We start from the raw sequence: 71,478 nt of genomic DNA on the forward strand, positions 1-71,478 counted from the left end.
TCTACAAGGTTAAGTTAATTTAATTAACCTACTAACTAAACACCAAACAAACACAATCCTTTTATCACCCTCTTGACACCCTGGGAGAAAGCAATCCAAAGGAAACTCAGACGTTCGCACATTTTTATCAATATTCATGGAAATTCACTATCTTACTAATTAAATTAGTTCAATTAGGGTGAAAGCTGTTCTATGATCAAGAATGACCACCAAGTCGTCCATAACCGCGGACACGACTTTTCGAGATTTAACTCTGCAGAGGTGAACAAATTTACCCGACTCGTTCGACCAACCCTTGATGCCGTCCTTGTGGCACACCAAAATGAGTGCTGGTAGGATTTAATGACACGACGTTTCTTAGAACCACATCCTATCTAGGGAGCCACCCAACTGAGTCTAACCCGAAATGAGAGCCCGGCCGAAGCGTCGCGCGGACTCAGAAGTTGCGTGAACAGCTGGTAATGGTTCAGCGACCGCAGGATGACCAATCCAGACTAGTGCCGCAATCCTATATGAATGCAAAAGTCACCAACAAGTCTCCACCAAATTCTGTGTGTATGCAATGCAAATGCCAAATGGAACGCCCGAACTATGTGGCCCCTGAATAAGCTGCTAAACTAGTACTAAGCCGATGGGGGTCCCCATAAACCCCACGCGACGGTTAGTGTGAAGTGTCTTGGATTGGCGAAACCAGATCTCAGTCCTTATGTCGGCTATAATTGAACAAATCATCGATGCAAAGCACGGGCTCCCATAATTGCCTTGTGACAGTTTACTGTTAACAAGTCAGCAATGGAGTCCAACATGACAAGATTAATTGAATGAAGTATGTACAATTACCCAGCCTAATCTACTACACAAGACTTGCACACCTAAGCAAGTAATCTAACAAAGTAACTGCTCATACAAGTGGAACATAGGATTTAGGTACTTGGGAGACAACATGGCAATATGGTAGATCATACCAAGGGGCTGTTTGGACTGAGCCCCATCTAGCCTTGCCAATTTTTTAGCATGACCAAAACCATGGCATGACCAAAATATTGGCAATACTAGGATGTTTGGATTGCAGCCATTGGTGGCTGCCAAAAATTGGCAAAAACAGATGGGTTTCATTTGGTTTGAAGCCAAATGACTTGCCAAATATTTGGCAATTTACATTGGCCATGTTTGGTTTGATTCCAAAGTCCAGTTCCATGATGAGCCAATATTACATTAAGATATAACACAGGAAACAAATACAACAACATTGCAAGCAACACTGATATAAAGATTTAGATCAACAAGTGGAACATGGGATTTAGGTACTTGGGAGACAACATGGCAATATGGTAGATCATAGTAAAAGGCTATGCAATGGGCGATATCGACATGTTCAAGGAGGTTTTGCTTGCTTGGAATCCACGCTTAGTTCACCTTGAATAGTTACTCACATCAACTCCGAGTCCTATCCAGGAAGAAGCATAAACACCGGAAAAGAACACCGAATGCAAATTACCACTGCGACAAAGATCTAGCATGTTCAAGAAATATGCATGCATGACATGTTAAATATTCCGAAGGTAAATCCCAAGCACAAATACCAAGTTAAATGGAGTCCAAAACATCTATCTATAACATTCAAACAATTCCATATGCAAAGAGAGCATTTAATTAATTATCTACAAACAACAAGGTTGTAGTTATTTTAGTATGTAACAAGCAAATAACATGCCAACAAGAACACCACACAAATCAACGACTCGGTCGGGATTGCACAAGCCGCTGGCAACGACGTACCTGCAAATAGTATCAATACATTCACATGCATCTCATACATCACATGCATTTAAAACTACGAATCTACCCCACGGAACGGTCGCTCCGAGATTCTAACTTTGTTACGTGCCACGTCCGCAGTCGATGTCGTGGACGTCGTCCAACTAGTCGTAAAGTGTACACGTAGGCGAAGTAGTCGTTCACGGCTCCGTGTACGTAGTCGTGCTCAGCTACTCGTCCGGCTCTGGGTCTCCGGCACACGACAGCAACACACCGCAGCAGCAGCACAGCGGGACAGAGAGAGAGAGAGCGGCAGCAGCAGCTAGGGACAGAGCAGGAGGGTCTCGGGCTGCACAGGTGAGCCGAGTTGGGCTTGGCCACGGGCTGGAGGGAGATGGGTCAGAGGGAGCTCGGCTTGGGCCTAGGAGGAGGGAGGTGGGCCTGGCTCGGGCGACGGCAGGCGGCCAGGAGGCAGCAGGCGAGGCGGCGCTCGGGGAAGGGGAGGCGGAGCGGGAGGAGGCGCTGCCGGCGGTGAGGTCGACGGCGCGGGGGAGCAAGGGCAGGCGGCGCCGGCGGGGAACTAGAGGGTGGCAACCGGCTGCGAGGGAGCTCGGCGGCGCTCAGTGACGGAGACAAGGGGGGCGCTGGTGGGCTCCAATGTTGAACTTCTTCTATTTGCCCCCTCTATGCTCAAATCCTGGCTCCGTCCCTGGCTGCGCTGCTGGAGGCGAAGTGGAGGGGCAGGTCGGCGGAGCTTGGGCCAGAGGTCGACGTCGTGGGGAGCACAGGATCGGCGGATGCAGAGGAGCTCGCCGGCAAGCTACCCGCGGCGAGGTGGGGCGCAACAGAGAGGCGCAGGGGAGAGGGAGCTCGAGGGGAGAGAGAGCCAAAGGGGAGAGAGAGAGGGGGGCCGCCTGGAGAGGGGCGAGCTCAGGAGGGGAGAGGGAGACCGGGGAAGAGAGAGCTAGGGGGCGCCGGCCATGGGAGGAGAAGAGGAGAAGAAACGGAAGAAAAGAAGAAGAAACGGAAGAAGAAACGGAAGAAAAGAAGGGGAGAAGAAGAGCTGGCGGCGGCTTGGGAAAGAAGAGGGAGAGAGAGAAAAGAGATGAGGGGAGGGGATTAAACCCAAACTCGTTAAGTGACCGTGTGGATAACCTCTTGCTTATGTAGAATTCCAACTGAGTTGAATAATCTCTCGTCATGTGTTAGTATGGGTGAAACACAAATAATAACATGGACATCAATAACTCTAACAAACCCTCTTCTCGCGTGTGTAAATACCTGCACCAATTTCCAGGAGAGCCTGAAATTCATTAATCAATTGACTAGCCTTTACAGATCAGTTGTGATCTTTTCAAGAAATAATATATCATTTTCTTGACTTTGAATATCAAACACCATGTTCCTCATGAACAAGGTTACAAATTTTAACCGGGTGCATGTCACTTTCTCTAAGGAACCATCTTGTTGCAAAATTTCTTATCAAATCATTGCATTGCATGTAAGAAATTGTTGAGGTTTCATGTTGGTTATATCTCAAAGCATTGATGTATTCTAGAATTCAGGGAATGCAGGAACAACAGTGATGTATTCTGTGATCAGATATTGTGCTGGACTGCAGACAGGAACAATAATATTATTCCTCGTGTATATTCATAACAACATGTAATGTGAAGTGATTCAGTGAATATGCATCACATGATGTATGGATGTCAAGAGAAACATGAGATAGGAAAGCTAGGCAAGTGACCTATATAGTCATTGAAATATGAATCCCAATCATAACCTTGCAAATCTAAAGATCAAGATGCAGGAAAAAAAAATAGATACAAGAAAGATCAAGATACAGTAAAACCATGAAGCATCAACAACAATGAGAAGAAAGCACAGATTACAAATATACGCAAGGTAGAGCCAGAATTTGGGACATCTGCATTCACCAAGTAGAAATAATCAGATCCAAAGTACTAAAATGTACGCCAAAATCTAAAAAAACATATGTATAGGAAAAGTAATTTCAACCAAAAACATATGCATTCACCAAGTAGAAATAATCAAATCCAAAGTAGCAACATGATAACTTAGGAGAGTTGGTTTTAATCGAGAAATAACTTAGCAGAGTTGCTGTAAGAATCTAAGAATAAATGTTGGCATGCAAGTTTCCACATAATATGTGCGCATATAGATCCAAACAACTTACCAGTGTCATCATCATCGTAATCCAATGCAGTTTTCTCAAGTAAGTAGGTACCCTTTCTTCCATAGCTTCTGCAAACTCTGCGTATGCCGCACCAGTGGCCCACGGGGCCCCGCTGATACTGGACGCGTGGGTCGCAACTAACGAGACCCTGCTAGGCCGGCTCCCCGGGAGGGGCGAACCCGGGAAGCTTCCAGCTGGCTCCCCCGCAACTTGCCGGGCAACGGTACCGGGGTACCTCTCGGGTACTGGAGCTTTGGGGGTTGCAAGTGGGGCCAACGGAACAGTCGAGACAAGACGAGACAGCGGACGCAGTGCATTTAATGCACTGACAGGAGTCACATCGGGAGGGCTAGTCTGGCCCAACAAGTTTAGAGCGGCTACCCTAAGAACAGTTTTATTTACAATGCACAGTGGCCTAGGCGCTGCATGAAGTCCAACGTGGATCTATAGTAGGGTAAGTTTTGTGGCAATGACACGCGTGTAGTTAACGTGTCACGCTGCATGCAACGGCACCTGTGGTATCCCCTTGTCTATAAAAGAAGGACCAATGCCATGGGTCAAAGGGTTCGAACCCCAGACAGTAACACGTAGCGTAGCATCCATTCGTAGCAGAATCCCTTAGAAGAACAAGTAGTCCACCCGGGAACCCCCCGGGGCAATCTGTAAGAACACACATATTCGTGAATACAACAAAAAGCAGGACGTAGAGTGTTACACCTCCGGGTGGCCCGAACCTGGGTAAATCCGAGTGTCTACACTTCGTGTCCTTCGTCACGCCGGCGATAGCCGGAGCGCTTGCGTCGCCCCTCACCGAACAACAAGGGGGTGCCCAGCATCCCCGGTGCCGGAGACCCATGCTCCGACATCTGGCGCGCCAGGTAGGGGGGGCATGCAGAGAACTTCGGGTGACCGCCGGCGTCATCGGCTTCTTCACCAACGACATCGTCTACGTCAGCTCGACATGCCGCCCAAGAAGGTAGACGAGCCATGGGTCAACTTGCGCGACACGCTAGCCATGCGCACTCGATCCCATGACGCTGCGTGCGCATCCCAAGGTCAAGGGGACCAAGGGTCCCCACAACGTCAGCAACCACAGCTGCCACCGCCACCTCCTCGGGCGTCGATGGACAACCGTCTGAGGGGGCCTGCGGCACCTAGCGCCAGAGCCAGCCGCACGGGCGACGAGCGAGCTCCCTCGCTAGCTGAGGACGCACAACAACAGCTACGTCATGACAACAGCGCGTCGTGTTCGATGCCAGCAGGGTCTCGGCCCTCTTACCCGAGGGCACGAGTCGACCGGGTGGACGGCAGCAGGTCAGAGAACTGGCAGCCTCCCGCCCAGACCCCGGCGGAAGCCATCATTGCCGTGCGTGTCATGGTGCGCTACGAGTCGCCGCAAGACACGCCGACGCACGACGCGTGGAGTGTGGAGTTTGACGCGCTCCTCGCGCTCTCTGCCAAACAGCCGCAAGGTGAGGGCGGCCTGGCCGGTTCGGGCCGGGGACAGAACCCGAGGCGCGGAGACGCACACCCCGCCTCGGGACATGGAGAGCATCCTCCACCCTCGGGAGGACAAGATGACGAGGATCTTGAGGACTACTCGGACTCATCACCGACCGTGATGCCAGGTGACGCGCGAGGCGTCCTGAATGCCAGCCAGCTAGAAGATCTCCGCCAGCGCTTGCAGCACCGGCGCCGACGTGAGATAGAGCGCCCGCGTCTAGAGGAGCAGGAAGACGCTCCCATGGGCGCCGATGATGGCTGCGCCACGTTCTCCCACGAGGTGCGCCGGGTGACATGGCCCCGCAAGTTCCGAGCGCCAGCGCTTGGAACGTACGACGGAACCGTGAACCCCAAGGACTTCCTCCAAACCTACACGTTGGGCATGCATACTATCGGTGCCGACGACAAGGTCAGGCCAACTGGTCCCCGATGGTCCTGAAAGGATCAGCGAGGACCCGGTTGCTCAACCTGCCCGCCGGGTCTATTGCCTCTTGGGCTGACCTGTGCGAGCAGTTTGTGAACGCATTCCAGGATGGATACAAGCCCGGGAACCATGGCGGTGCTGCACTGTAACATCTCAGAATTTTCCCATTTTGGAATGTTAAATAAAATAATTATTGTAAATAAAAATATTGTCTTTGGAAATATTGTGAATTTCTGAAGGATTTGAAATTTTTAGGACTTATTTAAATTATTCCACACCATCTTTGAATATTCAACAAAAGTGTGGATTAATATGACTATCCAAATTATACAACATGGTTGGGACATTTATATAAGTTCAAAGTATTTTATTTGGAACCATTTGCATATTATGATTTTGTCCGGACTATTATTCGCATCTTAATAAATCCTATTTTCTTTTTGAAGGATTTATTAGCACACTAAGTTTCCAATTTGGATGCCATGACCATTTGGGAGCATCGTTGGAATATTTGAATCAATTAGAAATAATTTCCGACATTTATTTAAATGTTAAAGAAAGGGAGTAATATGACTTTCCCAAGTATATGGTTGGAAAACATATTTAATGGTTCACCTATGTTTCTCTCGATATTTGTTTTGTCGTGTTCATTTTGTTTCCGAGAGGAACTATCAAATATTCGAGAAGAGGATAACGCGACATCCTCATGTGCAAATGTTATTTCAACATTTATTCCGTCGTTGAGAGTGGGATAACGTGATTTCCCAAATATATATATAGTTGGAAACATCTGCCATGATTTACATGGTTTGTGATTTGGTTTTATAAAGCTATTTGGGAATTTAGTGAACCATGTAATTATTATGAGATTTTATTTGGAGTTCAACCCAATGGGTTATTTAGCTAAGGAAGGGTTTTAGTGCAAAGTATGCCAACCCAATATTTTATTAGAGTTTAAACTAATTTATGAAACAAAGGTTTCATAATAGATTTCAAAATCTATTTTATTTATTACTTATAAAGCCTAATGACATTTATATAAGCAAAAATATTTTTACTTATTTTATTTTGAAAGGATTCAAGTCCCAAAAACTCACACTTTGGAGGATTTGAATTTACAAATTTTCTGGAGTTTATTTGGACTTATTTGGAGTTAGAAATCAAAAGATATATATGAAAACAGAAAATAGAAAAGAATAAGAAAAAGAAAAAGAAAAAAGGATTGAACCGACCCAACTGGGCCGGCCCATCTCCCCCAGCGCCCAGCCCAGCCACCTCCCCTTTTATTTTATTTTTCCTTTTCTCCTTCTTGGGCCGACCTCCTCCTGGCCCAACAGCACGAGCGCCCAGCCCAGTGAAAGGAAAGCCCCTGCTGCCATGATTCACTCCTTCGATTTCTTTCCTTCCCACGTGTCTCTCTTCGAAAGGAAACCACCTCGTCAATCCTCACAATCCCGGAAATCGATTCAGGCAATCAATTTGAAGTTTCCTCTCATAATGGCCTTTTCCAAAAAAGGCGCCCCGAATGCGGCCCGTCGACATTCAATGCCCGATCTCCCTCCTCGGCCGGTATAAAAGAATTACACGCGCGTCACTTTGAGCCTTTGCCTCTCCGCTCCCATTCCCATGTAGAAAGTTTGGCCTCAAAACCTCTATACAGCCGGCTACGTCGACGTCTTCCTCCCTTCGGTCGCCGCCGCTATTGTTCACAGTGAGATCACCCCTAAGCTCTTTTTCCCGTTTCCTTTCGCCGGTGGACTTCTATGACCTTCCTCTAACACCGTGACAAGGTTCTGCGATCCATCTCCAACATTGGCCACGCCATCCCCGACGTAATGCCAAAGCCACGCCCGGAGCTCCGCCCGTCGCCGTCCGGAGACGCTCCCGACCCCGAAAAGCCGTGTCACGATGTCCGCCTCGACGTCTTCCACGGCCCCATCGAACCCTATGTCGACATCATCGCCATCCTCTTTCAACTCCGGCGAACTCCGTGTCTTTTCCGGTGAGCAACTTTTCAGCCGCAGCAGTTTAGATTAGCCATGTTCTGGAGCCCGTATCTTCCGAACCATAGAACATTTTGATCCAATTCTTTCTGTTGTAGTTATAACACATCACTATCCATAGGTAGATCACTTTTTATACCCCGTCTCAATGATATTCTGTAGTACATCTTCGTTTGAAATTGCTATTCACAGCATGTTGTTTCTGGATTAGCCACCTTTCGAAATTCATATAAATTGTTCCATTGATCCGTTTGGTTCCAAACATTCTGTAGTTAATCAATTAGGTCCTTTTCTACACATTAGTGTGCTTGTTGCACAAGTTAGTATTTATCTACATAAGTGCATCTTCAATCAAATGTCGTATCCGTTAACACCGTCACATCAGTTAGCTGTCTTCCGGAGCCTATATCTTTTGAGCCATTACTCCAAATTAGAGGATTCTTTCTGTCATGTCAAGATCAAATTCAAATCTACATCCTAGAACTCTTTTAGCACCTTTCCAAGTTCATCCACACTAGTGCATTGTTGTTGCAAAACTGAATCCTTAACAGCCTCCCATGGCTGTTTTTCTGTCGCGACAGAAACAGTACTGTTTTGAGTAGCTTCATTCCAGGCCTTGTATCTTGTGAACCATAGTTACTTTTCGGCCGATTATTTCTGTGTTGTGTAGAGCACACCATGATCTGCAGTTTAGACCACTTGGTGCACTTTTTCCCACACAGACACACTAGTCAATTTTCAACCAAACTCTGTATCTTTTAGCACCGTCTCATTGATTAGCAATGTTCCAAAGCCCATACATGTTGATCCGTAGTGCCAAACCGGTTCATTCTTTCTGTTGTGTCAAGAGTACACCAAACTCTAAATTCTGGACCACTTTTTAAACCTTCCAAAGTTCATCTACCGTAACCCATGACCCTAGAAAGTTGTATCTGTTAACAACCAATGACTTCACCGTTTCAACTCCGATAGAACCCAAACCTTGTTCCCACCTCTTAGATCTATGCCTAGGATAACCTAACAGTAGTTAGGTACTGTTTAATTTAAACTTTGTATATTGCTTTGGTTCTTTATTAGGAGTTATGATTTGGAGTTGTCGAATGGTTATTTATTATTGCTATTCGTTCTTCGCGATAGATTATACGGAGTGCGGTAATTGTGAGTATCGACAAAGAAGAAGAGTACAAAGATATAAACAGGCAAGTTCATTTTGATCATTATCCTATTATTGTTGTTTTCAAAATACTTATGCATTAGTGTTGCTTACTAGAATGCACTGATAGGATTATTACTCGTACTTATGCTAGCTATGATTTGACCTACTAGTGATAGGCTTACCTTTGCCATGAATCTTTCACCAATAGCCACCGTGATTAGTGTTGCTTAGCCATGCCATGTTAGTACACGTGGGAGAGAATCTCAATCACTGTGAAACTGATAATGTGGAGTAATTTTAGAAACCTGGCAAAACAACTTTAACGAATCATCCTGGTGGACGGATTTGAGGATTTGAGATGTTATGCGACGCCAGGTCCATTTCTATGGATCTCTCTGAGTCGAGCCCCGTGGATTCGGGGATGGATCGTCCATGGACGTCTCCCCATGGATTCGGGGAGCGCTTGCGTCGCAAATGTGGAATGCCACCTGGGGTAACCAGAGACTGGACTAGTTTCCTGTTTAGTAGATTCCAGTACAACCACATGCTAAATGGGCTCTATCTTGATGGAGTAAGACATATGATCCTGGATCCGAGGGATTGTGCAGATGTAGCCGTGTAGGTGGGAACGTAGGTCCCTCAGGTGGTCTGGGTGACTATGGTCTGAAAATTCTTGTAATCGACGCCGTTGCTACTCTATCCTAAGGACAACAAGGGATTAACACGTCGATTTCTTATGGGGAATGTGTACAACCTCTCAAAAGTGTCAAACTAAGTACTTAGCCGTGTCCCCGGTTACGGACAATTATGAGCAACTAGATTTGGGGGCTGTAAGGAAGGTCTCACTCATTTCAATTTCTAAATAAAATGAATGGTTTGAACTTGGGATAGGAGCATTGATGTGTCTACTCAATGTCCATAGAATGATAGGAGCATCGGTGTTTCTACCCGGTGTCCATTAGTTAACATTATTGTAACATTCATTTGTAGTAGGGTAAATTATGTTCTGCTTCCTGAACCCCACCTTGCCAAATACTGCATATACTTGTTAGGTCTGTTATAACCATTTGGTGAACTTGCCAATACATTCAATGTATTGACCCCCTAGTGGCTGCAACGTTTAAATGTTGCAGGTGAACCAGGTGAAGAGTGAGGTACGAATTGTCAGGGTTGCGAGTTTACATTCCAACATGTTTCGACTATGGAGTTGTTATGGGACTCCAGTATCTTCTGCCTTCCGCTGCAAAATTTCATTTTCTTTTGAGCTAACCCATGAGGTTACGCAATATGTAAGGTACTATTAAATTCTGCATCAATGCGATGTAATATACTTTGACCTTTGTATCTTGATATTACATCTTGAAACTGTGTGTGCTAGCGAGTTGATCTAGGGGCTAGCACTGTAAGCACAGAGATCGAACCCAGTACGGGGCTGGTCGCTTCATGCACACGGTGGTGCAGAAGCCGGGGGAGATGTTGTGGGACTTCACCAATAGGTTCTCCAACATCTCCTACTCCATCCCATAAGCGGAAGCGGCCGCCATCATCAACACGTACGCCATAAACGTCCGTGACCCGAAGATGCGTGAGAAGCTAAACACGCACCGGATCCGGACTACCAGGGATCTCTGCGCTCTCGCACACAAGTGCGCGATGGCCAAGGAAGGGCGCATAGCGCCTGAGCTTGCCGCCTAACGGCTGCAAACCCACCCGAGGGCTCTGGGAAGAAGGGCTCCCAGAAACACGGCGGGAAGCAAGGCAGCATCGGCGGGAGCATCAGGTAGCAAGCCGGCGTCAGACGCGCGCTGCCCCGTCCACACCAACGCCACCAACGACGCACAGGACTGCCGGACTCTCCAGACCATCAAGGAGAAGCGCGAGTAGCGCCACGAGGAGCACCGTGATGCCGGCGCCTGCTTCAACTGCGGGGATATCGGGCCTGCTTCAACGCCGGTAACAAGGGAGAACCCATGGGGGGTCGCGGTCAAGCCCGCGGCGGCCGCGGCGGCAAGGACCGGCCTCCCCGGGGACGCGACAGGCCTCGTGCCGAACAGCGACACCACCGACGAACCCGGCTTCCAGGAGCCCCGCGACGTTGCCTGCATCCACATGGGAGCATACGCTCTCACGTCTCACACTGCCGTGAAGCGACTCACTCGTGAGGTGTGCGCCCTCCTCCCCAGCATGGAGGCGCAATAGCCGTTGAGGTGGTCGCACGTGCTGATCATCTTCAACTCGGACGATCATCCGATTCGTCCCTTGGGATCAGGCATACTGCCCCTCATGGTGTCACCGATCATAAACAACGTGACGGTGACCAAGGTTCAGGTGGACAACGGGGTGAGCCTTAACCTTCTGTCTGCCAAGTGGGTGGAGAAGCTTCAGCTGCCTCTAGAGCAGATGAAGCCCACTGACCCGTTCCGGGGGTTCAACCACGAAGTGGTGCAGCCCATGGGGCGAATCACGCTCCCGGTGACGTGAAGCGGTTCGGACTGAGCACGTTGTCTTCGACGTGGCTCACACCCCGTTGCCGTACAACGGGATTATTGGTCGGCCGACGATGATCAAGTTCTTGGCAGCAACTCATGGCGTGATGAAGATGCCTTCAACGTACGGTGCACTCTCCATCATGTGCGACCTGAAGGACGCTGCTTGGTGTGTGGGCGAGGTCATAAAGACCTCCGCAATGGCAGATTCCAGTGACTACGATGTTGCCGGGAACGAGAATCCACTTGCGAGTGAGCAGCCCGCACAGAAGAAGGCGCGAGCCACTCCTGGATAGGATGCCGGGGGCAGCACCAGCTCAGCCAGCACGTCAGCAAGGGCGTGAAGCTAAAGGAGGAGGGTGACAAGGTCAAGAAGGTGCCCCTGGATGCCGGCAACGAGGCGCGCACCGTTTCCATCGGTGCGAGCCTCGACAACAAATAGGAAAGCGCCCTCATCACCTTCCTCCTGGGGAATTCTGACGTGTTCGCTTGGGAGCCGTCAGACCTTCCCGGAGTCCCCAGGGAAGTGATCGAGCATCGGCTGGCGGTGCGGCCTGACGCGCGGCCCGTCAAGCAAAAGGTTTGCCGGCAAGCACAAGAACGCAAGGACTTCATCCAGCAAGAAGTGGAGAGGCTCAAGAATGCCGGGGAGATCAGGGAAGTGTTGTACCCTACTTCGTTAGCAAATCCTGTTGTATTCCCTAAGGCTGGGAATAAATTACGCATGTGTGTAGATTTTACTGATCTTAATCGTGGATGCCCTAAGGACCCCTTCCGTGTACCCCGAATCGATCAAATAGTAGATTCCACAGCAGGTTGTGAGTCTTTATGCTTTCTGGATGCCTTCTCCGGCTACCATCAGATTAAGATGGCAGTAGAAGATGAGGAAAAAACAGCGTTCATCACCCCGGTCGGCTGTTACTGTTATACGTGCATGCCTTTCGGGCACCCCCGCAAGCGGCTAGTACAGCACCACTTGTACTTCGTTAGCACGGTGTTGCGCGATGCCCGGGTACACAGGTTCAGAAGCTTTGACTTGGGATCCTGCTCGCTTCACGGAAGCTATGCCATTACTTTCAGGCGCACGGCATCACGGTGGTGTCGGGGTTTTGCCTGGAGCAAGCCCTCATCAACCGTGAAGCCACCTGGAGGGTGGCCGAATGGAGAATGGAGCTGGCGGAGTTTGGGCTACGTTTTGCGAATACCAAAAGCATCAAGAGCGCCGCTCTCGCCGACTTCGTCGCGGAGTGGATGTCCACGGGAATAGAGGAGGAAGAGCCGAAAGCAAGCCGTCCCGGCAAATTGGATGAAGGGTACTGGGTCATGTACTTCGACGGCGCCTTCAGTCTGCAGGGCGCCGGTGCCATAGTGGTGATCGAGTCGCCCACTGGAGATCAACTCAAATTCGTGATACAGCTCGACTTCGCCAACTCCACCAACAACACAACAGAGTACGAGGGGCTGCTAGCCGGGCTACGCGCGGCAATCGCCCTCGACATCAAGCGCCTGGTTGTTCGCGGGGATTCTCAACTCGTGATAAACCAGGTGAACAAGGACTACGACTGTCCACAGATGGCAGCGTATGTGGAGGAAGTGCGAAAGCGGGAGTCCAAGTTCAAGGGACTTCGGTTTGAGCACGTGAAGCGCAAGGAAAACTTTGTTGCGGATGAACTGTCCAAGTGGGCAGCGGAACGCAGCAAGGTGCCTCCTGGCGTATTCGTATAGAGGTAGTCAAAGCCCTCTGTCGATCCCAAGACGGTTGCCGGGGAACCCCCTCCGGCAACCCAAGGAGACATGCTTAAGCCGGGAACCGCCACCCTGGGGGGCGGATATTGTTCGTTATCTCAGGGACGGAACTCTCAGAGAGAAAGACGTTGCCGCGGAGCGAGTGGCCCGGCAAGCCAAGATGTACGCCCTGATAGTGTAACATCCAATTTTTCCCAAACTTTGCATCATGCATTTGCACTCATCAGCATCATACCATTTACGCACTTTGAGCACCTTTAAACCAAAGATTTAAATTTTAAAACCTTTTATCAAGACGGTTGCCCTTTTAAATTTTTACTTTGCATCTTTTTTGAATTTTTCAACCCACGAGGTTGAAAAAAATAGAAAGGGGGTTAATGCAATAAGATGAGCTACCCCATAATTTTTGGAATTTATTTTCACGTTGAAAAACTATTTTGTTTCTAAATATTATTGCACTAGAGGCAATTATATGAGCAAAATTATTTGTAATAATTTACTTCTGGAAAAAATCAAGTCCCAGATGCTATGGCACTAAAAGTTATGATTTTACAAATTTTCTGGAATTTATTTTAGTCCATTTGGAGTTCAAAATAAAAAGTTATAAAGGAAAAACATAAAAAGAAAAAGAGAAAAGAAAAGAACAAAATATAAAAGGAAAACGGACCGGCCCGGCCAACTTGGGCCGAACCGGCCCAGTCAATCCCGCGCCAGCGCCCGCGAGCCAGCCCAGCCGGCCGCCGCCCGCAGCCAACGGACACTGACAGGTGGGACCCACCTGTCAGCTCGTCTTCAAGCTCTGGCCGGGATTCCAGGGAGCGCCTCCATTAAGCCTCGTCATCAATTCGCAATTTAGGGCGCCTCCATAAAGAGCCACCCGCCCGAGCTCGCCGGAGCTCTCCCGTCGCCGCCGCCACTCGTCGTTGTCCTAGGCGTCGGCTCCGACTCCGTCTCGTTGCGCCGACCGTGTCACCGACTCCACAACGTCACACCGCCCCGCCGGAGTCATCCCCGACGCCCGAAGGCCGCCCACGACGCCCACACACCACCGCCCGTGATGCCGCCGCCGCCGCCGGACACCTCGAGGGAGACCTAGCCACGCCGTAGGTGAGCTCAGAGCTCCCCCAGCCGTTAGATCTCGGCCGATGGCCGAGATTAGAAAGATTAAATCGAAGGGGTATCCTTCGATCTCGTCCATTGATTTCCCTTTAAAGGAAATCCAACGGCTACGTTTTATTCTTAACCGAACCGGTATGGACAAACCACAAAGCTCCATGTGTCCTGTAAATAATAATGTAAAAATTTTCCTGGACGAAATAAATGGTAAAATTGCAGGAAAACCCCTGGAACTTCAAACACTCATAACTTTTGAACCGTTTGGCCAAATTTGATGAACTGCACCTTTTTGGAATCCTCATGGCATGTAGAATCTTTTGGCATAGTTACAGAATCCTCATGAACGTTATGACTTAAAAATTGACTTAAAACTATTTTGGACAAATTATCCCCTCTTAAAATTTCTTAGAGGCACCCTCTACCTAGTAGTTTTTGTATAAAAATGAATGTATCACCAAAGTTAGAATAATCTAGCTTAAAATGGATTAAACTGGCTTTGTTTACTGATTTCCTTTTTCCACACCATGAACATGATCCTAAAAATTTATCACATAGATTTAAATCACTAAACAAATTATTTGTGACAAAAACCAAATTTAGGATTGCATCATGTGCATGGCATCATGGCATATTTTATTTGATTGCTTGTATGTATTGTATGGTTGTTAATTTTTTCTATACGTTTGATTGTTAGATTTTTCGGAGTGCGAACCCTGTCTTTGCGAAGAGTGTGAGAACAGAAACAACTTTGGACAACGCAAGTTCATCTTGATCTTGAATCACCTACCATCGCACTTATTTTTAATCTTTTATGCATTAGCGTTGTTTGTAGAATTGCATTAGGATTAAATTATTATATTTACGCTAGCTATGTTGTCCTAGTAGAATAGATTTTCCTCGCCGTCATATCCCCACAAATAGCAATCGTATTAGTTAGGCTTAGCCGTGCTATGTAAATATGCGTGGGAGGGAACCACTCTCATTCTAGAAATTTTGTTGGTGTCAATGTTATTTTTGAAGTATGGCTAAAATCAACCCCTAATGAACCATCTTGGGTGGGCTTTGAGTACTATGGCTATACGCAACGTCAGGTCCATTTCTATGGGGCCCTCTGAGTCGTCTCTCCGTGAATTCGGGAGCGTCCATGGTCGTCTCTCCCGTGGATTCGGGGAGCGCCTACGTCGCAAATGTGGAATGCCACAGAGGGTAACCAGAGGCTGAATTGGGTTCCTATTTAAATTGCTTCTAGTACAACCACATGCTATATGGGCTCTAGCGAGAATAGAGTATATTGTATGAACCTAGACCCGAAGAATTGTAATGATGTAGCAGTGTAGGTGGAGCGTGATTCTCTCGTGGTCTACGGAATTACTTCTGAAAATCAGGTAATCGACGCCGTTGTTACTCTACCCTGAGGACAGCAAGGGATTAACCCGTCGGTTTCTTGTGGGGAATGTGTACAACCTCTCGAGAGTGTGAAAACTAAGTACTTAGCCGTGTTCTCGGTTATGGACGAATTATGAGCAGTTGGATATGGAAACTAAGTAAGGTCTCACTCATTCAAATTTCTAAATAAAATGAATGGTTTAAAACTTGGGCTAGGAGCATTGATGTGCCTACTCAATGTCCTTAGTTTTAATAGGAGCATCGGTGTGTCTACCCGATGTCCATTAGTTTTATCTTACTGCAAAATTCAATTGTAGTACGATAAATTTTATTTTAATCGCTTCTACGCCAAAAAGCCTAAACTCCACATAACCAATATTGCATATATTTGATAGGGTCTGTTATAAACTCTTGTGAAGTTGCCAATACATTCAATGTATTGACCCTAGTGGCTGCAACCTTTAAAATGTTGCAGGCAATTCCGACGATGAGTAAGGTTACGTTGTTGGGTCACGAACATGCATTCCAACATGCTCTCTGTGGTGCTGCAATGGCTCAATTTTTCCTTCATTTTCCGCCGTTGAACAATTTATGTTATTTTTAAATGCTAACCTGAGTGGTTATGCAAAGTTGTAAGTACTATAAAGTTCTGGATGATCACGATGTAATAAAATTACTCGACCTTTGTTTCTCGATATTACATCTTGAACTGTGTGTGCTAGTGAGTCGATCCAGGGACTAGCACTATAAGCACAGAGATCGAACCCTGTACGGGGGCGGTCACTTCAAATGGTATCAGAGCACTGTGTTGCCTGTAGGAACGTGACCCTAGCATGGAAAAAGACTAAGACCAGCCCTTAGGACATGTGCATTTCATATTCATTACTGCATGCATATCTTGTTATTATTTTCTTTGCAATCACATGTCATACCACCAGAATACCCATGCATTTTACAGATTCAACTATTTTTATTTTACTACGCTTGCTTGTCATTCCGCATAAAACACTCCATGTTATATTAAATTGCCACCATGCATTGCAAATTTACTTACAGTCAATGCCGTTAATTCCGTTCCACCATTATGTCATATTTAATTGCTATTTATGCATCCACGCATTAATCATGTCACTAACATTCTCTCTATATACTCTTTTTCGGTAGATGGACAACCCACCACAGTTTGGCAACGTTCCGCCCTTCACCCACATCCACTACCCAGCTGTTGGGGACGCACAGCTGTTTAGCTCAGCTTTGGCGTCGCTGTGCACCTACCTCGACCTTGCGCCACCGTGTTTTCGGGGACGCGCCGAGCCGGCACACCCCCACGGTTGGCAGCCCAGGTGGGAGGTTGAGACGGTCATCCGAGGCCGTGAGGTGGAGCCAGTGATGGCGGGCATCGCCTTCACTGGACGCTACCCCAATTTCGCATCGGGCCTCTAGTTCTCCATGCAGCGCGCCCTCGCGCACATGTGCGAGGCCTACCACGACGAGCTGCCGCATGACTCCTTCTTCCGTTATTTCGGGAGGAGAGCCATTGGAGGAGCCTCTATGAGTTTCGACGCCCTCGGAGACAACCCAACCGAGGTGGCTTTCTAGTTTGAGCAAATGGAAAGCAAAACGGTTGCGTTGGAGACTCAGCTGCACGACTAGATGATTCGTGCTGATATTGCCGAGGAGCAGGTTGGAGGACTCTTGGGAAACCGAGCCAACCTAGAGGTTACCATACTCAATATGGGGGATGCTCTACAGCTTTTTCAGTACGAGAGGGACTTGCTGCAGCTGCACATCGATCAGATGCAGAACTTCCTCAACAACGCGCTCGCAGCCAACGTTCCAGCACATGAGATATCCGAGCCCGAGGGAGAGGGACCACCTCCAGATGAGCCCTCAGAGGAGGAGAGTTTTCCAGAGGAGGACACACCCGCCGCCAACACCCGCTCCAGATGGGGAACCGATGGAGCCACCACTTTCATCGCACTCCCTTAGTCGTTTTGGAGACCACCACATCTTACTTAGCATATAATAAAATTCGAGAATGTGTTAGTCGTTGACCATACAGAACTTTGTTGTATGGCGACGTAGACCGTTGGTTCTTCTTTTCTTTTCTTTTTATTTTATTTTATTTTCCTTTACTTAGGCCCTGGGCCAACAATGAGTCTTTATGTTGTTTATTTGGATCTTCAAAAGAAATTTTAAGAAAGGATTGTTGTTTGATTGATATGCTTGTGTCTATTTGGTGGAGGGATAGATATCCTTAGACCTCTTCCATCTATATTTTTCTTATCTTTGCTATCCTAAAACAGATGCCACCAAGATGCCAAACCCGCAACAATGCCAACAACATTGACAACAATGCTGAAAATAATGCAGAGGGGAATGAGAATGCAGCATTAGTGCAACAATTACTGGCAGCCCAGACTCAGTTCATCCAGTTAATGACTCAGCAAATGGCCAATAATAATCAGAACCACAACCAGAATCACAACAACCAGCACCACCCACCTCCCCAGGTCGATATGCTGACCCGTTTCCTGAGATTGCGGCCACCCACTTTCTCGAGCTCCCCAGAACCGATTGTGGCAGATGACTGGCTCCGTTCAGTCAACAAAAATCTGGTTACTATGAACTGCACTGACGAAGAGAAGGTAAGGTTTGCTGCCCATTTACTGGAAGGACCAGCTGCATCTTGGTGGGAAAATTTTCAGATCACCACCCCTATCAAAGATGTTACTTGGGAGATGTTCCAGGAGTCTTTCTGTACCGCCCACATCTCAACGGGGTACTTAGTCTGAAAAAGAAGGAATTCCTGAAATTGAGGCAAGGGAACCGCACCGTGATAGAATTTATTGAGGTGTTCAACAGCCTGTCCCGCTATACACCCGATGAGGTGAATACTGACGCCAAGCGCCGAGAGAGGTTTTTGGACGGCCTGAATGATGAGCTATCCATCCAGTTGGCTGTCGCCTACACCCCCAATTACCAGTCTCTGATAGAAAAGGCCATTGTACTGGAGAATAAACTGAACCAGATGGAGAACCGTAAACGGAGACTCCATCAAGGAAATTCCTACTCCAGACCGCACCAGAAAAAGCGCACCTCCTATGATGGAAGCGGGAGTTCTTCTGTGATCAAACATGGCAGCCACAACCGTCAGCACCATGGAGGAAGTGGCCAACACCATCGTCATGGTAACAATGGACAGAATCATCAGGGAGGAAATGGGAACCGACCTCAGCACTAGCATCAGAACCAGTTTTCTCGTTCGAGGAACCACAGTGACAGTGGTAATGGCAGCAACCATGGCAATGGAGGGAACGGGGGACAGAACCGCAACGGCAACCACCCCAAGTGCGGTCTCAGCCAGGTGGAGTGTTTCAAGTGCCACAAGTTGGGACACTACTCCATCGACTGCCCAGAAAAATTCAAGGAAGCTGGGAGCAAGCCGAACCCCTTTGCAAAGGGCAACGTGAACCACATTGATGGGGAGGAGATCGCCGAGGAACAAGGTATCGTAATCGGCACCTTCCTCATTAATTCGTTTGAGGCACTCATACTGTTTGACACTGGTGCATCGCATTCGTTCATATCAAGGGGCTTTGTGATTAGAAGTGGGTTGCCAACCAGCAAATTAGTGAATCCCATGAAAGTAAAATCACCAGGAGGAGAGATACTGGCTACCTATGAGTGCCTTATGTTGACTTTGGAAATTGGTAAACACAGGTTTCCTACCATTCTAATAGTGATAGGATCAAAAGGACTGGATGTGATCCTAGGAATGGATTTGTTAACCAAGTATGGGGGAGTCATAGACTGTGTCAAGAGAACCATTGCTCTCACGACTCCGAAAAAGAAACGTATACGTTTCAAGTCTACCTTCGAACCCTTGAGACCTAAGGTCAATTCTCTTAAGGGGTTAGCCTAGAATATGTGTCCATAGTGAAGGAATACCCAGACGTATTTCCGTAGGAGTTACCAGGCATGCCACCTGATCGTGATGTGGAATTTCTTATCGAGTTGATGCCAGGAAGTGGACCCATAGCTAAGAGACCATATAAGATGGCAGTGGATGAGTTGAAGGAACTAAAGACACAACTTGCTAAACAGTTGGAAAAAGGTTTCATCCGCTCAAGTTCGTCACCTTGGGGAGCACCCGTACTGCTTGTGGAAAAGAAAGACAAGAGTCAGCGGATGTGCATCGATTATCGATCGCTGAATGAGACTATAAAGAATAAATACTCCTTACCTATAATCAATGATCTGTTCGATCAATTGGAGGGAGCCTGTGTATTTTCCAAGATCGACCTTCGATCGGGATATTTTTAGTTGGAAATACGAGAGGCAGATATTCCCAAGACGGCTTTCACCACTAGGTATGGCCTATATGAATACACAGTGATGCCATTTGGTTTGACCAATGCTCCAGCTTATTTCATGAATATGATGAACAAGGTATTCATGGAATATTTGGACAAGTTCGTCATGGTCTTTATTGACGATATTCTGATCTACTCCAAGAGCAAGGAGGAACATGAGCAACACCTGTGTTTAATTTTGGAGAAACTCCGAGAGCACAAGCTGCACGCCAAATTCAGCAAGTGCGGGTTTTGGTTGTCAGAAGCTAGTCTCCTCGGACATATCGTGTCAGGAGCAGGAGTCGCTGTCGACCCAACTAAAGTGGCAGCAGTAACAGATTGGGAGGCACCCAAGAACGTCGGAGATGTCCACAGCTTACTAGGACTTGCCGGCTACTATCGCCGATTCATTGAGAATTTTTCCAAGATAGCTAAACCCATGACCGAACTATTAAAGAAGGAAAAGAAATTTGAATGGTCTGAGAAATGTGAAAAGAGTTTCCAAGAGCAGAAAAAGAGATTAGTGTCAGCACCCATCCTTGTCTTACCTAACCTACAGGAAGACTTTCAAGTATACTGCGATGCCTCGCATCAAGGTTTAGGAGGTGTTATGATGCAAGGGGGAAGAGTTGTAGCGTATGCTTCGTGACAACTAAAGAATTATGAGGGAAATTACCCCACGCATGATTTGGAGTTAGCATCAGTGGTGCACGCACTCAAGACCTGGAGACACTATCTAATGGGAAAACATTGTGATTTAGTCACCAATCATAAAAGCCTAAAATACATATTTACTTAGAGGGAGTTGAATTTGAGATAGAGGAGATGGCTAGAACTGATCAAGGATTACGATCTAAATCTTCAGTACCATCCGGGCAAAGCTAACGTCGTGGCAGATGCTTTGAGCCGCAAGGGCTACTTAAACGAACTGTCAACTGGAGAGTTACCTCCAGAGTTGTGCAAGCAATTCAAGGAACTGAGACTAGAAATTGTGCCTGAAGGTTATCTGGCGAACCTGGAAGTGCAACCCACTCTATTGGATAGAACCAAAGAAGCCCAGAAAGGTGACTTCGAGATCGATGAGATAAAAGGGAACATGTTAATTGGGAAAGCAAAAGGTTTTCGAGAGAATGACCAAGGGATTATATGGTTTGAAAAACGTGTCTGCGTACCACAGAACCCAGAAATCAGAAAACTGATACTTTAGGAAGCCCACGATTCACCGTACTCCATCCATCCCGGAAATACCAAGATGTCCATCGATTTAAAGGAAAAAATTTGGTGGACCGGATTAAAGCGAGACATCGCAGAGTACATAGCGTTGTGCGATGTATACAACAAGGTTAAGGCTGAACATCAGAAACCAGCAGGATTGCTACAACCGTTACCCGTACCAGATTGGAAATGGGATAAGATAGGAATGGATTTCATCACCGGACCGCCGAGGACCAGATCAGGTTATGACTCCATATGGGTGGTAGTTGATCGTTTGACCAAGGTTGCACATTTCATACGGGTGAAGACCACATATACAAGTGCCCAATTAGCGAAACGCTACATGTGCAAAATCGTGCGTTTACACGAAGTACCGAAGGAAATAGTGTAAGACAGAGGTACCCAATTAACTCGAGGTTTTGGGGCCAGCTAGATGAGTCATTGGGAACGAGACTGGAGTTCAGTACAGCTTTTCATCCACAGACTGACGGACAGGCCGAGAGGGTTAATAAAATCCTTGATGTTGAGAGCTTGCGCTCTGGATTATGCTTCCAGTTGGGATGATAATTTTCCCTATGCCGAGTTCTCGTACAATAACAGTTTACAAGCAAGCATTGGAATGTCACCGTTTGAGGCACTGTATGGGAAGAAATGCAGGACACCATTGTTATGGGATTGGGTAGGAGACCGCAGTCTATTCGGCCCTGATCTGATAAAGGACGCCGAAGAAAAAGTCAGACTGATTCGAGACAGACTGAAAGTAGCACAGTCGAGGCAGAAGAGTTATGCAGACTCAAAACATAGGAAGGTTACCTACGAGGTTGGTGATAGGGCTTATCTCAGAGTTTCACCGATACGCGGTGTGAAGAGGTTTGGAATCAAAGGAAAATTAGCCCCACGATTCATTGGACCGTACCGAGTCTTATGACGCCAGGGAGAAGTGGCATATAAGTTGGACCTACCAGAATCTTTGGAAAGCGTCCATAACGTGTTCCACGTATCGCAACTGAAGAAATGTCACCCCGACATGGCCGACACCCTGTTGAGAGATACCGTTCCGCTTGAGGAGGTCCAGTTGCAGAGTGACCTCACCTATGAGGAAAAACCCATCCGGATTTTGGATACCGCAGAAAAGCATACCCGCTCCAAGACTATCAAGTTATGCAAAGTGCAATGGGATCATCACACCGAGGAGGAAGCCACCTGGGAACGCGAAGACGATCTTCGAGAAGACCACCCATAGCTTTTTGCTAGCCAACCAGAATCTCGAGGACGAGATTCATCTTAAGGGGGTTAGGTCTGTAACATCCCAATTTTCCCAAACTTTGCATCATGCATTTGCACTCATGAGCATCATGCATTTGCACCATTTATGCACTTTGAGCACCTTTAAACCAAAGATTTAAATTTTAAAACCTTTTATCAAGCCTGTGGCCCTTTTAATTTTTTACTTTGCATCTTTTTGGAATTTTTCAACCCATGGAGTTGAAAACAATAGAAAGGGGTTTAATGCAATAAGATGAGCTACCCCATAATTTTTGGAATTTATTTTGGAGTTGAAAAACTATTTTGTTTCTAAATATTATTGCACTAGAGGCAATTTTAAAACTAATGTTAATAATTTACTTTTGGAAGAAATCAAGTCCCAGATGCTATGGCATTAAAAGATATGATTTTACAAAAAAGTTGGAATTTATTTGAGTCCATTTGGAGTTCAAAATCAAAAGTTATAAAGGAAAAACAGAAAAAGAAAAGGAGAAAAGAAAAGAACAAAAAAAAACGGACCGGCTCAGCCAACTTGGGTGAAACCGGCCCAGTCAGTCCCGCGCGCGCGCCCGCGAGCCAGCCCAGCCAGGCGCCGCCCGCAGCCAACAGACACTGACAGGTGGGACCCACCTGTCAGGTCATCTTCAAGGTCTGGCCGGGAATCCAGGGAGCGCCTCCATTAAGCCTCGTCTTCTCCCTGGCGCGAGTTTAAGCCTCTCTCTCGCGTCACTATAAAGAGCGAGTTTAAGCCTCTCTCTCGCGTCACTATAAAGAGCCCCTCCCCATCTCACTTTTCCCCCACTGTCGCACCAGTGGCACCCGGGGTACCACCGCTGCTTGACGCGTGGGTCGCCTTACCTGCCCCCGCAAGGATAGCACCCTGGGCAGCACCGCACAAGCTGCCCGGCAAGTCACCAGCCCGGCCGGGCTAGCCGGGCTGCGGGGTTTACCCTGGAAGGCGACGAGAGAATTCCCGCCTGGGCACCCCTGGGAACGTCACTTGCCGTGGAGGGCGTTCCCGGGCGCAGGCACTGGTAACAGGGACGGTACCAAGCAGGCAGAGCATTGACGCCATGTGGCCGCCCGGCAGGCTCCTGTGCGCAGGGTTGGTTAGGGCGAGGAGTGTGGAACAAGCAAGCATTTAATGTTCCGACAGAAAGGTGATTCCCCGTCCAGTCAGCCCACACTGACTGGCCCGCAGTGAATCTAGGGCACGTACCTCCCTAGTTGCAGTGCTACGTACCATGCATGCAAGCTAGCGCAGCAAGGGCAAGCTGCCTAGGGTCTTTGCTCAACACTTGTCAACCATGCACCGAGGCACCTGTGGCATCCCCTAGAGTATAAAAGGAGGACCATCGCCAACGGTCAAAAGGTTCAGTTCTTACTAGCTTTAGCCTAGAAGTAGCACGTAGCACTTAGCAGGAAAGGACAGAGCGCCCGGGGACTTCTCCGGCAACTTGTAAACCCTAGTTCATTGGCTAATACAAGCTCAGAAGCAGGACGTTGGGTTTTACACATCAGAGTGGCCTGAACCTGGGTAAAACGGTCTTGTGCATCTTTACGCTTGACACTGGCCTTGCCGGCGATCGCCGGAGCGATCCCCAACACCCACTGCCGAACCAAAATGGGGGTGCCTCGCATCCCCGGTGTCTAAGCCCCAGGATACGACGTCTGGCACGCCAGGTAGGGGGCACGTGTGGAGAGCTCGCCGGTGACTGCCGACGCCGTCGTCTGCAGCTGCGTCAGCTTCGCCTTCTCTGACGACAGAACCCATTGCCATGCCTCCCAAGCGGCCTGGCGACTCTCGGATCGACCCACGTGGTGCCCCACGCGGTCACACGACGTGCAACCCGCATCGCAGGGTCAGGAGAACCCTGAGCCCATCGGGTGCAACAGCAGCAGTCGCAGCTGCCGCCCCCACCTCCTCGGCCGTCGGCGGACAACCGGCTGAGGGAGCCCGCGGCTCCTTGCGCCGGAGCTAGTCGCGCGAGCGGCCACGACGCCGCCCGCGCCGGCCAGCGAGTTCACTCGCGGGCCGAAGACGCGCAAAGGCAGCTGCGCCATGAGCAAACTGCGTCGCGTGGGACGCCGTCGGGATCTCGCCCTACTCACCCAGGGGCACCGGGGGACAGGGCGGATGGTAGCCGGTCGGAGAATCGGCAGCCTCCCGCTCAAACCCCGGCGGAGGCCATCATCGCCGCGCGGGTCATCATGCGCTATGAGCCATCGCAAGACACGCCAGCGCACAAGGCATGGAGTGCAGAGTTAGACGCGCTCCTTGTGCTCGCCGCCCAGTAGCTGCAAGGCGAGGGCGCCCCGACCGGTTCAAGCCGAGGGCAGAACCTGGGACGCGGAGACGCGCCCCGTGTGTCGGGGCAGGGAGAAAACCCTCCCCCGCAGGGAGGGCAAGGAGGCGAGGATCCTGAGGGATCCTCGGATTCGTCACAGACCGTCACACGGGGTGATGCGCGAGCCGTCTTGAACGCCCGCCAGCAAGAAGACCTCCAATAGCGCTTGGAGCGCCAGCGCCAGCGTGAGGCAGAACGTCCATGCCCAGAGGAGCAGGAGGATGCTCCCATGGGCACCGAGGACGGCTACACCGCGTTCACCCGCGACCTGCGCCGGGTTACATGGCCCCACAAGTTCCGAGCACCGGCGCTTGGAACGTACAACGGGACCGTGAACCCCAAGGATTTCCTCCTGACCTACACGTTGGGGATGCATGCCATCGGCTCCGACGACAAGGTCAGGGCCAACTGGTTCCCGATGGTTCTTAAAGGATCAGCGAGGACATGGTTTCGCACAGGGGGATTCAAACCAACCCAAAGAAGATAGAAGCTATCGAAAAGATGGAGGCTCCCCGCAGGGTCAAGGATGTCCAGTGCCTCAACGGCTGTGTAGCCGCGCTGGGCCGATTCATCTCAAGGCTGGGCGAACGCGCCTTGCCTTTATTCAGGGTAATGAAGAAGAAGGGCCCAATTGATTGGACCCCCGAGGCTGAGGCGGCGTTCCAGGACCTCAAGCAATACCTGAAGTCGCCACCAATCCTCGTCGCCCCCAAGCTGGGCGAGCCGCCGCTGCTCTATCTAGCGGTGACTGACCAAGTGGTCAGCTCAGTACTTGTTGCCGAGAGAGAAGAAGATCCCCCAGGGGCTGAGCTTGCGGGGCAGGGGGCTGAATCAGCCCCAGCAACCGCCTCGGACCCGGCAACCACCAATGAGCCGGAGGCAACGGCACCGGGCAAGCGGCTCGTGCAGCACCAGGTGTACTTCGTCAGCACGGTGTTGCGCGACGCCTGCACGTGGTACCCGCAAGTGCAGAAGCTCTTGTTGGGGAGTCTGCTTGCGTCACACAAGCTGCGCCACTACTTCCAGGCGCACCGCGTCACGGTGGTGTCAGGATTCTGCCTCGAGCGGGCCCTCACCAACCGTGAAGGCACCGGAAGGGTGGCCGAGTGGAGGATGGAGTTGTCGGAGTTCGGTCTTCACTTCACGAACACCAAGAGTATCAAGACTGCTGCTCTGGCTGATTTTGTTGCAGAGTGGACCTCGACGGGCATAGAAGAAGAGGAGCCCAACCTGCCCGGCAAGCTGGACAAAGGCCACTGCATCATGTACTTCGACGGCGCTTTCAGCCTGCAGGGAGCCGGCGCCGGAGTCGTCATCGAGTCACCCACGGGAGACCAGCTGAAGTTCGCCATCCAACTCGACTTCCCCAACTCCACCAACAACACGGCTGAGTACGAAGGGTTGCGGGCGGCGATCGCCCTTGATATCAAGCGCCTGGTTGTTCGCGGGGATTCCCAACTCGTGATCAACCAGGTCAACAAGGACTACGACTGCCCGCAGATGGGAGTGTACGTGGATGAAGTCCGCAAGCTAGAACGCAAGTTCAAGGGTTTGCGATTCGAGCACGTCAAGCGCAAGGATAACTTCGCGGCTGACGAACTATCCAAGTGGGCAGAAGAGCGCCGGAAGGTCCCGGCGGGCGTGTTCTGGCACAGGCAGACTGCGCCTTCAGTCACTCCCAGGCCGGCTGCCGGGGAAGGCCCCCCGGCAACCGAAAGAAACCCCGCAACAGCAGAGGTCCATGCTGCCGATGTGGCAGCATGCATGAGAAGGGAAACCCCGCCTTAGGCAGTGGACATCGCCTGCTACCTCAAGGAGGGAGCCCTCCCTGAAGACGACGTTGCCATGGAGCGTGTAGCCCGGCAAGCCAAGATGTACGCTCTGGTAGACGACGATCTTTACTGGAGGCGTGCAAATGGAGTAAAGCTCCTCTGCGTGCCTCAAGACGAAGGGCGCGCACTTCTGGAAGACATACACCGGGGCAGATTCTCGCACCATGTGGCCTCCCGGGCTCTAGCCGGCAAGGCTTTCCGGCACGGCTTCTACTGGCCTACATTGCTAGCTGATGCCGAGCAACTAGTCAATACGTGCGAGGCGTGCCCGTTCCATGCAAAGAAGAATAACGAGCCGGCACAAGCCTTGCAAGTCATTCCATCCTCCTGGCTGTTCGCGGTCTGGGGGCTGGACATCGTCGGGAAGTTGCCGAGAGCGGTGGGCGGCTACGAGTACTTGCTCGTGGCCATCGACAAGTTCTCCAATTGGGTGGAACCGGAGCCAGTGCGGAAGGTGACCGCTCAGGCAGACATCAAGTTCTTCAAGGGCATTGTGTGCCGGTTTGGTGTGCCTAACAGCATCATCACCGACAATGTCATACAATTTACGAGCGTCGTGTTCCAAGCCTACTGCGAGGGCATGGGCACCAAGATCCACTTCACTTCTGTTGCTCACCCGAGGAGCAACGGACAGGCGGAGCGAGCCAACGCAGAGGTGCTGTGGGGGCTCAAGACGAGAACCTTTGACAAGCTTAGAGGGCACGGGAAGCACAGGGTCGAAGAACTCCAGCCCGTGCCGTGGTCAATCAAGACCACACCTAGCCAGACAACGGGTGAAATTCCTTTCGCCCTTGTCTACGGGGCAGAAGCAGTGCTGCCCCTCGAGTTCAAGCATGGATTCCCTCGGGTAGGCGCGTACGGCAACCATAGACAACATGAGCAGAGGGTTGACAATCTTAACTTCATCGAAGAACTTCAATGCCAGGCTGCTGTACGAGCTGCATGCTATCAGCAGGGACTTCGCCGTTATTATGACAGGCGGGTCCGTACCTGCGAGCTCGAGGTCGGAGACCTTGTCCTGCACCGGATACAAGGAACGAAGGCCGGGAACAAGTTGGCTCCGAAATGGGAGGGCCCCATCCGGGTAGTGCAGGTGACCAGGCCGGGGGCTGTCCGGCTGGAAACCGAAGAAGGCTTGTCGGTGCAAGACAGTTGGAATCTTGAGCACTTGCGCAAATTCTACCCGTGAAGCGGCGGAGCCTGACCCACGGGTGATGCTGTTGCAGCATGCCTCTCGAACTAGTGTAGCTGGGCAACCCCCGATTGTAATCCGCTTGTTTCTATGAATAAAGATAAGTGTTTTCCTCTGGATTTCAAGTTATCTAGATTTTTGCATGTTCTTTCTTATGTCTCCTGCTCTAGGTGCACAGAAGGCGCTTTCCATCCTTGGCTGTGAGCAGGGGGCTGCCGGAGCCTCGAAAACGTAAATCCCGTCGCCGGATCACTCCGGCACGGGGGCGTGCCGTTGCTGGGATCCCCGCAACACGCACCACGCAGTACCTGTGTCTTCGGAAAGGAAGAGTGCTCACACCCAAGTTTGCTATCGACCCTTCTGTGCCCGAGGGCTGGGAGGCAAGAGGGTTGTCTGTGCTGTGCCCTTTTTTCGTGCATTTCAAATCTTTTTTGCAGCATCTCGGGTTTGGTGAGAATCTGACATGCAGCATGAGGATAGGGATCGGGCACACTGTGATGCTCGTGGAGTACTCACGGGCCTTGTCGTCTAGCGGAGAGCCGCTGGAGCATGGTGACCGCTTCAAGGTTCCTACCGCAGGAGGGTGTCACCACGTGTGCCGTGGTAGCTCGGCGCGCGCGGCGGCAAGATTCTTCGCCGTGCCTACAAAAGGGCATGGTGGCCACGAAGCAACTCGGAGCAAAGCTAAGGAGATGACTACAGAGGCGAGGGAGGCCGCAGAGACACGGTGGTGGTGCATGCCATCCGTGCTCCGCACTGCCACCATGCCCCTGCCGCATCCCTCCAACAGGCGGTTCCAAGGCAAGGGTTGCCGCGGAGATGCTATGGTGGTGCATGCTATCAGTGCTCAACGCCGATGGGTGCACTGCCACAGCGTCTCTGCCGCACCCCTCCATCAGGCGTTCCAAGTGCAGAACTGATGCGTTTGGCATGAGAACAGACAGCTAAGTGCATTATCTTAGGCGCCTAGCTTTCTAGTACTCAATGCTGGCTCATTGGTGTGGGTCGGGTCTTGCGTGTGGCTGGAGTGTTAGAAGGACGTTTGCGGGGGGGAGTGCGCTCCTCATGCGGCTTGCAGGTCCGTCCCGTGGGCGCGTCCTTGGGAGTAGCTAACCCGCAAGCGGAGTGGCTCGCCGCTGCTACTTGGCCCCAGGTTGGCACTGCGGGTCCGTCCCGGGTCCCTGGTCTGGTTAAGTGGGTAGCTCACGAGTCCCCGGCAACACAAAGCATAACACACGAGGACAACAAGATCCACCCCGCGAGTCAATTTCATGGACAAGTACCAAATAGAACCAGAAAGCAAAATTGCTAAAAGAGTAGGGAATGATTACATGGACTAATAAAACGATAATTGTTCAACGGCGCTAAGTGCGCCACTTGCAGGAAACAAAAGGAAAAATAAAAGCTTGCAGGGGACTAAGACGGCTGGTTGCCAGGGGCTTCCGCTGGGGGCTCCGGCTCTGGCTCCGGTTCCGGCTTCTCTGCATCCGCCACTTCGTCGATGAACCAGCTTACTGCCCTAGAGTGGGTGGGACCGTCCACGCTGTCGGACCACGCATCCAGTAGCGTCTCCAAGAGGAAGTCGGGTGGTGGTAGTGCACCCGGGGGAGGATTGTCTCGGCGATCTCCTTGGCACACGACGCTATCTCCCCGTCACAGAATTTGGAGATCCACACGTCCAGCGCCCCGAGCTTCCCCACCATGTCAGAGAAGAATGGGATCAGGGTGCTGACGTCCGTGCCATCCACCTTCGCGGCCTGCAGCTCGAACCTCGACCGCAGCTCGCGCACGGCCTGGGCGATCTCGAACAGCTTCTCGGTCTCCCTCCGCCGCTGCTCCGCCAACTTATCGTGGTTGCCGCGCGCCAGTGCCACTGCGTGTTTGGCCTTGCGGAGGAGTTCCGCGAGCCGCCCGATCTCCTTGGCCTTGCTCACGTTGTCCTCGCCCGCCTTGACGAGCTCACCCCGGGCGGTGGACAATTCGGACTCGAGATGGGCGCTCTTTTCCTTGGCGGAATTGAGCTCCTTCTCCTGCCGCGTCGACGTCGCTGCCGCGTCCTCCGCGGCCTTGGCCTGCTCCTCCAGCTTTGTGCGCAGCGCCTGGAGTTGGGAGGAGTAGCTGCTGACTAGCTCGTTGTTCTCGTTGAGGCGAGCATGAGCTGTTGCAAGAACCTCCTCGTGCTCCTTGTTGGCCTTCTCCCGCGCCGCGGCTAGCGAGTCCAGTGCTGTTGCTCCTTGATGGCGTCGAGGAATTGGTGCCCTTGGTCGTAGATGCTCGGGTCCCAGGTGATCGGGTCCCAAGTCGCCCCGGCAAGTATACCAAGGTCTGGGCTGGGGGGGCGGCGGATGATGACGGGGCCCCCGCCGCCATAGTATGGCTGGGGGGAGCATCGTCCGCTTGCAGGGGAGCCCCCTGCTGCACCCCTACCACTTCTTCCCCCGCACCCGCGCCCGTGGGGTGCGGGTCTGGCGGGAGGGCCGCGCCCCCGGCAGAAGTCGTCTCCTGCTGGGCGGCTGCGAGACCCGCGCCTCCGGCCTGCAAAGCCGGGGACGCGCCGCTGAGCTCCACCCCGGTAGCGACAGCAGGCGCTGCCGCTGTTGTGTCCGGCGCAGTGGAGCATGGCACAAGAGCCGCCTCCGGCTTCTCCCTCAACCCTGCGTCCTCAACGTCAGAGGTGAGGTCGATCACCGCTACGTCCGCCCTTGTTGTGGGCGCAGTAGGGCCTGCGACAAAGAGCAAAATGAGTACTTCAAGCTGAGCCGGGGTACCCCGTGACGAATGCAAGGAAGCTCCGACGGGTAACTTGCGGGGCTGTCGTGCTTGTGAGACGAGCCTTGTCCCCCTCTGTCCCGGCTCCTGCTGCCGGGCTGTCCGCTGCGGGCTGGATTTCTCCTGCGAGACAAGGTAATGGCACGGTTATGGGCCAATGTGCAGAAGGAGCATGTGCAATAGAATCAGAGGAGGGGCCTGTACCTGCTGCGGGCTCCTCCTCCACTAGGATCGGGTCGGCGGCAAGCATTGTGGCGGCGCCGCTGGCCCCCGTGCCGGTCTGACGGGCACTGGCACTGGCCCGGGTGTGCGGCTTCTTGCTTGGCGTGGCGGGTGCAGTGTCCGTCCTCCCCCTCTTGTCGGCTTCGGTCGGAGCGCTGTCCCTGCGAGGCATCAACAAGTGAAGGAATGAAGCCAAGCGCAAAACTTATAGATAAAAGGGGGGGGAGCGTCAATTTACTTCGGGGTTTGAGCTTGAGCGAGTAGCTCCGGAAGATTCCCCGCTTGGGCGGGGCCGCGGACCCTCGAGGAGTCGCCGTAGCCCCACTTGCCGTGGAGGCTGCCAAGGCTCGTGCGGCTGCTGCAGAGGTGGCTGCAGCCGCTGGCGCCCTTGATCTCCGCACCAGAGGTGCGTCGTCCTCATCCTCCTCCTCCTCCGCTGCAGGGGGGCTGTCTAGGCCCCGGCGACACGGCCAGCCTCGTCGCCGGAGGACTCGACGTCGGGCCAGCTGAGCTCCGATTCCCCCTCGCTCTCCTCGGCCGCGCGCTTCCCATGGGCTTCGGGTGGTGGAGGTTGCGGGGCTCGAGCAGGGGAATCGGACATCAGCCCCCACTCGTTGCAGGACGGGTAGCTGCTGACGATGTCGTGCAGCCCCGCAACGCCGGCATGGAGGGATGGAGCCCCCGGGGGCAGATCCGTGAATGGGGCATCCTCACCGGTGATCCCCTTCACACACGCCCGGATCGCATCCGGGGTCACGGCCGCGCTTTGGAGGTGCGGGGTGTCCCCGGGCCCCGTGTATATCCACGCGGGACGAGACCGCAGCTGCAGCGGCGCGATGCGCCAGCTGATATAGGTGCGCGTCACATCAAGATCAGTGAGCCCCGCTAGTCGCAGGGCCTTGATCCTCTCGACGATGGGGAGGAGCTCCGCGTCGCGGCTGTAGCGGTCCTGCCAACTATCGTTGCTCATCAACAGCTCGGTGGGCGCATAGATGAACTCGTCGGGTTCCTCCACAAGAACCCAGCACCAATCTGCGCGCCACTCCTTCTCGATCTTCTTCTCCGTCCGCACGATGAACTCCGACTTCATATTATCACGGGCCCGGAACACCACCCCCGGCGACATCGCGCCTGATTGCTCGACGCGCGGGTAGAAGTTAGTGCCGAAATAATGCCACTGACGGCATCACTCCGACAAAACCTTCGCGGAGGAACTAGAAGACGGCGAGAAGGAAGAGAGAGGGGGGTGGAGCTGTGCAACCCGGAGCTGGTACGCCGCCATGAGCGCGTGGAGAAAGAGGGAGTACGGAGGTACCAGCCCGGCGAGGATGAAGCGGGCGAACACCCGGAAGTCGTTGTCCTGGTGGTCGCCATCGGAAGGGAAGACGAGCGTCTCGCCATACTGAATGAATGGGGAAGAGACGGCATGTCGGATCTTGTCGAGCCCCTTGCCGTTGTAGCCGGCTTGAAGAAGGCCCGCGTGGCCCTCAACTCCCAGTTCTTCTCGTCCTTCTCCGAGAGAGGCTTCTTGGGAGCCTTCTCGCCTTTGTCGGCCGCAGAACTCTTGGAGCCTTTCCCTCTCTTGGGGGTTGTGGGCGCCATGGGGAATGTGGGCGGAGACTAGCAGGATTTAGGGGCGCAAGGAAGAATGGCGATGAGGAAGAAGGGCTGGGGGCTAAGTGTTTGCTCCTCAGCACAGCGGTGGGGTTTTATAGTACCCCGGCGCTAAGCAACGGTCGCATCCACACCCTACGAGTGCGCTGGGGATTACTACGCTTAAAGAGGGGGAGTGCGGGACGTGGCCTTAACCACCCATGATTAAGGGGAGGTTAGGGCGGAAATCTCGCCCCCACCACTCTGCCCGTAACGGTGGAGTCCTTGGAGTAACGCATAAACGGAACCTGAAACGACTCGGGACCCATGCGTCGGATAAGGGCGTAGCCCGGCAACCGACCACGGGTGATTTCGCCCGGGAACAGGCGTTGCCGGCCCACGCCCAGGGGCTACTGTCGCACCAGTCGCACCCGGGGTACCACCGCTGCTTGACGCGTGGGTCGCCTCACCTGCTCCCCGCAAGGATAGCACCCTGGGCAGCACCGCACAAGCTGCCCGGCTGGGCTAGCCAGGCTGCGGGGGTTACCCTGGACTGCAACGAGAGAATTCCCGCATGGACGCCCCCGAGAAGGTCACTTGCCGGGGAGGGCGTTCCCGGGTGCACGCACTTATAACTGGGACCGTACCCAGCAGGCAGAGCATTGACGCCACGTGGCTGCCCGGCAGGCTCCCTGTGCACAGGGTTGGTCAGGGCGAGGAGTGTGGCACAAGCAAGCGTTTAGTGTTCCGACAGAAAGGTGATTAACCGTCCAGTCAGCCCACAGTGACTGGCCCGTAGTGAATCTAGGGCACGTACTGCCCTAGTTGCAGCGCTACGTACGTGCATGCCAGCCAGCGCAGCAAGGGCAAGCTACCTAGGATCTTTGCTCAACACTTGTCACCCATGCACCGAGGCACCAGTGGCATCCCCTTAGTATAAAAGGAGGACCATTGCCAACGGTCAAAGTGTTCGGTTCTTACTAGCTTTAGCCCAGAAGTAGCAAGTAGAACTTAGCAGGAAAGGAGAGAGCGCCTGGGGACTCCTCCGGCAACTTGTAAACCCTAGTTCATTGGCTAATACAAGCTCAGAAGCAGGACATAGGGTTTTACACCTCAGGGTGGCCCGAACCTGGGTAAAACGGTCTTGTGCATCTTTACGCTTGACACTGGCCTCGCCGGCGATCGCCGGAGCGATCCCCAAGACTCACTGCCGAACCAAAAAGGGGGTGCCTCGCATCCCCGGTGTCTAAGCCCCAGGCTACGACACCCGCACCCCCCTCACTCCACTCGCACCCACGCCGGAGAATGTCTCGCCGGAATTGCTTCGGTCGCCGGCCTTTTTTCGCTCGCTGTCGTCACCTCGGTGAGCTATAGAGCCGAACCCTTCAATTTCTTCTTCCTCTCTTCTTCGCGCACATTTTGACGCGAGCCGTTTGTTGTTTTGTGCACCGTAGCCCTCGGGAGCCACCCGCCCGAGCTCGTCGGAGCTCTCCCGTCGCCGCCGCCACTCGTCGTCGTCCTAGGCGTCGTCTTCGTCTCTGTCTCGTCGCGCCGACCGCGTCACCGACTCCACAACATCGCGCCACCCCGCCGGACTCATCCCCAACGCCCGAAGGCCGCCCCCGACGCCCGCACACCGCCGCCCGGGACGCCGCTGCCGCCGGACACCTCGTCGGAGACCTAGCCCCGCCGGAGGTGAGCTCGGAGCTCCCCCAGCCGTTAGATCTCGGCCGACGGCCGAGATTAGAAAGATTAAATCGAAGGGGTATCCTTCGATCTCGTCCATTGATTTCCCTTTAAAGGAAATCCAACGGCTATGTTTTGGAGATGTTTATGGGCTAAGTTGGGGACTAAATTGCCTTTTAGTACTACATGTCATCCCCAAATAGATGGACAAACTGAAGTTGTTGATAGAACATTATCTACTATGCTTAGGGCTGTTTTAAAAAAAAACTTCAAAATGTGGGAAGAATGTTTACCTCATATTGAATTTGCTTATAATCGTTCACTGCATTCAAGCACAAAATTGTGCCCTTTTGAAATTGTTTATGGTTTTATACCTCGTGCACTAATTGATTTGTTACCTTTGCCAACTTCTGAAAAAGTTAACTTTGATGCTAAGGAATGTGCTGAGCTTATAATAAAAATGCATGAGACGACTAAAGAGAACATTGAGCGTATGAATTCTAAGTATAAACATGCGGGAGATAGGGGCAAAAAACAAATTGTGTTTGAACCTGGAGATCTTGTTTGGTTGCATTTGCGCAAAGATCGTTTTCCTAATTTGCACAAGTCTAAGTTAATGCCACGAGTTGATGGTCCCTTTATGGTGTTAGCGAAAATTAATGATAATGCATATAAACTTGAGCTACCTGCAGATTTTGGGGTTAGTCCCACGTTTAATATTGCAGATTTGAAGCCTTATTTGGGAGAAGAAGATGAACTATCGTCGAGGATGACTTCGATTCAAGAAGGGGAGGATGATGAGGACATCCCAACTAATGATACAACCACAGCCCCTACAACACCTACACCTCAAGTACCGGAGATACATGGACCAATTACTAGAGCTCGTGCACGACAACTAAATTATCAGGTACTTTCGTTCCTCGGTACTTCATTTAATATTAATGAGAATATGCTGCTGCCTAAGATGGGTTCTTTTATGTGTTTTAGGAATGAAGGACCTAGCTTGGACCTCAAGGATCAGCGTTGGACAGCAAACCATGGAGGTGGCAGCAAGGTGGCGGGAGCTAGCTCAAGTGATGATTTCAGAACATTGAAATCGCCATAACGAGAGATGAGAAGAAGGCCGCATCCTCTTCATCAATGGGATTTCGGCCAAGTGGAGGATTCCCTCTCCAATGGGTATTTATGAGCCAAAGATGAGGGTTATAACCTTGCTTTATTGGGCCTAAGGCCATGTAATAGGGTCCAGCCAATTTTTAGATGTTTTCGTTGTGTTTTAGGAGGATTCCTAGGCCGTTTCGGAGTCCCTCAAGGGCTTGGCCGAAAATCGCCTAGTTCCCCTCCTATTTATACCCCATGAGCCCCCCTATGGAGTCTTGGGTTTTGATTAGATAAAGTTTAGCCTTTGCTACTTTCGTGTAATCGCGTGTGTCGGTTAGACCACCTGTTTTACCGTCATCAAGACTCCAACTATATTGAGTATTCAGATTCGTGAACCTTCATATCTCCTATTCGCAATTTCAGATTGCTTTTCATCTTGTTCTTGCTTGTTCTTCGATTGTTTGCAGGAACAAAGACCTTTGTGGTCAGGTTGATCGTGCCCCTGCGGGATCAATAACCTTCTGGAGTTGGTGTATCGATCGCTAAGGCGCTGCCTCCTAGGTTGTAGTCGGATCGTCAACGTCACCTCCTACTAAATCGATAATTAGGTATCTCATCGAAAGATCGGGACACCCTCGAGGCTATCAGGAGGACGCCCCCCAGACGTGGCTCGCGGGTCCGTCCCGGAGGCGTGCACACTGGGGTAGTTAATCCGCAGGTGGAGTGGCTGGCCGCTGCGGTTTAGCCCTGGGTTGGCACTGCGGGTCTGTCCCGGGTCCCCGGTCTGGCTAAACACGCAGTTGGCAAGTCCCCGGGTACACAAGGTTAAAACACGAGGACAGAGCCCCTCCCCGGCAAGCTAGTTATAGGCAGAAAAACAAGTAAATTGACATTGGACAAAATGAAATTCAAACAAACAAGTTTGCGATAAGCATTCAAAGTGACAAGGGCTAACACAAAGTAAGTCGCATCACGCCAGTAACAGGGGAACGAGCAAAAAGCGGAAAAAGAATGAAAGATACAAGGAACGACTACACGGGGGTGCTTCCGGGGTAGTGGTCTCGGCGGCGGGCGTCTCCTCGGTGGTGACCTCCTCCTCTTCTTCACCAGCATGAGCCTGCCCCATCATCTGTGCGACCATCTCATCGACGAAGCGGCTGACGGCATTGGCATGCTCCTCCTTGTTCTCCTCCGACGACCAGTCGTTGAAGATGGTCTCGAAGGGGAACTCCGGGTAGGCCTGGGGGACCCGCGGCAGGATGGCGCTGGCAGCCTGAGACGCTGCGACGCTCACTTGCCGGTCCCCGAAGCTGCGGATGCGGTCCTCCGTGGCCATCCACCTTCCCATGAACTCCGTGAAGAAGGGGATGAGGGTGCGGATGTCGCTGCCGTCGATGGCTGCCGGGGGTACCCCCAACTTTGACAGCGACTCGTTCCCCACCTCTGCCAACCTGCGGAACAGGGCCGTGCTTTCCTGGCGCTGGCTCCCGAGCTTCGTGTGGTTGCGGCGGGCGAGCTCGGTCCCGGCCTTCTGACCCCTGAGCTCGTCCTTCAGCTTGGAGATCTCTGCCTCTTTCTCCGAGTTCTCCTCGTCAAGCTGTCAAAGATCGTTACGGGCGACATCCAGCTCGCCCTTGAGGGCCGCGTTGGCGTCAATCGCAGCCTTGAGCTGCTCCTGGAACTCGCGTTCCCGGGTTTGGAGCTGCTCCTACAACTCCTTCTGCCGGGACGCGGCTCGTATCACCGCAGCCTAGGCTGCCGTGGCCTGCTCCCCGAGTTGCTGGCGCAACTGCTGGATCTCGGTGGAGTAGTTGGAGATGAGCCCGCTCTTCTCGCCGAGGCGCTCCTGGAAGCCCCTTAGCGCTTCGTGGTGCTCCCCCTTGGTTCGAAGGCACGCCGCTTCCAACGACTCGAGCACTTGTTGGTGCTCCATGCGCAGGTCCTGTAGCTGGTGCTGGATGTGTGCTTCCGGAACCAAGGGCTCGGACGCCTCGGCCCGGACTTGCTGCGCCACCCGGATCTCCTCCTGGAGGCGTGCCCGCTCCTGCCGACGCTCCTCGACCTCCTCCCGCGTGCCGTCCAGCCGGCGTTGGGCTGCCACGAGCTGTTGGCGCACCCCGTTGTAGCAGCTGGCGAACCCCAGCTGCTGCCGCTTGATGCCCTCGATGATCTCGTGCCCCTGGTCGAAGATGCTGGGGTCCCAATTCAGCGGACCCCAACCTGCCCCCGCAATCTCCCGGGTACTTGAGGAGGCTCCCGCGGCCCCAGTCTGTGCCCACACCACCTCCTCGGGTGCCGGCGAAGGCGAGCACATTCCCCCGCTTCCGCCCGCTGCGAGCTCGTCCCTTGTCTCCGCTTGGGGGCTGGGCGGTCGCTCGCGGCTGGCCTCCGTTGCAGCACGGTCGAGGGGCTCGGACCCGGTGGCCGCCGCCTCCCCGGTCAGCAGATAATTCCAGCCTATTTAGCATGGCAAGTTCAAAATAATAGGCCTGGTAATTCCAGCCTATTTAGCATGGCAAGTTCAGAATAATAGGCCTGGTAATTCCAGCCTATTTAGCATGGCAAGTTCAAATTTACAAGGGTTAAATGTCTTATTGGTAGTTTCATAATAGTAGGCCTGGTAATTCAAATTTATGTAGTATGTCAACTTCAGAATAGTAGGCCTGATAATTCGAATCTATCTAGCATGGCAACTTCAGATAGCAGGCTTGTTAATTCCAGCCTATTTAGCATGAAAACTTCAAATCTAGAACACATTAATGTCTCAGTGGCAGTTTTAGAATAGTTGGCCTAGAAATTCGAACCTATTTAGCACAACAACTTTAAAATAGTAGGCCTGTTAATTCCATCCTATTTAGCACGGCAGATTCAAATGTAGAAGTGATAAATGTCTTATTGGTAGTTTAGAATAGTAGGCTGGTAATTCGAATCTATGTAGCATGTCAACTTCCGAATAGTAGGCCTGGTAATTTGAATCTATCTAGCATGGCAACATCAGATAGCGGGTTTGTTAATTCCAGCCTAATAAGCATGGAAACTTCAAATCTAGAACAAATGAATGTCTCAGCGGTAGTTGTAGAATAGTTGGCCTGGTAATTCGAATCAATTTAGGATGGCAACTTCAGAATGGTAGGCCTGATAATTCCAGCCTATTTAGTATGGCGACTTCAAATATAGAAGGGATAAATGTCTTGTTGGTAGTTTTAGAATAATAGGCCTGGTAATTTGAATCTATTTAGAATGGCAAATTCAATCTAGAAGGGTATGTGACTGTCTCATTTGTTGTTTCAGACTACTAGGCACTGTAATTTGAATCTCTCTTTTGGCATGCCAAATCCAACCTACACTACGAGTTCTACACTGGGTAGTTCACGTGACAAAGTTGGTAATTTTCAAAATTTTAGCATGGCAACTTCCATCTAGAAGGACGAATTAGATAGTGGTGGGTAGTTTCATGGTTATAAGCATGGTAATTTCAAAATCTTTAACTTGGTAACTTCAACCTGGAAGGATTAGTTTCATATTGTTTTGTCTAGCATGGTAATTTCAAAATCTTTATCAGGGTTACTTGCGTGCCTTCCTGTTGCCGATTGCAAAGTGTCTATTTATTTGTGATTTTGTTGGGGATTTGTGATGTGATTTTTGGCTTGATCGCCATTGCTGTCTTCTGGGTTATTGGAGAGGTTATTTCTTAGGTTGGGGGTAGGTAACTTGGAACTGGGCCGGTTTGTCTCGCGCTCCCGCTCGGCCCGACTGGATCTGGACCGCTTAGTCTCACGCGCTTTTGCTCGGGCCCTGAGGAAATTGCCTGATTGGGCTTGCTCGCTCCGCGCGATGGGAACACGTTCGCGCCGACGCTCCGTACGCACGTACGTTCGCGCCAGAATCCTATGCGCGGCGACCTGAAAAGCACGTATGGTAAATGGGCTGTCTACAAACCTAACTCGATCGTACGCGCTGCTGGTCACCGGTGCGTACCAGGTCGATCGCACGACCACTGCACGGCCAGCTGGATCGTACGCGCGGTCGGTCACCTGGGCGTACGGTCACGCAATAGTCCAGTCCGGGATTAAATAGGCTTTGGTTAGGGTTAGGTTTGTCTTAGATGCGCCGGCTTTAGGACCAACAACAATAGCACACAAATCAAATAATTTTTTAGTCTCTACTACTTATAAAGTCACCAACACATTCATTTCTAGATCTCCCCCACAAAACGTACACAGACATTTCCCACCTCACGATTAACAAAACATTAGGCCCACTTATCAGCTCTAACAACTACCGTTTACCCTGCTGATTTTTTTTTCCTGCGTGCGTTTAGCGAATAATTAACGTCCGACTGTGCTCTGCCTCCCGAACTCCCGATCCGCACGTACCTCTTCGTCAATCTATTCTTCCTCCCCATGTTCTTCATCATCTATTCACGTCGCCTGCCTGCTCGCCGCCGCCGCTCTCACGCCGCTCCATGAGGTGATGGACCTGGCAGGCAAGTTTAGCAACCAAGTCCTCATTGATCCCTTCAGGACCATCGGGAAACAGTTAGCCCTGACCTTGTCGTCGTCAGCACCATTGGCATCAATGCCCAACGTGTAGGTCAGGAGCAAGTCCCTGGGATTCACGGTCCCATCGTAGGTCCCGGGCGCTGGCGCGCGGAACTTGCGGGGCCATGTCACCCGGCGCAGCTCGTGGGTGAACATAGCGCAGCCGTCGTCGACGCCCAAAGGAGCGTCTTCCTGCTGCTCGTGCTGCTGGCGCTCTCTCTCGCGCGGGCGCCCGCACTGCAAGCACGGGCGCAGGTCTTCTTGTTGCCTGGCGTTCAGGATGCCCCACGCATCACCATGCGTGACGGTCGGCGATGAATCCGAGTAGTCTCCGGAGTCCTCACCGTCTTGTCCCCCAGCGAGGGGAGGATGTTGTTCTTGCCCTGGGGCACCGGGAGGATCCCCACATCCCGGGTTCCGGCCTCGACCCGAGCCGGGCCCCTGATTTGCGTCCGCGCGGGAACCGGCGTGGCCACCCTCCCCTTGTGGTTGCTGGACGGCGAGTGCGAGGAGTGCGTCTAGCTCAGCGCTCCATGCGTCGTGAGCCGGCGTGCCTTGCGGTGGCTCGTAGCGCACCATGACACGCACGGCGATGATGGCCTCTGCCGGAGTCTGAGCTGGAGGCGGCGGGTTCCCTGACCTGCTGTCGTCCCCCCATTCGCCCTGAGCCCTCGAGTGAGAGGGCTAGGCGTGGCGCGACGGTTGTCGCTCCCCTTCAGCCCGCGAGTGGCCTCACTGGCTGGCACGTCCGACGTTAACATCGCCCGTGCGGCTGGCTCCGGTGCTAGGCACCGCAGATCCCCCTGGTCGGTTTTCTACCGACGCTCGAGGGCCTCGTGGTGGCAGCAGCGGCTGCTGCTGAGGTTGTTGCTGCTGTGGGGACACATGGTCCCCGTGATCTTGGGTAGCCCTGGCGGCGTCGTGGGACCGAGTGGGCATGGCGAGCGTGTTGCGCTAGTTGACCCAGGGCTCATCTGCCTTCTTGGGCGACATGGCGAGCTGGCGAAGATGATGGTGATGACAATGACGCCGGCGGTCACGTGCAGTTCTCCGCACGCCCCCAACCTGGCGCGTCAGATGTCGGAGCTCGAAACTCCGACACCGGGGATGATGGGGACCCCCTTTTTGGTTCGGTGGAGGGCGAAGGGGATCGCTCTGGCGATCGCCGGCGTGGCTAAAGACACGAAGTGTCGACACGAGGTTTTACCCATGTTCGGGCCACCCGGAGGTGTAACACCCTACGTCATGCTTAGGGTTGTATTCACTAGTTCGAGAGTGTATAGGTTGCCAGGGGGGTTCCCGGGCTTTGCTAGTTGTCCCTCTAAGGGGATGATCTACTTGGGTGAATGCTCAACCCTTTGACCGGTGGCATTAGTGCTCCTTTTATAATTAATGGGATACCACAGGTGCCGATGCATGCAACGCGACACGTTAACTAAATGCGTGTCAATGCCACAAGTCCTATTCTACTGCCGCTGGGCTTCATGCAGCGCCCAGGCCACTGTTCGTGGTAATTAAAATGAACCGTAGGGTAGCCGTTGTAGCTTTGCTGAGCAAGGCTAGACCTGCCGATGTGACTCCTGTCGGTGCATTAAATGCACAGTCTCTGTCTTCACTGTTCTGCCCTCCCCACTAGTAGGCCCGAGCACTAGTAGCCGAGAAGCACCCCAGTATTGGCGCCCAGGCCGTTACGGGGGCAGCGAGCTGTTACCTTGCCGGAACCAAGCTTCCCAGGTAGCCGCTGAGGTGGATATCTTTCCTACTCTGAATCTTGGTCTTGACGTTGTCAATGGTGTCAGAGCTTTCAACCTCTAATGTGATGGTCTTGCCAGCAAGTGTCTTCTCGTAACCCCGTTAACTACTATCTCAGGGGTGGACTTCCCGGGTTCGCCCTTCCTGGGAAGCCGGCCTTGCGGGACCTCATTCATTGCGACCCACATGTCCCGCATCAGTGGGACCCCGTGGGCCACTGGTGCGACAGGGCCGCCGGCAGATCATCTTGAGGTTGACGAAGTCACAATAGGCGCCTCGTAGTTGACGGGTACGTCACTCCAACTGAAAGCACAACGCCGGTTAAATCCTGCTCTGGTGCGCTGGTCCTTTGTGGCCTTAGCACGACGATTACCCCACCGTCTATTACCACAAGCTCTCTTTTAGCAAGCTCTGGCCGGCTCCCATGATGGAGGGGCAATGACGGTGGCCCACCTTCGGTTCGTTTTAGTGCTTGTTGCTGTCGTTAGGTGGTCCAATGACCTATTTGTAATTTTTATTACTTTTAGTCCTCTTTGTACTGCTCTTGATGATTATTAATAGATTGATGATTAATAATTTGTATTACTTTTAGGCCTCTTTGCATGATAGCATAATTTGGATTTAGTTGCTCTAATGGAGACAAGTAGATCAGATTTTTCAGGGGCTTTTCTAAACCACATTAGTGAGGCTTGGATTTTGCCTAGCATTTTCTCCCACAGCATGAGTGGTATGGGGGCACGCTGTTAGGAATCAATAGTTGTCCGTTGATTTCTGTGTGAAGTTCAATCTCAGATGAAAGAAAGACGGGTTTCAGCGGGTTCTGGTGGCCGTGTATGGTGCTGCCTAGCCCTATTTATATGTGTTTTTATGACATGTTTTTCTCACTAAGTTGGTCCAAATTTGTTCAACGGAAACACTTCCGTTGCTTGTGAGAAGTGACTTTAATATTACTTTGTCGGCAAGAAGAGAAAGACTACGATGCTTTTCAGGTATGCTGATCTCTTCTCTCCAATGCACAATCGAGAGCATGGATCTAAGAGAGATTGAACTCTAACGTCACTAGTTTTATTGGGCCAACAATTTGTCCATGCCTACATTCGAGAAGTTGGATACGCTACTGATAAGAAAAGAACGGGAGACCAAGATTCCTCTCGTCATGCTGCATGGCTATAAACGCTCACTTTCTGACCACACACCACTTCTGATTGACTCGGGTGCCGCACCTCATCCTGCATCCAGCTTTGGAACGTTGGAAAAACATGATTAACCACCTTTGAAATTGTTTTTGTGGTTGGCGAAAGATTTATGCGCGGTGCTTTCAAGCTCGAGCGTGACCGTTTGTTGAGGAGCCTGATATCCTCAATGAGCAGCGTCCGTTGTCTCGGGCTGAGTTGGAGGTCAAAAGACAAACAGATGTCACAAAGGATAACCTTGCTAAACGTAATTGGAATGGTCGTAATGTTGTTTTTGTGACAAGTATGAGTTTCTTCAATGTATTTGATTGATATATACGGTAGGCAAATAGTGTACCTAAAAAAAGGAATGGTCACTTTTTTAACAAGAATAAACTTCTCCAATTCTTTGTAAGCCATGCACGGGACTTCGCACGCACACTTGATCCCGGTTGCATTAGTCAGATGTCACAGATTCCGTGTGCAACTGGTTGGAGACGATCACATCAGACTTATTCAAATTTGTTTGGATGGCACGCTAGCAATAAGATTGATGAAACATGATTTTTATGGCCATAATGATGTTTGTACATCATGGATGTAGATGCCAGTATGTTTTCTCTTTTTCGCAGAAATAAAAGAAAAGAAAGCGAATAAGCAAAATCGATAGTAAGCATGCCAGTAAGCTTAAGCGCTCGAACGTTAGTCACCCTTGACAAATAACCTCATAGCAACATATCGATTTTTAGTAGCTGATAAACTTAATGGGTCAACTGAGCCGCAGATCAACGTGCATACTCCAGCGCTAAGCTTTAATATCAAGCACACAAGCAGCGATGCTATCGGTCTAGGCAATACATATAGTCATATAGATGTTCCAGAACATTTTAACTCGTTTTGCGACAGCAAGCTCAGCACGCCCTTACTCCTCAGACACGGTCCTCGACTTCCTGGTACATCTTGAGGATCTGCGCACAGGCAGCCAAAGCGACGTCCTTCTGGAACCCGAGGGCATTCGCCAACCTAACGTTGGACGCCACACCATTTTTGTTGTTGAGGAAGACAGGAGCCCTCTCCCGCCCAGCTACCAGCTTGGCACACCCTCTGTCCGGGCTGCTGACGAGGACAGACTCGCACAGCTCATGCTCATGCTCGTCATCCACGGAGATGTTGTAGGTACCAGTGTGGTCAGTGTGCCCCTCGAAGCTGCATGTCTTGACTCCGGTGGATTTTGATTTGCACTCGACTCTAACCTTTGCTCCTGCAGAAAACAAGAATGCCATTAGTGGACAGCTGGCAGACAAAATAACATTGCATGGTTCATAAAACGGTTCCTATGGTTTTGGTTAATAAGTTCTGATTAGAATGTGCTATATATGCGATAAGCAACTATTGGTAGCTCTGAATTTGAGCCTAATCTTCATATTACCATAGATTATCACACCTGCAAGCAAACCTGACTACCATGATATCAAACTTTCAGCTCATGCTTCGGGCGATTTTCCAGTTGATCGTTGCTAACCAGTCAACCATAAATATCTGAATTCCAGCACCAACCAATATAACCCATAAGTCCGAAGACAACTTTGTCCTTCAGCTGAAGAATGAATCCTCATCAGGTGTGTCTATCAGCAGGACCCCACCTCTTTGGTGTTTGACAAACAGCAATGCTAAATCTGCAGTGCTGCGCTCTTGGCACGACATGGTACTATTGGATAGTTATTTAAGCCATGTTCCGGAAACCAGGCATGACTTGTGAATTCTGATCTAGTCTGCTTCCCAAAAATGGAAGTTGGTTTAGAGATCTAAGCAGCGTTTCTTACCTGAATTATTCCATCTTATGAGGAATCGTGCATAGCCACTTAGGCAGCTGTCAAAAGTGATCGCAGGTATGTGACATTATAAAGATTAGAAAATCAGTCGGTGGTTTAAAATTTGGGAAATTATATCAATGTATAGGCCTGATGGTGAAAATGTACGTGTAGATGGAATGGGCAAACCATTCTCATGTTCCGAGTAAGTACAACGAACTCTTGTCATATTTCAATATTCCATGCTGATACCTACCAATACTATTTTGTTCATAACAATAGTGTTGAACAGATGTGCAGAAATCACGATGTTCATTCAAGTCCTGATGAAATATGTGGCTCCATCTGGTGCCAAATTAGATAGCCAGCAGTCTAACGCTAACCTGTTAAGAGCTGTGTTTCATAATCTTGTTCATAACTGCTACTACGGCTGTGTGCATCGATAGATGCAGAGGCCAGGGATGCCCTCCTTTTCAGAAAAAAAAACTGCTAGTACCTCAGTCCCTCTGTTTTAAAACAGATACAATCATATGTTCATAAAGAGGGAAGATTTTACCACTATAGAACTTACCTCTAAACAAAGAATTCCAAAAATATGCAACTGACAAGATACAGTAGTAAGTCAAATAACTAGCATAGCAACCCCTAAACTTTAGGGGTAGATAATCGGAATTAATTTGCTGCCATGCTACAGAACCCATGTGTTATATAGTAGAAACAGCACTACAGTACCTTCAAGTGAACAGTACGACCATAAAAACAGGGTACACATCCCAAATTGCAATCATAAAAGATACTACACTAAGTAGGTTTGTCTTAAATTGTGAACATAACTATTTACTTTCATGTACATGCTGCTTCATTCTAGACCGCGTTTCATTTAGGCATGTCTTATAAGCAATTACATTTTTTGTAGATTATTGTCTTCCATTTCTTACATTCATTTGTCTGCTAATATTAAACTAAAACGGAGTGGAAATATTTAAGCAAGATGCACAAAATAGATCTCAGTTTAGTGCACAGTTTAAACTGAGATAATGGTATGAATTATTTTCCATATGTTTTATTGTCCCTCCTGAAAGAATAAAATTGTAGTTCTATCTCACACTAGGATCTCAACCATGTTGTGGACCAGCAGCAGGAAATCTGAACAGAGATAAATAATTCTTTAGGCAATAATATTGTATTAGAAATCTAGAATTAAATGAGTTTGTATTTGTATTGCGTTAAGAAAGTTCAAGGGCCCGAGCATCCATTATATAAGGATGTCATGTATCCATGTTTGAACCAAGCAAGAGAGAATCGATACATTATCTCAGCGACGTATCAGGTGAAAACCTCTATTCGGTGAAAACTTTCAATCCTACACATTAGATCTCAAATAAACAGATCAGATTAGACCTGTAATCACTTAAACACATTTTATGAAACCCCTCTTACGTGGTTAGAGATCCGAGGGCTTTCCATAAAATGCATTTAAGTGATCAGAGGTTCCACATTTCATCTGATCTGTTTATTTAAGATCTAATGGGTAGAATAAAAGTTCTCAAGTTTCCACCGAATAGAGGTTTTCATAATTTCACCTGATACATTTCCCTATTATCTCTCCCGAATATTCTTTTGTCTGGTCTGCAGCTACCGAATCTCCACAGCCATGGGCCGAGCTATCTTTAGGCGGTAGGTTTTTCTTTTAATAGGAGTGAGTCCCTCCACAAGTCTGTGGTTACAAAAGCAAACACGGTAAGAAAAGAACTCAAGGACTGCAAGCTGAGCTCAATCAAAAGAGATGATTTATTTCCTTTGTATTCATGATTTATGATTGCATTCCATAAATAAATAAAAATCGATATGCACCATGCAACCACCGCTCGAAGCCGCAGTTGAATCTTAGAAAAAGCAGGGCTATCAAACGGTCAGACATTGCGCATCAACATTACCATCTATTCTACCTTTACCTTCACAACTGTTCTACCTTATATAAATCACATCGGTTCAATCACATATCAACTACGGAGTACAAACTTTATGATTCAGTCGAAATAATACTACCTTGGAAACAATAAACAATGACAGAGCATACTGCAGACAAGAACGCGCCGCACGTTAGCACAGTGCTAACTTTACCTCGTGTACAAGGCAATCCTAGAGATCTATGATCTAACCAACTTTGCAAACAAAAAAAATTCCGAGCATTCCAAAACTTTTACTTGTACAAGTAGAAAATCTGGACTCATCATGAACCCCAAGCACCACATCAACATCAGCATCTAAACCAGATCTCAGGGGAACACAGAGAGAATGCCACTGTTTTTTCACCTTCTCTTCGTGCAGTTACTATACTTACTGACTACTCCCATAAAACAACATTAAAAGAGACATTTGAAGAAAGCACAAAAGGGAAAGTGAAACGACGGGGGCAGAGAGAGAGAATCGTGGGAAATCGGTAGTCCCAACTGGATCAACGAAGAAGGGAGGGGATGGAGATGGCGTACGTACCGGCGATGTAGGTGGAGGCGGGGGTCTCGAAGCCGGCGCGGCAGGTGTCGCACCAAACGCTGCCGCGCACGACGAACTGGGTGCGGCGAGGACGGAGGTCGCGGGATGCAGAGGCGGACGACGCCGCGAGCGCGCAGACCGCGGCCGCGAGGAGGAGGGAGGCGCGGAGGGATGCCATTGCCGTCCGTCGGCGAGTTGCAGAGCGAGGCGGAGTGGACACTGAAGAGTGGAGACTGGAGTGGGCTGGCGATGAGAGGTGGGAGCGTGAAGCCAGGGAATAATGGTCTTGCCTTGTGGGGCCGCAAACGTGATCGTCGGTGCTGCGAGCACCGGACGGCGAGGCCGTGAGGGAAAACTCGAGAGGATCCCAATATTTTTTTTGTTATTTCCCTTCATTTTCATCTTTCTTCGAAAAGAGAAGTAGGCCGTTGATGGAGCTTGTACTTACTTGCGGAAAAGGAAAATGTGAAGGGGTAGAGGTTTTTCATGCAAAACTTTATTTGGTTGTAATTTGTACCTAGGATTAAATTAGTCTAGAGTTTCGGGTGTCATTTAATAAAAAGTATTCTCATCCATGGCTTTCGTTGGTTTGAATTTAAAAAGTCTCAAATTAACAAATACACAAATATATGTTCAAATCTGAACGAAAGATGTCATTTAATAAAAAGTATTCTCATCCATAGTTTCCGTTGGTTTGAATTTAAGTAGTCTGAAATTAACAAATACAAAATATATGTTCAAATCTGAACTAAAAAAAAACTTGAGATAAAATACCATGCAAATTTCTCTCTATCATTTTCTCGAGTCTTTTATAAGAGTCTTCCGAAAAATTTCAGAGCTGTTTATTTGAACTTTATTTCTATCTGAATAAAGTTCTATATGTGAAAGAACTGTAAGATATTTGTTTGGTGGTGATCCCATATACTTCTTCCCACCCCTAATAAAGTTTATACTAACTTTATACTAACACATTATAAGTGAGTATTTATTTCGGTGAAACTATATACTCTGTCCGTCCGAAATAAGTCGCATGGATTTGTATCTCGTCAGTTCTTTCCGGAGGAAGTTTAAGGTTCATTTTTGTTCTGAACACCAACACAGTATTTTCAGCGACGATGGAATTACCATTTAGTGACGTACTGTTGAACCATGATAATTTATATGGTCCTCCCCCACGTGAGCCTACTCACCAGGGTCACGAGCCAGATCGTACATAACCCAACCGGCAGCGTTGTCTTATCTAATAGAGTATCAATGTTCATATTTAACGAGTCAAGTTCGGATGCTAGCAAAGATGTGTTACCTAATGGACGTGCCAAAATTTATACTCTATTTAAAAGTTTACTCGCGAGAATAATTATATTTAAAGAGTCGTTCACACACCCACAAAAAGAAAGAAAACGCTTTGCATTTTACAAACGAGAGGAGTGTTTTTTTTTTTTGGGTAGAAAACGGAAGGAGTGTAGGACTTGGCTAAGAACTGCCTTCTGCACGGTTGGAACACAGCTTGAGGTAGCGCCGAGCGTGGCATGTGACTTGTGAGCCTAGGCTTGTGAGGCACTGATCCAGCATCTAGCCAACACTGTGGTTTGCAGCTGGCGTCGGCGAACATGCACGCACACGAGATGCGGTTACCGCCCAGCACTCCCACTCTCCGCTGATCATCCTAGCTGGTTATGGTTAGGGTCATGCTCATGCCGTGTACCAATGCGTTCCAGACTCGTGACGAGTCGATCGACGCCATTCTAGTCAAAATACTGCTCCCTCCGTTCCAAATTAACCGATACGAATTTACATGGATTGTTATACAAATTTATATCGGTTAATTTGGAACGGAAAGAGTAAAAATTAGTGTACGCATGTAGAGCGGTTCGCACTGACATATGTACTGCTCATTTTTAATACTCCCTCCATTCCATAAAGATTGGCACGGTTTTGAACTAACTCTAGTCCAAAGCTGTGCCAATCTTTATGAAACAGAGGAAGTAGGAAAAAAGAATATCCACGACACCACGGCATGGAGGCTTTGCAAGGGATAAAATTTAGTAAATCAAAATGCATGTGAAATTTGGACTTTTAAAATTCACCAATCTTTCGTTGGCGTGAATTAAGGTTCCATCTTCGTCGATTTGAGCTTGCTGGCGCAAATCCAGCTCGCTGGAGTTTGTCCGGAGGTGCACCGGGTGATCCTAGACCCATTCTCCTTGATGACTTCTGAACCCTAAAGACATGAATTCAAGCTCTAGGAAGTAATCCATGACACAAACTTCGTGGAGGAGGAGGAGGAAGAAGAAGCTCATAGCGGCCTGCATCTAGGACAAAAAATGGAGGAGGAAGAGATGGAGCTCGGGAGGAGGGGAAGATGGGGAGGGGGGAAGACGCAAACGGTGGGAAATAGCCTATTAAGCCCTTTATTTGATCTTTATCATGTTTTATTGTGGTTAACTTGCATGCGCACACATCAAGAAAAAAAGGAAACTCGTGGGAAATGGCCTTTTAAGCTAAAGATTTACAATGGAAATATTGCACATATATTCTGGAGCCGGTCAAGAAGGGATTGATGTTGTGAGTTTGTTTGGGAGAGAAGGCTGATATCGTGTGGGACAATTGGGTACCACATGACAATTGCCTGGAAGTTACAGGATTTAGGAAGTTTTCTTGATGTAAGAGGTATTGATTCGATGCGGGAGGGAGAAAGAAGATGGGATGAGGCGGCGGTGAGTCATGATATTCTTTGGCCGCATGATTGGCGGAGATTCTTTGTCTCAGGGTTTTGACAAACCAACAAGAAGATTTTGTAGCTTGGCACTATGGCAATCATGGAGTGTTCACTGTCAGGAGTGGTTATCTCCTCGTGGAAGGAGAGCGCTTCCAGCTCTGGCAGAGGTCCTTGATGAGTGATGATAATGATAGGTATTGGAGGATGTGGGAGGATCTTTAGGCACTGGAAGTTCCATCAAAGGTCCGCATCTTCGCTTGGTGTTCTCGTGCGCAACGCACTAGCCACTCATGCTAGCAAGAAGATGAGGCATAAGATGGAGGAGGATGATTTCCATGTTATGGCTGAGTGCATGCAGAGTACGGTGTTGCACGCCACATTGAGGAAGCATTGGCAACTCCCGACAAAGAGGTATTTCTCGAGACGAGACGGGGAGGGGGGGGGGACTCGGGAGCATAACTAGTTGTTGAGGTGTCGAATATGTGTACGAGTAGTGCTACAGTTGGACCTGGAATTAGCGGAGGGTTAGGTATTTGAGTTGGACACGTGTAACCCGGTCCTAATATATAAAGGCACTATGGGTGACAAAGTTCCACTTTGGCAATTCCCATGTTGAGGTGCTTTGTGTTAGGGAGAGCGACATGCATGTGTGTTGGCGATCTCGTCGGCTTACAAGCAAAGGGAGTCGAAGATTTACCCAGGTTCGGGGCCCTCAGAAGGTAATACCCCTACGTCCTGCTTGTCTAATCTGCTGTTGATGTAGAGATTACAAGGTTGCCGCAGAGGATAAGGAGAGAGAATCTGTCCTCCCGGGTGCCCCTCCTAGTCCTTTATATACGAGGCTAGGTCTCAGGTGCAGAGTCCGGGTAGGTTACAAGTTGTGTTTAAACCCTGATTCGGTTTCCTTATCTGAAGTCGCAAGATTAGGCATCCGGGCTCTTGAAGTTGTAGTAGGCTTCTACATGGGCCCCCTGACGAAGATGTGACTTCGACAATGTCCATATTGATGGACTTGTATCAAGGAAAGATTTCGAGTGTGTGTTGGCGAACTCGTCGGCTAACAAGGACACAGGGAACACGATTTACCCAGGTTCAGGACCCTCGATGAGGTAATACCCCTACGTCCTGCTTGTCGGATCTGTATTGATGAATCGATTACAATGGGGTGCCGCAGAGTCTAGATGCACCGAGTCGTCGAGTGCGTCTAGCGACTTCTCTCTCAGTTCGGCGTCCTTTTGGCTACCCCTCCTAGTCCTTTATATATGGAGGAACACAGGTCTCTAGTAGAGTCCAAGTCGGTTACAATGAGGAGATACACTCTAATTAATCTTCCTTATCTTGAATCGCAAGACTTGGCATGTAGACTCCTAGAGTCGAAGTAGGCTTCCTTGTGGGCCCCAGCTGGGCTGTACCGGGTATACTCGAATCGAGTACGTGGTTAGTCACAACCACGTGAGTAGCCCCCAAGTGCCTAGTTTAGTCGAAGACTTGACTAGGGACTTTTCCCGTAAAGCATGAACTCATTTTGCTGTTTGAGCCAGTTGCGTGGTGCTGCAGACTTGGTATTTCATCAATTTAGACTTCGAATGAGAAGTATTTCGACTCAAAGAATGTCTGAGCCGATGCTTCAGTGTTGGACTGTTAATCAACAGTTTCACAATATGATTTTGATAACGGATCAAATCAAATGCAATGAGTAGGGGTCATAGGGATATATGCTTAATGTGCCTAGATACTCGAGAAGTCGAGTCCAGTTAATCGCTCTAGGGCGAATACAACACTAGCTTTCTTCAGTATTCGAGTCTCCGGACTCGAACCTGGCAACTGGTGAAATTCGATTTAGCCTGCTGGGGTCTTATAGAATCGAACTCCAGTTTTTAAGTACTCGACTCGTTCGTCAAGATTGTATGTACTGGAAATACGCAGCTGGTACGTTTCCAGGCCCTATAGGAAGCCTATGGGTTCTTCATGTAATGAACATGGTTGCAGGGAACGACCCTTAAGTGAGAATTATTACTGGAGGGATGCAGTCGATGCATTTCTAGGCCTACTTTTTAGGGCTTACCTTCATACAATGAGTATGGATTCGACTGGAATAACATAGCTGGTACGATTTCAAGCCCGATAGAGAACCTTCGGGTCTTATCTTCATGCAATGAGCATGGGTTTGATGAAATGACGCAGCTGGTGCTATTTCAGGCTCAATGGAATGATCCATGAGGCATATCTTCATGCAATGAGCATGGGTTAACTAGAGCAGCGCAGCTGGTGCGGCTCCAGGCTCTATGGACGAAATCCAAGAGGCTTACTGTTATGCGAATGAGCATAAATAACTGAGTTGACGCAGGTGGTGCGACTCAATTGAGTCGACTACATGAAAGCGACTGTTTTGTGTCATGGTCATTACCCTGTTTTTACTGTTGTAAGTAAACAATAGCTGACTGTATGAAGTCTTTAACAAATATAAACCAACAGTCAGCCAGTTAGCAATCCGAATGAGAGTCATAGTATTCATAATCGAGACTCGAGACGAGTCTCAACCTTTAAGATAAACTCCATCATCCTGTATGAAAGATAATTTCGAGTCATGATATTTGAGTCAGACTTCGTCATTGATGACGTACCTGCTGGAGGTGAAGAGCCGTTTTGGTCAGCCGATGTGACTGGATGTACAGCCTAGCCTGACAGCTAGGCACACTGTAGGGATGCGTCAGTGGAGAAACAATCACACTTCGTGCAGTAAACAAGACGTAATGATGATCTCATTGGTTCTTGCGCCCATGAAATAAGCAGTTATTTTCATCCTTGCCGTTTCGTATTCCGGTTGATGCGGAACACGTGGCCACGAATGAGATCGTGCGTCCCGGATTTTTTGCCAGGGCAAGGATAAAAATGGAGATGGGGTAAACTAGTTTTAACCCTTCTTCCTCCTCGCACCCAGAGCTCAGACGCCCAAGACTTTAGCTTCCATAGCCAAAAACCCTTCGTGTTCCCTGTTAGTCACGTCTTTCGACCCAATGAGATGGGGAAGATCAAGAAGAGTGCGGAAGCTTGGCCGCTGTCCTCCGTGGATCGCGAGAGGGTGGCCGGCATGCAAGAGGAAGGGTTGTTGTCCCTGCAGCCAGGGCATGTGCGTTTTCCCAGCAAGGAGGTAATCCCTCGCCCCATGCACGGAGAGCGAGTGGTGCATTACGATTTCATCACTCATGGTTTAGCATTCCCAGTCCACCATTTCATTCGTAGCTTGCTTTTGGCCTACTCCCACCGGGAGCGCTGGTCGCGCACCCGGTAGAATCTATACTACTGCCAGTTAATGAGGACTCGACGGTTGACATTGTCGTGCTATGAGGTCTTCTTCTTTCTAGTAATGCCAGCCGGTGATTCTCGCCGCTTGTTCGTAAACAACATTGAAATGAGGTCGCAGATCGATTTCATCGCCCAGGTCACCAGGAAGCTCCGATATTCGACTAAGATCGAGTCAAGGTACTGGACCCGCACAAACGCTAAGGCTATCTTCGCCCCCGGACCAGCTGACGGTACATCAGCTCCCGAAAGACGCTGTCTTGCCCAAGTTTTCAGGTCAGCTTGCTCAGCTCTTGGGGCACCTCCTCCAAGGGCTGGAATGCCTGATGAATAGCCTTCAAAGTCTCTAAGTAGGAGTTGAAGAAGCTTTTGTTCTTATCTATGCGGTCTCGCAAGAGCATCCGGTCATGACCCCTCGCTCGGTCAGACCAGAACAATGATTGGTCGATCGTCTGACGAGCGTTCAGGGCACTATTTATCCGATCTTGCTCGGCTCGTGGGTCAGCCTGCACATTTGCAAACAACTAATGTTTGTAATGCAAAAGCCGAGAACAAGAAGATACAAGCAAAAAGGATGCAGCGGCTCACATTGAAGCTGACAACTCAGCTCGCGAAGCTCCTCGAAGATAAACTCTTCCCGGGCAGCAGCCGCTTTCAACTTGGTTTTGGCAATCTGCAACTCTCTCACAGCTCTCTGACTCTCCATCATCGATTTTTTGGCCCGGGTTTCGGCTTCTTGGAGGCGTCGACGAAGGAACTCTAGTTCGCTTCGAGTCTTGTCCAGGGAAGGAACCTCCTTTGGAGCCGTTGACTCCACGGTTTCCGGAGGGAGCATCTCAGCCGAGATCGCGGCTCTCGCGATATTCGGCTTAGGTGTCACAACCCTCTCTGTGTCTACCTCGACTGTCAAAGTTGTGGGCTCTTTCTGCCGCTGCAGAAGAGAAATACCCCTTTTTTCAGTCCCGGAAAGGATTCAAAGACACGAGTCTTAACTAAAAGCAAGGAGTCCAACTCATATCAATGCAAAGGAACAAGGATGTTTCTTTATTAATATTGCTCGCATTCGAGCAAGAACAATACAAAAAAAGAAGAAAAAATACAAAGAGGACAGGCGAAAGCCTAAAAGAAGTCTAAGCCTCAAGATGGGCCCACTTCCTGGCTCGGCGCAGGAGTCGACGATGGTGGAGCCGCTCCTCCTTCAGATGCCATGCTCTCCGGCTGAGCTGACAGCTGGGCTGCCAGTTCTTCCCCAAGCTGGAAGTAAGGTGTCAAACCAACCTCCTCCCCACTGGGTAACAAGGGAACGCCGGAAGCCACCTTCCGCAGCACGTCTTCGCCGACGCCGTGTGCTAGCGCTAGCACGAACATCGACTTCGCACCGGAGGTTGGTCTGAACCCGGCTAAACTCGTCCAGAGGATCCGGATCAGCGCTGAAAAGCTCTACGAGTTTCCCTAGCGACTCAGGCACCGGCTCGTCAGGAAACATCTTCCCGACCAAACCGGTGAGCACCCGGGAGGTTCCCTGGACTCCAGTCACTGCTCCAGAGCAGACGCTTGCCACAGCGTCAATCACCCTGTCGAGTGAACTTTCACTCGAAAGCAGAAGACCAGCTAAGGAAAACAGGCCTGCAAATGAGCCAAAGCGTTAACAATATATCCAAAGGAGTGGATTTACAACTACGATGTTCTTACCAGCGAGGGGACCAATGACTCCTTGGAGTCGGACGGTTCTCGTCTTCTCCTTCTCGGCCTCCTTGGCGAGAAGGGCGCTCGAAGCTTCTTGGGTGAGGCGTTTTTCAGCCTCCAGCTTCTCTGACGACTCCCTGGCTAGATCAGCGCGTCTTTTTGGGAGTTAGCCTGAGAAAGCAGATCTAGACGACAAATAGTAAGACAAAATAGTTTTTCAACTCAAAGAAAGACTAAATTGGAGGCATTACCTTGAGCAGACCTCAGCTCTTGCTGGTTTCGCTCCAACTCTTGGCGAAGCTGATCTCGCTCAGCCGTCACCGCATCATAGCGGTCAACAAACTATGGAGCGGATGATCGGCTGCGGCAGTGATTACGTCAGCATCTGACTCATACTCCCACCGGGAGAGTAAAATTCTTTAACAAAAGAAGTTTACTTGACAAAAAAGGACTCAAGACTTATGTGACTAGCCGAAGTCTAGGGAGCCGCTTCGGCTCCATGCATTTCCAAGTGAGTCGACGAGCGGGACAACCTTTGGGGTTGACGCTGCCCACTCACTGAAGAAGGCGCCTCAGGCATCGATGCCTGAGGCTCAAACGTCTCGACGATGATCGAGGGACCCGAAGCCTTCGGGTCCGACCCGGTGGGCTCAATAGCCTGGGTCGTTGGTTGGTCACCCGAGGTCACAGAGCTGGCAAAGGAAAACATCTAGTTCAGTATTTAGATCACACTATTTAGGTAATGAATGAAGAATCACCTACCTGGCTTGGGTGACTCGGCCAAGAAGGCCAAATCGGCGAACAGACGCTGGGCTGCCTTTCTTGGTCTTTTTGGCTGCAGGAGGAGGGGACGAGGTCGCAGCGGGTGGACCCTCGACACCCGTCGATTGATCATCAGACATGGGGTTCGACTCCCTGCTGCGTTTCCTCCTCGTCTCCAGGGCAACCTCTTCAGTCTCGGAGTCGCTAGCCTGCTTTGGCGACTCCGAGGACTCGTCGGCCAGCTCCTCCCCTGCAGGAGGAGGTTGACTCAAGGGATCTTCGAGTCCCTACAACCAGCAAGCGGATCAGCAGCTCACAGATACAAGCTCATAGCGGCAGAAATACAAGTTACCTCTTCCCTTGGCCTGTCAGGGCCATAAGGGACCATTGGCGAGTCGATCTTGCCTGGAGTCACGTCAATCAAGGTCGTTAACCTTCGCACCTGCGACTCCAGCTCGCTCAGAGATAGTTCTTCCGCGTTCACCCGAGTGGGATCCCCGAGTCCTTCGAAGGACCACATCGGGTGAACGCGAGCCTACAGTGGTTGGATCCTCATCTTGAGGAACAGAGCTATCAGGTGAACACCTGTCAACCCCTGTCCCATAAGGGAGTGAATCTTAGCCATCAGGGGAGTCGCCTCAGACACCTCCACAGGCGTCAGTTCATGGCTCCATGCCGCCGTCTTCTTTACCTTGGTCTTGATTGAGAAGGCTGGAAGACTCGGATCGGCACCCGGGGCGTCAGAGCGGACGTAGAACGACTTCGACCTCCAGCCTTGCACAGATTCGTGCGGCTGGAGGGAGAAGTATTTGGCTTCGGGACGTACCTGAAAGTTGACGCTCCCAACGGCGTCCGCCTTCTGGGCCTTGATCATAAAGATCCGCTTCCAGAGCCCCCAATGAGGGCTTACCCCCAAGAAACATTGGCACAGCGTGATGACGCACGCAACGTGCAAATAAGAATTGGGGCGCAAATCGTGAAGCTGCAGCCCATAGGCTAGCAGCATAGCACGGAAAAAGGTATGAAGGGGAAAAGAGAGCCCTCGCAGCACATAATTGTAACATCCCAATTTTCCCAAACTTTGCATGATGCATTTGCACTCATGAACATCATGCCATTTATGCACTTTGAGCACTTTTAAACCAAGGTTTTAAAATTTAAAATCTTTTATTAAGCTTTTGCCTTTTAATCTCCTTTGCTACCATTTTGGCATTTATCAACCCATTTTGAAAAACTAGCTTGTTTCTAAATATTATTGCACTAGAGGCAACTATTTAAGCAAAACTATTTTTAATAATTTGCTTTTGGAGGAAATCAAGTTCCAGATGCTATTAAAGGATATGATTTTACAAATTTTCTGGAATTTATTTGAGGTCATTTGGAGTTCAACATCAAAGGATATAAAGGAAAAACAGAAAAGAAAAGGAGAAAAGAAAAAGAACAAAAAAAAAAGTAAAACGGACCGGCCCGGCCAACTTGGCCGAACCGGCCCAGTCGCCCGTGCGCGCAGCCCCTCCCGCGAGCCGGCCCCGCAAGCTCGCCAGCCCCGCCAGCCGCCGCCGCGCGCCAGCAGTCGTTGACAGGTGGGGCCGACCTGTCAGTCGTCTTAACCCCTCGGCCGGGAATCTAGCAAGCACCTCCTTCAATCCTCGTCTTCAATTCGCGATTTAGAGCCCGCCTTTAAGCACCCCTCTCGCGTCACTATAAAGAGGGCACTCCCCTCTCTCTTTCCCCCCACACCCCCTCACTCCACTCGCGCCCACGCCGCCGTAATTCCTCGCCGGAGTTGCTGCCGCCACCGCCGGTCTCGAGCTCGCCGTCGCCACACCGGTGAGAAAAAGACCTGGAACCCATCATTTTCGTTCTCCCCTCGAGCTTGCGCTCGTTTTGACGCGAACGGTTTTGTTTTTGGTGCCTCGTAGCCCTCGGACGCCCTTCGCCTGAGCTCGTCGGAGTTCCACCGGTGCTGCCGCCTCTCGTTGTCGTTCCCGGCTCCGTCTCGTCGCCCCGATCGCGTCACCGACTCCGCTGCACCGCCGCCCCTCGCTAGCATCTTCCTCGAGTCCGAGGACCACCAGAGCACCCGCGCGCCGCCCGCCTGTGACGCCGCCAGAGCCCTTGGCTCACCGGAGGTGAGCATGGTCGCCCTGCACCGTAGGATCTCGGCCAACGGCCGAGATTAGATTGATTAAATCGAAGGGGTATCCCTTGATCACAGCCGTCCATCTTGTTTCAAGTGAGATCGGACGGCCATCTTTTGATTAGACCACGAACCAGTACCAGCGAATCAGAGGACACCACCTGGCATATAACATAATGTAAAAATTGATCTCGGACGAAATAAATGGTAAAATTGCAGAAAAACCGCTGGAACTTCAAACGCTCATAACGTTTGAACCTTTTATTTTCAGTTTTGGACAACTGAAACAGGACCAAGTGACATAATGTTCAACTACGAACGTTAGCACTTAAAAAAATTGACTTCTAATTATTTTGGACGATTTATCCACTCTTAAAATTTCTTAGAGGCACCCTCTACCCAATGGAGCAAGTAGAAAAATTGTTTATGTATAAAAATGAATGTGTCACCAAAGTTAGTATAATCTAGCTTAAAATGGATTAAACTAGCTTAGTTTAATGAAATTTTTTTTCACCCCATGAACATGATTATAACAATTCACAGAGTAGATTTAAATCACTAAACGAGTTATTTGTGACAGAAACAAATTTTAGGTTTGCATCATGTGCATGGCATCATGGCAAATTTTCATTTGATTGCTTGTATGTATTGGATGGTTGTTTATTTTCTACTATACGTTTTGATTGTTAGATTTTACGGAGTGTGAACCCTGTCTTTGCGACGAGGGTGAGAACAGCAACAACCTTCAACAAGGAAAGTTCATCTTGATCATGAATTACCTATCATCGCACTTATTTTATTCCTATATGCATTAGTGTTGTTTGTAGAATTGCATTAGGAATAACTTATTATATTTATGCTAGCTATGTTGTCCTAGCAGAGTAGATTTTCCTTGCCGCCATATTCCCACAAATAGCCATCGAATTAGTTTTACGCTTAGGCGTGCTATGTTAATACACGTGGGAGGGAAGCACTTTCATTCTAGAAATTTTGTTGGTATAAATATTATTTTGAAGTATGGTTAAAATCAAGTACTAATGAACCATCCTGGGTGGGCGGCTTTGAGTATTATGGTTGTATGCGACGTCAGGTCCATTTCTATGGGGCCCTCTGAGTCGTCTCTCCGTGGATTCGGGAGCGTCCATGGTCGTCTCTCCCGTGGATTCGGGGAGCATCGACGTCGCAAATGTGGAATGCCACCCGGGTTAATCAGAGGCTGAATTGGGTTCCTATTTAAATTGCTTCCAGTACAACCACATGCTATATGGGCTCTGACGAGAATAGAGTATGTTGTATGAACCTAGACCCGAGGAATTGTAATGATGTAGCCGTGTAGGTGGAGCGTGATTCTCTCGTGGTCTAAGGAGCTACTTTTGAAAATCTCGTAATCGATGTCGTTGCTACTCTACCCTGAGGACATCAAGAGATAAACCCGTCGGTTTCTTGTGGGGAATGTGTACAACCTCTCGAGAGTGTCAAAACTAAGTACTTAGCCGTGTCCCCGGTTATGGACGAATTATGAGTAGTTAGATATGGAAACTAATTAAGTAAGGTCTCACTTATTCAAATTTCTAAATAAAATGAATGGTTTAAACTTGGGTTAGGAGCATTGATGTGTCTACTCAATGTCCTTAGATTTAAATAGGAGCATCGGTGTGTCTACCCGATGTCCACCAGATTATCTTATTTGTAAACTTCAATTGTAGTAAGATAAAATATTATGTTAATTGCTTCCACGCCAAAAAGCCTAAACTCCACATAGCCAATATTGCATATACTTGATAGGATCTGTTATAAACTCTGGTGAACTTGCCAATACATTCAATGTATTGACCCTAGTGGCTGCAACCTTTAAATTGTTGCAGGGAATACCGACGATGAGTAAGGTTACGTTGTTGGGTCACGAGCCTGCATTCCAACATGCGCTCTCTGTGGAATTGAAATGGCTCTACTTTTACTTCGCTTTCCGCTGTTGAACAATTTATGTTATTTTTTAAATGCTAAACCGAGTGGTTATGCAAAGTTCTCGATATTACATCTTGAACTGTGTGTGCTAGTGAGTCGATCCAGGGACTAGCACTATAAGTACAGAGATCGAACCCTATACGGGGGCGGTCGCTTCAATAATCGAGGAAGACAACCCTGGCGACAGACACGAAGTGTAGACACAAGAGTTTACCCAGCTTCGGACCACCCGGAGGTGTAATACCCTATGTCCTGCTTTGAGTTGTATTCACAAGTTTGAGTGCGTACAGATCACCCGGAGAGTTCCCAGGTTGGCTACTTAGGTGAACGATGTGCTAAGTTCTAATAACTGGGGTTGGAACCGAGCTGAACCCTTTGACCCGTGGCATTGGTCCTCCTTTTGTAGACAATGGGATACCACATGTGCCAATGCATGCAGCGTGACACGTTGCCTAGACGTGTGTCATAGCCACACGGAATACACTTTGGTTGATCTGCGCTGGACGTCATGCAGCGCCCTGTCTACTGTACACGGTAGAAAAAATGGTTCTCAGGGTAGTCGCCTTAGCCTTGCTCAGCAAGCTAGGCCTGCCGATAAGACTCCTGTCGGTGCATTAAATGAACTGCGCCCGCCGTCTTGTCCTCTCTTCACTGTTCTGCGGGTCCCGCCTGCATGCCCGAGCGCGGGTTGCTGGTTCCCGGCTAGCGCACCTGCTAGTTCCCGGGAGGCGTTCCTTCGGCTTCTCGGGACCGGGGTTCCCAAGAGCGTCTTATACTCGACCCTTAGCTTTAACTTCACTAAAGGCCGTCTCCTCGAGGCAGGCTTCCCGGACTCGTCGCTTCCCGGGAGGCCTTCCTGACGGGGCTTCGTCACTGGCGACCCATGCGTCCCGGATCAGTGGGACCCCGTGGGCCACTGGTACGACAGGCCACAAGATCCTTATCTTGGCCACGTGTCCCACATCGATCAGGAAGTGAAGAGGTGAAAACAGAAACGGCCACCCATCTTTCAGGCGCAAGAATCCATGAAATCATTATGCCTTATTTACTGCGCGAAGTGTGACCGTTTTCCTACTGGCGCACGCCAACAATACGCCTAGCTGTCAGGCTAGACTGTGCACCCGGTCACAACCATTGACCCAACGGCTCTTCACCTTCATTAGCTAAAGACTTCATTCAGTCAGCTATTGTTTATTCTTTATTCATAACAGCAAAAACAGGGCAATGACCCTGACACAAAACAATCAATTTCATATAATCGACTCAAGTGAGTCGCACCAGCTGTGTCACCTCAGTTGTTTATGCTCATTCTCATAACAGTAAGCCTCTTGGGTTTCGTCCAAAGATCTTGGAGCCGCACCAGCTGCGCTGCTCTAGTAAAATCCATGCTCATTGCATGAAGATAAGCCTCATGGATCTCTCCATCGAGCCAGAAATCGTACCAGCTACGTATTTCAGTAAATCCATGCTCATTGCATGAAGTTAAGACCCGAAAGTTCTCTTACGGGCCTGGGATCATACCAGCTACGTTATCTCCAGTTAAATCCATACTCATTGTATTACGATAAGTCCTAAATATTAGGCCTCGATATGCATCGACTGCATCCCTCCAGTAACAATTTTCATTTAAGGGCCGCTCCCTGCAACCATGTTCATTACATGAAGATAAGACCCGTAGGCTTCCTATAGGGCATGGAAATGTACCAACTGTGTATTTCCAGTTCAAGCAATCTTGACAAACGAGTCGAGTACTTAAAAACTGGAATTTGACTCTATAAGACCACAGCAGGCTAAGTCAAAATTCACTAGTCGCCAGGTTCGAGCCCGGGTACTCAAATGCTGATGAAAGCTAATGTTGTTTTCACCCTAGAGCGATTAACTGGACTCGACTTCTTGAGTATCTGGGCGCATTAAGCATATATCCCTATGACTCTCACTCACCGCTTTGATTTTCTATCAGATCATATTGCAAAACTGTCATTTGACAGTCAAGCACTAAAGCATCGGCTCAGACATTCTCTGAGTCAAAAATACTTCTCACTCAAAGTACATGAAATTCCAAGTCCGCGGCATCATGCAACTGGCTCAACAGCAGAATAACATCATTCTTTATGGGAAAAATCCCTAGTCGAGTCTCCGACTCAACCAGTCACTTGGGGGTACTGACGTGGTTAGTCATAACCACGTACTCGACTCGAGTATACCCGGTACAACCCAGCTGGGGGCCCACAAGGAAGCCTACTTCGACTCCAGGAGTCTACATACCAAATCTTGTGACTCAAGACAAGAAAGATTAACTAGAGTATATCTCCTCATTGTACCTGACTTGGACTCTACCTGAGACCTGAGTTCCTGCATAAATAAAGGACCAGGAGGGGGAGCCAAGAGGACACCCCCCAACTTAGATACAAGTCGCCTAGACGCACTCGACGACTCGGTGCATCTAGACTCTGCGGCACCCCATTGTAATCGACTCATCAATACAGATCCAACAAGCAGGATGTAGGGGTATTACCTCATCGAAGGCCCTGAACCTGGGTAAATCATGTCCCCTGTGTTCTTGTTAGCCGACGTGTTCGCCAACACACACTCATCTTTCCTTGATACAAGTCCATCAACATGGACATTGTCGAAGTTACATCTTTGTCAGGAGCCATGCGAGATTGACCCTCCAGTGGCTCCCTATGGACCCGACAGGCCCCGGAAAAAGGTGATCATCGAAGCATCTGACAAACCCTGCCGTCTTTGACATGAATTATTTCTGATTGCGGCTTTGATTTCAGGGACCCGATAATGAGGCGAGCAGCGCTTCTCCACTGGCAAAGAAGCGCGGCAGAGAGAATGATGACCCACCGGTACAGACCCGACCAATAGGCTTGAGGGACCCGAATGTCGAGCCGTCGATGTCTGTACCCGCGTTTAAGAGGACCAAGTCTGACGGGCCAGTCGCGGCTCGTCGCTTTGGCCTTCTTGCTCGATTCGACCATGCCAGTTGAATATTTTGGCAATCTTATTTCAGCATTCTAGAGATTTTATCAAAACCTCTAAAAATTTCTTGCTTAGCCATATTGGTGGCTCAGTCGAGGGCAAAAAGACTCCTGATGAAGATTCTGACCACCGTAATCAGGAAGATGTCTCCTGATGGGTCAGTGCCAGAGTCGCTGAATGGCCTCATTGACTTCTTTGCTGCAAGTCAAGACCCGATAGAGGAGTACTGCCAGCATCGATTGACGACTGACGCTGAATTATTCTTCACGCTTGCTCTTGTGCATGGCGTTGAGGAAGACACTCTCCGTCGAGTAGACTCTCAATCGACTCGATCGTGAGCAGGCGATACGATTAGCCTAGGGCCCTTTATGGGAAAAGGCAAAGAGCTGGCTAGGATCTCGTCACGGCAACCTCGTAGATCAATCGAGGAGATGAACCTAGCTTCATTCGGCGGCCCAGAGGTGGGCGATCTTTCACTAGATACATTTGATTCTCTTTCTCCTTTGTGAATCTTCTTCTTCTGTTCTTTTTGCTTTGTAAGGAACTGCTCTAGCTGAGCCTTTTTTGGAAAGAAATCCAAGATCTTTATTTCCACCCCTCAAGGAGTTCTTTAGGATGAGTGCTGAGGTAACTTGAGTCTTTTTCACGCAGAGGGAAAAAGGACAATCAAGTCACTCGGTTCAAACGGCAGAGGCAGCCTCTCGCAACGATGCTCCAACCAATCCTAGCGGAAAGGGTCAGGCTGGGACTACTCTGTCCCCAAAGGGGTTACGAGAAGCTGAGGCTGGCTCGCTAAGTTGAAGCGTGACACGTTGTGTCATCGCGCGGGGCTCCGACACCGGGGGTGCGCGGGCACCTCCTTTTAGGTTCGGCAGTGGGCTACGGGATCGCTCCGGCGATCGCCGACGGGGCCAATGCAAATCCTGTAAAGACACTAAGAACGCATGCACACCCTTTTTACCCAGGTTCGGACAACCAGAGGTGTAAAACCCTACGTCCTGCTTGTCTAAGCTTGTATTATTGTAAAACAGAGGGTTTACAAGTTCCCGGGGGAGGGTCCCCGGGTGCTCTCTTTTTGGCTAAGTGCTCCTTGCTACTTTTGGCTAAGGCTAGTGTAGAACCATGAGTTGTTTTACCGCAAACAACCGAACCAAACCCTCCCAAAAAACTAACCCCTTGACCGTTGGCGGAGGTCCTCCTTTTATAGCCAAGGGGATACCACAGGGGCCATGGTGCATGAATTACAAGTGGCGAGCAGGGAGCTTGGGCAGCTCCTCCTTGGTGCGCTGGCATGCATGCATGAGCGCCAACCCCGCGGCTAGGGGTCTAAGGCCTAGAAACTAGGCCTGTACAGCCACTGTTCGCCTGACCAGACGGATAACGCCCCTCCTGTCGGGTCATTAAATGCGCCGTGCGTCTCACTCCTTGTCCTAGCGAAACTGCACACTGGGTGCCTGCCGCGCGCCCACGTGGCGCCGCTGCTCCGTTCGCTCGGGCCCGCTCTCACGGCAGAACCCTGCGCTCGGGAACACCTTCTCCCGGCAAGTGCCTTCCCAGGAGATGCCCAAGCGGAATTATTCCCAGAAGCACCTCTAGCCCTGCCGGACTGGTAGCTTGCCGGGCAGCCTGCGCGTTGCCACCCGGGGTGAGATCCTTCCGAGAACCCAGCGAAGCGACCCACGTGTTGGGCAGCAGGGGCACCTCGGGCATGGGCCGGCAACACCTGTTCCCGGGCGAACCTTTCCCTGGTCAGTTGCCGGGCTACGCCCCAACCGACGCGTGGGTCCCGATTCGTCTTGGGCCCGCGTCTCCTCGCCGCCCCACATACCCTGCCGTTATGGACGGAGTAGTGGGCGCGAGACCTCCGCCGTAACCTTCCCCTTAAACAGGAAAGTTAAGGCCACTCTTCGCATTATCCTCTTGATTAGCAATTATCCCAGCGCACCCGTAGGGTGCGGAACCGGCCGTTCCCAAACAGCAGGGTGCTATAAGGCTTTTACTGCTGCGCTGTGCGGGAACACTTAGCCCCCAAGCTTTCCTCCTCCTACCTTTCGCATCTTGCGCCCGAGACCCTTGCTAGCCTCCGCCCCTGCTCCCCATGGCGCCCCCACCACCAGGAAAGGAAAGGAAGGGAAGGCCCCAAAGAAAGCAGTGGCCAGCAAGAACGAGGCGGCCGCCAAGGCCGCCGCCGACAAAGATCAGAAGAAGCGGGCGATGAGGGCCACGATCGCCTTCTATCGGCCCGGCTACAATGGCGAGGCGCTGGCCAAGATCTGGCACGCCGTTGCCTCCAGATTCAACGAGCACGTGGAGACCCTGATTTTCCCTGCTGGCGCCGACCACCCGGAAAACAACTTCCGGGTGTTCGGGCGCTTCATCCTCACCGGGTTGGTGCCGCCCTTCTCTCTGTTCCTCCACGCGCTCATGGAGTCGTACCAGCTGCGGGTGGCGCAGCTCCACCTCATGTCTCTCTACCTCCTCGCCACCTTCCAGTTCCTCTGCGAAGCATTCATCGAGGTAATACCGTCGGTGGCACTATTCCGGCATTACTTCTATCCCCGGATCGATAACGCGAACGCGATGTCGTCGGGGGTGGTGTTCCGCGCCCGCGACCGGATGAAGTCCGAGTTCATCGTCTGGTCGGAGAAGAAGATCGAGAAGGAATGGCGGGGTGACTGGTGCTGGGTTCGGGTGCAAGACCCTGAGGAGTTAATCCTCTCGCCCACCGAGCTGCCGCAACCCAACAGCGGCTGGCAGGACCGATACCACCACGGCGCCGATCTCCTCCCCATCGTGGAGAAGATCAAGGCATTGCGGCTGGCGGGGCTCACCGACGTCGATGTGGTGCGAACCTTCATCAGGCGGCGTTGCGGGGCTCAGCGACATCATCGCCTCCTTCCCGCCCTGCATAGAGTGGAGGTCGATGGACGACTCACCCACTCGGACCCCGCGTGCTCCTCCGCCTGCACCTCGCGGGAAGCTGGTGCTTGAGGTAAGCGGGGGCGAGTCGGAAGTTAACTGGCCCTCCCTTCGGTCCTGGAACGACGAGGCGGGCCAGCCTGCCGCATCCCAGGTAGTCGTCCCTGTGGACGACGATGAGGAGGACAACGACGATGCGCCCCTGATCGTGCGAAGATCAAGGGCGCACGCAGCGGCCGTGGCACCCTCCCCGGGGGCTGCGGCGGCAACCAGCTCCACGTCGGCGGCCACTCTGGGGGTGTTCGCCAGCACCTTAGCGGCGACCAAACCTACAGCGGTTGCCGGAGCCACGGCGGTGTCCACCATGGCAGCGACCCGGCGGCGGCTACCCCGGCCGCGGCTGCCGGGGCCGCGGCGGCAGCCACACGGGCGATGGCCCCCGACGTCGCGGCGGCCCTGTCATCGGTTCACGCGGTGCCCCAAGCCGCGGCAACCCCACGGGCACCCACAGCCCCGCCCGCTCGGGGGGTCTACCAGGGCTTCACGCTCCGGCGCAACCCCCTGAAGGCCGATTCATCGGCAAGCGCCAACAAGAGGGGGAGGGACGACTCCCCGCCTGCTGCACTGAGCAAGAAGGCACGCCTGGACGCCGGCAGCGTCGTCGCCCCGGCCGGTGCAGGGGCCTGGGGCGTAGCCATCGCGCCTGCCAGCGACTCAGCCCCGACGGAGGTTGCGCCGGCAATGGGTACATCTCCTTCCTGCTTCCTTACCTGCATTTTTATTTGTTAGTTAACCATGTAGCCGTACTTTCCCTTTCCGTAGGCGACGCTCCGCCGGCAGCAAGCCTCCTGGAGACTCCTGCCGGGACGGAGGAGGGGGAGGCTCCCCCCCCCAAGCCCAACGGCCCTGCAAGGTAACCATCCTGAACCCCTCGCGCCTGCCTCCGGGCAACTCCTTTAGCTTCCCACTTCTCACATTTCTCGCTGCTCCAGGCCCAAGCGCGCTCGCACCGGAAGCGGGCGCTACGTTGGTTGACCTCGACTCCGGCGCCGAGGTTACGAGGACGGCGGAGGAGCCGGAGGCAGACCCCATGCCAAGCTCTGCGGCGCCGTCCGCAGCGGCAGCGTCCCGCGGCGCGCCAGCGGCCGTAGACGCGGCCGGCGCGGATTCTGTTACCGCCCAGCAGGGGGCAGCCCCTGCCGGCGGCGCGGCAACCTCATCAGCCCCGCGGTCCCCGGGCGCAGGTGAGGGGAAGGTTGCCGAGGAGGAGCGAGCGGACGCTCTGCCGCAAGCGGACGACCCCTCGCCCAGCTATACGGTAGCGGCGGGGGCTTCATCGTCGTCGGCCGCTACCTTCGACACCGACCTCGGCACCCTTGCCGTGGTGGCTTGGAATCCCATCACTTGGGATCCAAGCATCTTCGACCGGGGGTACCGGTTCCTCAACGCCGTCAAGGACCATCAACTGGCTTTCGTCACCTCCTTTAACGAGGTGAGGGAGCACCACGCGATCGCCAAGAACCAGCTTGGGGAGCTGTGGCAAGCCGTGGAGAATGAGCGGCAAGAACTCTCCCAGCTGCGGGAGGAGACGCGCGTCGCCAAGGAGGAGGCGTGCATGGCCCAGGAAGCCTTGGAGGATGCTGCCACACCGGTCGTCCCAGAAGAGGAACTCTACCAGCGACTGGAGGCTCAGCGTGCCGAGCTCCAGGGAGCCCTGGATTCCCTGGTGGCGGCCCAGGCGGAAACCAAGAAGGAGCACACTGCGGCCCGGGCCCGGATCGACGAGAAGAGCAATCTGATCGCCAACTATCGTGGCGAGATCCAAGGCCTGCGCGTCAAACTGGAGGTGCAGACCAAGGCCACCGAAAGCGCGGGGGACGCGGCGGCCCGGCATGAGGTCCAACTCAACGCTACCAAGGACAAGGTGGCCCGGCTCGAGACCGAGCTGGCCCCTGTCCGGGAGGAGCTCGCCAAGGCTGGCGAAGACAATGTGGCCAAGGCCACGGAGCTCGCGTCGCTGGCGGCCACCTCCGGAAGGCCAAGAAGGCCACGCTCGATGCCCGGCTCCACCACAACACGTTGATCGGGCAACGGCAGCTGGAGACCGAGAAGCTGCTCAAGATCACCCAAGCGCTGCACGACCTGCTGCCTCGGTACGAGCTGCAGGCCGCGGAGGTGGACGGCATGGACGTTTCAATGCTGATCCCGTTCTTCTCCGACCTGGTGGGGAAGTTCAGGGCACTCAACGTCGGGATCTCCAAGTTTGGCGCTATCAAGGTATCCAACTGCGCCCGGGAGGTTGCTGGGACGATCCTTCCGAGGGTACACCTCCGGGACCCGGAGTTTCCCTTCGAGACGCTGCTGGACGCTTGGTCGGACAGCAAGGACGAACCTACCCACACTCAGGCGGTGAGTGGGTTTGTCGATGAGGTAGTCGAGCAGATGCAGCGGAAGACGGACCTCGAGCCGTCCCTAGAGCCCCCGACGGAGGATGCCCGCAACTAGTTGCTGCAGCCTCCCGCCAGCCCTTGCCGTTCCTTTGTTTTCCTTTTTTTTTGTTTTCGTTCCTGCAAGCACGGCGCTTGGCCTTCGTCCAGCTTATTTCCCGCCTTGGGTACACACATGCACGGTTAAGATCAGTGAAATCTACACACATGCGAAGCTTATTTCCCGCCTTGGGTACTACTACAGGGTTAGCTAACGAAGTGGGGTACAGAACTTCCCTGATAGCCCCAGCAGCCTTGAGCTTGTCCACTTCTTACTTCATGAAATCCTTCCGCTCCTGCGCTTGCCGGCGGATCTTCTACTTGACGGGGCAGGCGTCCGGACGCACTGCGAGTCGATCCTCAATCACCCCCCTAGGGACTCCGGGAAGGTCCAACGGCTCCCAAGCGAACACGTCGGCATTCTCCCGGAGGAAGGTGATGAGGGCACTTTCCTATTCGGCAGTAAGGTTTGCACTGACGGTGACAGTGCACTGCTTGCTGCCGGCTTGGAGGGGTAGCCTCTTCACCTAGGCGGCCTCCTCCCAGAGCTTCTAACCCTTGCCGGGGCATGAGCTCGAGCCTGCGCTTCCCCCAGCAGGCTCTTGCGGGGCAGCGCGGGTCTTCTTCGTTGCCGGGCCGTCACCCGGCGAGCCTTCGGCGCCATGGGTCACCGCCATGAATTTGATCAGCGCCGGCTGACCAAGGATCCCGTTGTAGGGCAACGGGGTATGCACCACGTCGAACACTATGTGCTCGGTCCTGAACACTTCCCGGGACCCGAAGGTCACCGGCAGTGTGATGCGCCCCAGGGGGCGCACGATCCCGGGGTTCACTCCACGGAACGGGTCGGTGGGCTTTAGTTGCTCTACAGGCAACTGGAGTTTCTCCACCAACCTGGCGGACAGGAGGTTCAGCCCCGCTCCGTTATCCACCAGCACATTGGTCACCGTCACGTTGCTGATGATCGGTGAAACCACGAAGGGTATGACCCCTGAACCCAGCTGCCGCGCTAGGTGATCGACGGCGCTGAAGGTGCTCGGCACATGCGACCACCTCAGTAGCTGCTGCGGCTCTGCATCCAGCAATAGCGTGCACCCGTCGTGGGTGAGGCGTTTCACTGCGGCGTGGGATGGGAGAGCATAGGCTCCCCCATGGATGCAGGCGACGCGCGAGGCTTCTGGAATCCCGGTTCGTCGCCGCCAGTGCAATCGGACTCGTGCTGCTCCTTAGCACGAGTTCTGTCTTGTCCCTGGGGAGGGCGCTCCCTGCCAGCGCGGGCTTGGCCGCGTCCCCCCTGGGCTTCCTCCCTGCCCGCGTTGCCGCCGGCAGGCTTCGGCCCCGCTCTAGGGTCGTTCGGGCAATCTCGGGAGAGATGCCCGATGTCGCCGCAGTTTTAGCAGGCGCCGCCTGCTCGGCGCTCCTCGTGGCACTGCTCGCGCCGCTGCTTAATACCTTGCAGGACATGGCAGTCCTGTGCGTCGTGGGCGGAGTTGGCGTGGATGGGGCAGCGGGGCAAGTCGCCCTGCTTTCCGCCAGACCCGCCACCGGGCGAAGCCTTCTTTGCAGGCCTCGCAGCAGCCCCTGACTCCGCGGCGAGGACTTGCTTCCCGTTGCGCTTGCGGGAACTCTTCTTCTACGAACCCTTTCCCGGGCTCGCGGCAGCCTTAGCTGCAAGTTCGGACGCTAGGCGCCCTTCCTCGGCCATGGCACACTTGTGCGCTAGGGCGTACAGATCCTGCGTCGCCCGGATCTGATGCGTGCTCAGTTTCTCATGCATCTTGGGGTCACAGACGTTGATGGCGAAGGTGTTGACGATGGCAGCAGCCTCCGACACCGGGATGGAGGAGGAGAGACTGGAAAAACGGTTGACGAAGCTCCGCGGCGTCTCTCCCGGCTTCTGCACTACAGTGTGCAGCTCCGCCATTATTCCCGGGCGCTTGTAGCCGCCCTGGAACGCACTCACAAACTGCTCGCGCAGGTCCACCCGAGTGGCGATGGTCCCAGCAGGCAGGTTGAGCAGCCAGGTTCTCGCTGATCCTTTCAGAACCATTGGGGACCAGTTGGCTCTGACCTTGTCGTCGGCGCCGATGGCATGCATCCCCAACGTATAGGTCAAAAGGAAATCGTTGGGATTCACGGTCCCGTCGTACGTACCGAGCACGGACGCTCGGAACTTGCGGGGCCATGTCACCCGCTGCAACTCGCGCGTAAGCGCGGTGCAGCCGTCCTCGGGGCCCATAGGAGCATCCTCCTGCTCCTATTCCTGCGACGCGCGTGGCACGTCGTGCGACTGCGTGTGCGCCGCTGGGGCTGCACGCAGGTCGATCCTCAAGTCACCCACCCGCTTGGATGCCATGACCATTTGAGAGCATCATTGGAATATCTGAATCAAATAGAAATGCTTTCCAACATTTATCTAAATGTTAAAGAGAGGAAATAGTATGACTTTCCTAACTATAAGGTTGGAAACATATTCAATGATTCACCTATGCTTTCTTGATTTTTATTTTGTCATGTTCATTTTATTTTCGAGAACAAGGTATCAAATATTCGAGAAGAGAATAACATAACATTCTCATGTGCAAATGTTATTCCAAAATTTATTTCATCATTGAGAGTGGGAACAATGTGACTTTCCCAAGAATATATAGTTGGAAACATTTGCTATGGTTTCAAGGTGCGTGATTTGGTGTTACAAATCTATTTGGGAATTTATTGAAGAATAGAAATATTAGAAGATTTTATTTGGAGTTGACTCAAAATTTATTTTAGCATAAAGGTTTTTATAAAAGAATATTTGGTGTGAAAACTATATTTCCTAAGCTCACAACACTTATTTTTATTGACTGAAATTATCTGGAGTTCAATGGTATTTATAAAGCCATATTTGAATTTCTGTGTTTTGGTTTGATTTCAAAAGGCCCATAAACCCAAAAGCCACCCTCTGGACCGAAGCCCATTTTTCCTAGGCTGCCCAGCCTGTTTTCACCTCTCCCCCTACCCCATCCGCGTGGGCCTGCCCCAGCCCAGCCGGAACAACAGCCCACCTCCCTCTTTTCATTTTCTTTTCTCATTTTCCTTCGTGGGCCGAACTCCCTTTTCTCCTCTGGCCCATCCCCCACAATGCTCAGCCCAGCCCAGCGCACGTGCACAAGCTCGTCTTCCTCCCCGCGCCCTCGTGCAGAAGCAGGCAGCACGCCATTGCTGCCGCAATCTCTGCCCCCGACCGCACTTCCTCGGCCCTGAGACACGTCAGGTGCACTGAACCGAATCCCTCGGACCTCCTCTCCCTAATCCCCCTCCTCAATCTCCCCCAATCAGGCCCCACCGCCTTCAATCACCGTTGACCAGCGCCCCGAATGCTGGCCGATGACATCC

The 71,478-nt window shown here is 51.2% G+C and overlaps 2 protein-coding genes across 2 annotated transcripts; both read right to left on the reverse strand.

The window, feature by feature from the left end:
- Nucleotides 1–22,042: 22,042 nt before the first annotated feature.
- Nucleotides 22,043–37,674, reverse strand: LOC104584116. Its single transcript, XM_010238255.2, has 5 exons — nucleotides 37,120–37,674; nucleotides 36,383–36,957; nucleotides 30,960–31,138; nucleotides 29,861–30,219; nucleotides 22,043–22,102 (listed from the first exon to the last, which is right to left on the reverse strand). Exons 1-5 carry the CDS (start codon nucleotides 37,672–37,674, stop codon nucleotides 22,043–22,045), a joined length of 1,728 nt encoding a protein of 575 aa, XP_010236557.2.
- A 5,838-nt stretch (nucleotides 37,675–43,512) lies between these two features.
- LOC100830748 (pollen-specific protein C13) lies at nucleotides 43,513–47,450 on the reverse strand. Its single transcript, XM_003573819.4, has 2 exons — nucleotides 47,133–47,450; nucleotides 43,513–44,086 (listed from the first exon to the last, which is right to left on the reverse strand). Exons 1-2 carry the CDS (start codon nucleotides 47,308–47,310, stop codon nucleotides 43,755–43,757), a joined length of 510 nt encoding a protein of 169 aa, XP_003573867.1. The 5' UTR covers nucleotides 47,311–47,450; the 3' UTR covers nucleotides 43,513–43,754.
- Between the last annotated feature and the right edge of the window lie 24,028 nt (nucleotides 47,451–71,478).

The sequence above is a fragment of the Brachypodium distachyon genome, chromosome 3 (genome assembly GCF_000005505.3).
Source record: "Brachypodium distachyon strain Bd21 chromosome 3, Brachypodium_distachyon_v3.0, whole genome shotgun sequence".
Taxonomy (NCBI): Eukaryota; Viridiplantae; Streptophyta; class Magnoliopsida; order Poales; family Poaceae; genus Brachypodium; species Brachypodium distachyon.

Excerpts from the sequence above, each read along its gene's own strand:
- LOC104584116 (XM_010238255.2), bottom strand. The coding sequence starts at position 37,674 with ATGTGCTCGCCTTCGCCGGCACCCGAGGAGGTGGTGTGGGCACAGACT. Across the intron at positions 31,139-36,382 it reads CCCCCGTGTAGTCGTTCCTT|GGACAGCGCTCCGACCGAAG; the intron begins GTATCTTTCATT and ends GATGCCTCGCAG. Across the intron at positions 30,220-30,959 it reads GGAGGAGGAGCCCGCAGCAG|GAGCAACAGCACTGGACTCG; the intron begins GTACAGGCCCCT and ends GACGCCATCAAG.
- LOC100830748 (XM_003573819.4), bottom strand. The coding sequence starts at position 47,310 with ATGGCATCCCTCCGCGCCTCCCTCCTCCTCGCGGCCGCGGTCTGCGCG. Across the intron at positions 44,087-47,132 it reads CGCCTCCACCTACATCGCCG|GAGCAAAGGTTAGAGTCGAG; the intron begins GTACGTACGCCA and ends TGTTTTCTGCAG.